At 44.0% G+C, this 72,089-nt stretch overlaps 2 protein-coding genes and 1 long non-coding RNA gene across 3 annotated transcripts; 1 reads left to right on the top strand and 2 right to left on the bottom strand.

Annotated features, from left to right (window-relative positions):
- On the top strand, window positions 32,014-34,299 carry LOC110431779. Its single transcript, XR_002449201.1, has 3 exons — window positions 32,014-32,191; window positions 32,289-32,638; window positions 34,127-34,299. It is a non-coding gene; the product is annotated as an uncharacterized LOC110431779 (long non-coding RNA).
- On the bottom strand, window positions 37,251-38,799 carry LOC8064911. Its single transcript, XM_002464572.2, has 2 exons — window positions 38,259-38,799; window positions 37,251-38,168 (listed from the first exon to the last, which is right to left on the bottom strand). The coding sequence occupies exons 1-2, from the start codon at window positions 38,562-38,564 to the stop codon at window positions 37,593-37,595; spliced, it is 882 nt and encodes a 293-aa protein (XP_002464617.1). The 5' UTR covers window positions 38,565-38,799; the 3' UTR covers window positions 37,251-37,592.
- On the bottom strand, window positions 53,671-57,122 carry LOC8064910 (calcium-transporting ATPase 7, plasma membrane-type). Its single transcript, XM_002464571.2, has one exon. It carries the CDS (start codon window positions 56,816-56,818, stop codon window positions 53,780-53,782), a length of 3,039 nt encoding a protein of 1,012 aa, XP_002464616.1. The 5' UTR covers window positions 56,819-57,122; the 3' UTR covers window positions 53,671-53,779.

Below are 72,089 nucleotides of genomic sequence, written 5' to 3'. Positions count from 1 at the left end.
ATTAGCAGAAAACCATGTAAGAACTTGTAATATTTATGATGCGTAAAAAGAAAAAAATGAAGAATAAAAACATGATTACATTGGATATTTAGATTTCCAAACAAAGTAGAACATGTCTTTTCAATTATTTTCAATACATTTACAATTCTTGTGTGACCTAAAATGCTTAAGGCATAAAATTGTCTATATAGTTAGATCATGCTATGTAACTACAATCCAAGTCGTAATCATGTCCAACCTTATGTTTCCTTGAGACCATGTTTAGCCTTCATCTTGAGTCTTTGATCTAGTCCCTCCTCTTTGGTCTCCCCCTAGCTCGTGACTAAGGATCGGGACTAGGTGCGTCCCGGCAAAATATCAGGCTCAAATTGAAATAATAAGAGGAGGCCTAATATCTAGTATCAAAATAAAAAATAATGGCAAATATCAATATATTACTTATTCCCTCCATATAGGATTTAGAAGTCATTTAGGACAGTGATATGGTCTCCAAAACACAACTTTGACATCTTATTTTTATAAAAATATTTAGAAAAAATGGTGTATATATATACTTTTATGAAATTATTTTTCAAGACAAATCTATTCATATAATTTTTACATTTGCAAACTCAATAATTTAAAAGTTATTGAGTGATTTATGTTACCAATATTTTACTCAAACCTTGTCCAAAACGACTTCTAAATCATATGCGAAGGGAGTATATTTCTAAGTATAGTAGTGCAGACTAAGGATTATACCTATTGTATAACCATCATGTGAAAATCGATATTCTTTAGCGTCCTTAGAAATGAAATCTTCAATGATATATTCATAATCAGTCTTCTCTAGCATGCCACTCTCAAGTGCTATTAATGCTAATGCATTAAGTCTTTCTTGTACTCTATATGGGCCAAAGAAGACAGTTGTGGTTGATTTACTAATTAAAATAAAGCCCAAAACTATTATATATACTTAGAATACTTGATAACTTTAGGGGCCCATGATTTTTGGCCCCCCTGTTCGGTCGCACGGCCCGCATAGGCCCATAGATGCCCCTGATCGTGACTGAGTTGGAGGCGTTGATTGACATTTTTCTTTGGATCAAATTTTCAGGCTGAGGGTTTGGTTGTAGTAGGTAGTAAGGTTAACTTCAACCCTTGTTGACACCGTTTTTGGACACGTGCACGGGGACCAGTAGAGTACAGATCGGCAGGCGGAGCAACGGTAACTAGACTGCAGAGGAGTTGCCGATGAGGGGAGCTGCCGATGAAGAGACGAATGAATGTGACTAAGTCCAGGGGTGGTGACGTGTTCTTACCGATGATCAATATTGGTGCTTGCCGATGGCCATAATAGGGAGACTGCCGATGACTCTGAAAGGAAGCGTGGAGGTTGCCGATTGATCTGTGGTGGTGTCCTGGTCGGTTACGAAGGGATGGTTCTATGTTTTCCTTAGTTATTTAAAATCGTTTTGTATACGGATTCTTTTTAGTTTGGAATTCGAGTCCTAGTCGTATCTGATTGTAGCTCTTTGGGCAGGGTATAAATGTAGACCCTAGGGCCTTGTAATGAAGAATCGATCAATAAATCAAACATAAGTTTTTACTCATATTCCAGCATCTACTTTTCGACGATTTCGTCATATTTTCCTTTTTCACTACGAGTTCTTAGGAGTTCGTCGACTTAAGCTCGGCGTATTCTCGAGTTCCGCGTGAATACCTCTTGGCCGTGACATCCGGGCGCATCACTGTTGTCAGGACCAAAGTATTCGAGTTATCACCTTTGCCGATAGTAAGGTCAAATCGGCTGGCACGCCTTAACGTTTGAATCGGGTATTAGCCCTTTGTGTTTGCAAATCAGCTTTTGCACCAACACATCTTTTGGCACGCCCAGTGGGACTTGAAATCAAGATCAAGATCAACATGTCGACTACCGAGTTCGACTTGGAGAACGTCATCCCCGTGACAGAAGCCAATCTCAGAGATGAGCAGAAGCAAGCTATTGCAAAAGCCATGGAGGACTACAAGCAGCAATGTTTGAAGTCTTTCAGCATCAACAGGAGTGGCGAGGTGATCCAGAAAGAAGCACTGCCGGCACCTCGGTAGGTTACTTTTGAAGCCAATCCTGGTAAACTTCAAGACATGGTTGATGGTGCTGTTAACCGTGCCTTGATCAATCAAGCTGGTGTGCTGTCCAATACGGTTTTCAATGCTATGGTTAGAACTTTCAAAGAAGGACAATTGCCACCAAATTATGTGGGCCCTTCTCATCATCAGCCAGGATCACCGGTGGTCACAGCTCCATCGGCTGCAGCGGCCGCTGCGGGCACAGAAACTACTGTTCCTCCAAGCACGTTAGGAGTCACTATCGCGCAATCTACGCCGATGACGACCAATCCATCGACTTCAGATGAGCAGATCAAGCTTGCAACAGATCTATTGGCATCGGCGATGTCAGGATCGGTCCCTCCTCCTAACTGGTGGGGTTATGGTATGCCTCCAGAGTTGACGTTGAAGACACCTAGCATATCTCAGACGGCTGATGTGAGAGGCAAGGCTCCTATGGCATCGGCACCTCCAAATATGCCGATGAATCAGAGTCCCCAGTATACTACAACTACTACTGCAAGGCCTTACACTGGGAATTCTCAAGCTCCAACGTTCCAGATGCCTAACGCATCGGCAGATTCAATGCCGACGCAACAGAGGTTTATGACTTAGTCAGGGTATGTCAATTCAATGATGATGCCCAATTACCAGACATCGGTAGGGTCTATGTCGATGAATGCTAATAGTGGATGGCCTGGGCAGCAAGTCTTTCCACAAATGCCCCAACAGAATCATCAGGCTACGGGGTTTCAACAAGGCCAGATCTACCCTGGGTTCCAGAATCAAGGGTTGCCTAACCAGCCGATGAATCTTAGTCAACAGTTTGGTGGTCAGACAATCAACCCCATGTTCCATGCAGATCGTGCGCCTCAACGACACGTGGAAGTGTATCAGCAGGCGCCAGATTCACAACCACCCCATCGGCAAGATGCCGATGCTTATTGGGCCGATAAGATTGCTGAAGTTATGAGAGACCAATTTGGGATAAAACCCAAAGTCAACACTTACTCTTATCGGACACCGTATCCTCCTGTATATGATTTGATTCCACTTCCAAATCGGTACAAGGTACCAGATTTCACTAAGTTTTCTGGACAGGATGACACATCAACCATGGAACATGTCAACAGGTTCATCATCCAATGTGGAGAAGCTGCTAACAGGGACGAGTTAAGGGTTCGCTTGTTCTCGTCATCATTGTCTGGATCGGCATTTACTTGGTTTATATCATTACCTCCTAACTCAGTGGTTACTTGGGCCGATCTAAAGAAGCAATTCCATAAGTACTTCTTTTCTGGAGTCCATGAGAAGAAAATCACCGATTTAGTCAAACTGAAGCAACGCAATGATGAATCGGTTGAAAGTTTTGTGCAGAGACTACGGGAGGTCAAGAACAAATGCTATAGTCTGGTTTTGGACGATCGACAGCTGGCCGATTTAGTTTTCCAAGGTTTGTTACCGCATGTCAGGGACAAGTATGCCTCTCAGGAGTTCGAAAGCTTAAGTCATTTGGTGCAGAGAATTTCTGATCAGGATATCAGGCCTTTTGAGCCTAAGAGGGCATGGAACAAAAAGGTGTCATTTGTTGATGAAGCAACAAGCTCGGATTTTGATGAGGAGTCAGTCATCGCTTGGCAGAATGGGTAAAGAATAAGAAGCCGATGTCTTGCCCTTTCGGGCATAAAGAGCCAGAGAAGGAATTGCAAGTGGCACAACGCAACTTCTCTGGCTCTTTATGCCCGAAAGGAATTGAAGAAGATGAAATATTGCAAGCCGATTGCAAGTTTCCACCAATGAGTGCAAAGTTTTTAGACAACAGCTGCAATCGGCTATAGAATCTGGGAGAATCAAATTTGATAGTTCCAGAGCCCAGAAGCCGATGAAAATCGATCAACATCCTTTCCCAACAAATATGTTGGATGCTAAGGGAAAAACCAAGGTCTTGACATCGGAAGCAGCTGAGAAGAGTGCATTGGTAGATCCCCAGCATCAAATTACTGCTGTCGATGCCAAAGGAAAAGGCTTAATCCAAGAGGGAACTAACTCAGGAAGGCCTCCCCGATCCGGTATTGTGATAACTCATAGAAGGCCTCGAGAAACTTGGCAGCAGCGTGAGGATCGATATCGACGCCAGCAAGAGGATTATCGTCGGGAGGAAGAAAGACGCCGTCAAGAGTGGAATCGGCACAAGGATCATTGGAATTGCCCATTCTTTATCCATTGCTGTGAGCATAACATCAAGCTGCCCACTGTTAGAGATTGCCCTGAATGCAATGGTTATGATCGGTATGACAGATCCAACCGACGCTATCACGGTGACGATCGGCGATTTAATGGGCCGATTAGGGGGAGAGCGTCCGTTCATGATCGGCTGGGGGGCAGACTCAGTGTGCATGATAGGCTTGGTGATCGTATTGAATATTTTCCTAGGAATTAGGAAGAGCTTGGGGAGATGGCTAATGCACGAGTTCCCGATGAGTTCATATTTTGCAGGGACGCCAATACACATCGGATGGAGTCAAGGGAATATCATCGTCCATCGGCAAGGCAGTCACCCCTTCCCCCATGGTGTCCAGAGGGGTTGACTAAGACACAGAAGAGGAGACTGCAACGTGAGAGACGGGAAGAGCTATGTAAGGGTGAGAATTTTGGTCAGTCTGGGGATCAGCGATCATCAGATCCTAAGGGGAAAGGGCCATCGGCAGATGTTAACATGGTATTTATGTTGCCGATGGAATTCCTGGCGCCATCCAGTGATGACGAGGAGTTGGAGTTTTCCGACCAGATAGCTCAGTTGGCTCTGGATCCGATGACATCCATCTTTGAAAAGACTGCCGACAATGAAAGGCAGCATCTTAAGGCTCTGTTTGTCAAAGGGAGAGTTGATGGTCAACCGATGACCAAGATATTGATTGATGGTGGAGCTGCTATCAATATCATGTCATATGCAGTTTATCGGAAGCTTGGAAAAGGAGATCAGGATTTGACCAAGACCGATATGATGCTAAAAGACTTTGAGGGAAATGTGTCTCCGGTTAAGGGAGCAATATGCGTCGAGTTGACCATCGGCAGCAAAACCTTGCCGACAACTTTCTTTGTGATCAGTGGAAAGGGTGCTTATAATTTGCTACTAGGGAGAGATTGGATTCATGCTAATTGTTGCATCCCGTCTACAATGCACCAATGCTTGGTTCAGTGGGTAGGTGACAAGATTTAGATTGTCCCGGGAGACTCTTCTTATGTCATTGCGTCGGCAGAAGCAGATACCTATGAAAGAACTAGGTGTATCTCGGGGGAGATTTGGGAGAAGGATTTCCTCAAAGTTGCCGATTATGAAATTCCACTGATCCAAGCAGTCGGTTCTGATGAGGAGTTTTAATGGATAGGTTCGCCGATGATGGAAAATTAGGCCAGGGATTCACATCGGCCGATGACTTGATAGAAGTAGATATAGGTAGTGGTGATAAACCTAGACCTACTTTTATTAGTGCTAAGTTAAATTCTGAGTGTAAACAGCAGTTAACCGATTTGTTAAAGGAATATAAAGATTGCTTTGCTTGGGATTATACTGAGATGCCTGGTTTAGACCGATCAATTGCTGAACATCGGTTGCCTATCAAGTCTGGATTTCGGCCACATCAGCAGCCAGCTCGCCGATGTAATCCTAATATCCTTCCTGATATTAAGGCCGAAATAACCAAGCTTATTGAAGCTAAATTTATTCGGCAATGCCGGTATGCCGAATGGATTTCCAATGTTGTTCCAGTCTACAAGAAAAATGGGAAGCTTCGAGTTTGCATTGATTTAAGGAATCTTAATAAAGCTACACCGATGGATGGCTACCCAATGTCGGTTGCCGATCTGCTAGTTGATGCTGCGGCTGGGCATCGGATTATCAGCTTTATGGATGGCAATGCAAGATACAATCAAATATTCATGGCTGAAGAAGATATTCTGAAGACAGCATTTAGGTGTCCTGGTCATGTTGGGTTGTTTGAATGGATAGTCATGACCTTTGGTTTGAAAAATGCTGGTGCTACTTATCAGAGGGCCATGAATTTTATCTTTCATGAGTTCATCGGCAAGCTGGTGGAAATTTATATTGATGATGTGGTGGTTAAGTCTGGAGATTTCACAAAACATCTTGCCGATTTGCGAAAGGTGTTGGAATGCACAAGGAAGCATGGTTTGAAGATGAATCCTAACAAGTGTGCATTTGGTGTATCGGCAGGACAGTTCCTTGGTTTCATGGTGCATCAAAGGGGGATTGAAATTAGTAGGAGGTCTATTGATGCTATCAACAAAATAGTTGCTCCTACCAACAAAACTGAGCTCCAGTCCTTGATCGGCAAAGTAAATTTTATCAGGAGATTTATATCTAACTTGTCTGGTAAAATTCGTGCTTTCAGTCCTTTACTAAAATTGAAAGCCGATCAAGAGTTCGTATGGGGGAAAGAACAACAGTTGGCCTTAGATGAAATCAAGAATTATTTGGTAAATCCTCCAATTCTGATTCCACCCCAGCAAGGAAAGCCCTTCAGATTGTATTTATCTACCGATGGGATGGTCATCGGTTCGGCTTTGATTCAAGAATTTGAAGGGAAGGAGCATGTAATTTACTATTTAAGCAGAAGGTTGATTGATGCGGAGACCAGGTATTCGGCTATTGAGAAATTATGCTTATGTTTGTATTTCTCCTGTATTAAGTTAAGACATTATTTGCTATCGGCCGAATGCACTGTTGTTTGCAAAGATGATGTGGTCTGATACATGCTATCTATGCCGATCATGAGTGGTAGAATCGGTAAGTGGATTTTGGCACTGTCGGAATTCCATCTGCGTTACGAATCGGCTAAAGCGGTTAAAGGACAGATTATGGCCGATTTTGTGACTCAACATTGTGGTGCACTGGAGACTTTGGAAATTGTACCTTAGACGCTCTTCTTTGATGGATCCACGTGTGACCGGGGGGCAGGAATTGACATAGTGCTAATTTCCCCTCGGGGAAGGAAATATGAGTTCTCCTTGCCGATTGTTGCCACATCAACAAATAATCAAGCCGAATATCAAGCTTTGATAAAAGGGTTGGAATTATTAAGAGAAGTTCATGCTGATACTGTTGAAGTCTTCGGGGATTCTATGCTGGTTATAAATCAATTGGATGGAAGCTATGAATGCCGCAGCGAAGTCCTGATAACTTATCACGAAAGGAGTATGAAGTTATTAAGGGAGTTCAAGGATTTCCGATTAGAGCATGTTCCTCGATTGCATAATGAAGAGGCCAATCGGTTGGCTCAGCATGCCTCGAGATATCAGCCCATGATAAACGCAGTATCGGCAATCAATGCCGATGATTGGAGAAAAGAAATCATTGATTATTTAAAAGATCCGTCCAAGAAAGTTGAGAGACGTGTTCGGTTTCAAGCTACCAAGTATGTGCTCTTTGAAGATGAGTTATATTATCGAACTATTGATGGGATTCTTCTCAGGTGTTTAGGTGATGATGAGGCTAAAAGTTTGATGGGAGAAATCCATGAAGGAGTATGTGGAGCACATCAGTCGGCTTTTAAGATGAAGTGGATGATCACGAGGAATGGGTATTATTGGCCAGCCATACTTGAAGATTGCTTTAAATATTTCAAGGGGTGTCAAGGGTGTCAGAAATTTGGCAATGTTCAAAGAGCACCCGCATCGGCCATGAATCCTATTATCAAACCTTGGCCGTTCCGAGGATGGGCTATTGACTTGATCGGCCAGATTTATCCACCATCTAGCAAAGGACATAAGTTTATCTTGGTTGCCACTGATTATTTCACCAAATGGGTTGAAGCTATTCCTTTGAAGAAAGTTACGTCGGCTAATATGATTGATTTTGTGAAAGAGCATACTATTTACCGATTTGGAATTCCTCAAACAATTACTACCGATCAGGGTACTATGTTCACGTCAGGGGAGTTTGATGAATTTGCAATCAGTATGGGAATTAAAGTATTAAATTCTTCTCCTTATTATGCTCAAGCTAATGGGCAGGCCGAGGCATCTAACAAAGGAATTATCAAGCTTATTAAACGGAAGATTGAAGATAATCCTAGGAGGTGGCACACGTTGTTAAATGAAGCTTTATGGTCGTATCGGATGGCTTGTCATGGGTCGACCAAGGTTCACCTTATCAGTTGGTGTATGGACATGATGCAGTGTTACCTTGGGAAATTAAGACTGGGTCTAGGTGATTATATTTTCAAGATCAATTGGCTGCCGATGATTATTTTCAAGATCAATTGGCTGCCGATGATTATGCTACTTTGATGACAGACAAGTTGGATGATCTAGCAGGGCATCGGCTAAGAGCTTTGATGAGTATAGAAGAGAATAAGAAGAGAGTTGCCAGATGGTATGATAAGAAGGTAAAAGCTAAGGATTTTGTCGATGGAGACTTACCATTCGGGACTAAAAGTTCAAAATTTGGGAAGTGGTCTCCCAATTGGGAAGGTTCCTATCGGGTAAAACGGTCTGCTCCTGGCAATGCCTATATCTTAGAAACTCTCGAAGGAGTTGAATTTCCCAGAGCATTGAATGGCAAGTATTTAAAGAAATATCACCCAAGCATGTGGGTTGATGCATAAGAGTTTAAAATGCCGATAACATTCCTATCGGCTAGATCAAAGTGTGTCTGGGGCTAAACTCAACGTTTTAAAAGGTGCCGATAACAGTCCTATCGGCTAGACCAAAATATCAGGAGGATTGGAAAGAAGAGAGCAGGGTATGTCGCCGATGAAGAGTTCACATGTTCAACAGCGCCTGGATCGTCGATATGGCGCGCAGATGGATCTGGTTGGCTTCTTCTATTTCCTTCACATCATCATCGGCAGAACCTTCCACTGGTTTCAACTTCTTCTTCATCTGCAGTGCTTTGCGGGCTTGGATATTTCGCTCTTGTTCAAGAAGCTTGATTGTTTCAGGCAGCTGGCTTTCTTCTTATTGGGCTTGAGACAAGGCTTCTTCTACCTGTTTGAGTTCTGCCAACAGGGCTTCCCTTCTCGCCGATAGATCAGAAATTTTTTGCTTCAATACATCTCCTGAGGATGTCAGAATGCCGATGCTCTTGTGCTTCTCATCGGCAAGGAGCTTTACTTTCATCATCTCCTCAGAGAGCTGAGCGTGAGCAGCTCTGTCGGCAAGACACTGGGCAGCCTTTTGATATTGCAGCTGACGACTCTCTAGATATGCGGCTTGAAAAAGGATTTGTTCGGAATCGGCGGGAATTTGGCCTCTTAGGGTCTTGAACAAGGCCTTGGCCAGATCGGAGTCATCGACCAATTGGACTGTGTCTTGATGAAGAAGGGTGTTGACACTAGCTAACACCACTTAGATACTAGGTTGTCATCCCTAGCATGGCGCCAGAGTGTACAAAGGTATTTATAAATGTAAAGGCTCTCAAGAAAATAATCTATTCTATCCGCAAGCGCACAGATAAAACACCTCATTGTAGCATTTGACCAGGATAAGTATTCCAGGTATCGTTATTTATAATTTTGCTCAAGGGATCTCAAGAAAATGAAATTAAATCAAGGGGGCAAAATCTATCAAGGCATAAACTAGAGATAAACTTGCAAGAACATGATTACTAATGAGAAACTCATCACACAGTCACATACTTTAGCAGGGGGTAAACCATAAAGATAATGATAATGAATTATAAGTTCATGGGTAGATAACACAGCGATTAGAAAATAGACTACTCCTCATATATGTAGGTGATGTCGGATTAGCTAGAGAATGGATTCTAAGTTATCTACTAACTACTAAGTCATAATCTACTCTAGTTATCTACAAGATCATATATAGCATAAAAGACTCTTCATTCATGTATAAGGAACATTGATAAAGTAAATCAGAACATCGCATGACTTACTCCACAATACCGGTTCTGCCTGTCCTATCAACGGAGGGTGGACTATATAAGAATCAACGAAGCTGTCACTATCGCGAACTACCACACGACCCGGCCAATAGGATACATTTGCAGATAAATAACATCTAAGCACCACGCTCACATGTGATCTATCACCTAACTCCCTCGCGTCAAGAGCTAAGCGCTTTGCAAACTTATACATAAACTCATTATCAATTAGAACTATATCAAATATAGAACTAGAACAAACTAAGAACATAATAATTAGAGACATAATGCAATTAGAACAATAGAATTAGAGAAAGATATGAATAATACCAATCTTTATTACCGAAGATCCGAATCCAGAGCGTAGTGCTCTACTTCTCTAATTGCTATCTAATCAAACCTCTAAACTTGAAGGATTAGGGAGTAGCTAATTCTAATTCTCTGTGGGAGAGAAGCTCTAAACCCTAACTTTGATGGCTACCTCTGAATAATGATTTCTCCTCTTCTCCTCCAGGGGCCAGGGGGTCTGGTTTTATAGTCCCCTCAAGTGAACGTGGGCCGTCAGATCAAACCGACATAGATTGTATGGTTTAGATTGATCCTTTAGGTCGGTGGAGCGTTGTCCCGAAGCAGAGTCCTGATTGGACTCCTGACCTGGGCGGGCGCCCAAGGGAGGTGGGCGGGCGCCCTGCCCCCGAGCCCGATCGTGCTCTCGTTCGTTCCCGTGGCTTCTGGACCCTTCTAGATAGAGGAAAATTGCGCGGCACGTAATTATCTCGTTGTAAACATGACATGTGGGCCTTCTCTCCATATTTTCTGATAAACCCCTACAGAAATAGATAAACACCAAAGCTCGTGGAATTCTGTCAGATAAAACCCTAATTCTAGATGTTTGTTTCATATTGATCCTTTTCCATGTTTATTTGATTATTAATTTTAGTACTTAAGGACCGTCAACAAACTCCCCCAAGCTTACCCTTTGCTCGTCCCTGAGCAAACAGCTAAACTCAGACGGATCAGGAGTTGCTTCAATGTTTTCTTTCCTGACAGGCACACATGCTTTTACATAAAATTCATCCAGATTAGAGTGAAGTGTTATGGAGTTTAGAACCTGCACTTAAGTCTTAAGTAATCGAAAGACAAAATAGTTAAGTCAAGCACTATCCCTCCTGTCTATACTTCACCTTTGTTCTAGAGTTTTTCATAAGTTTTCAAAATAAAACTCAGAGTTCCCAGCAATGATTCTCTCAAGTCTCTCTCTATATATGGTATTTGGGGATCCTTACCATAATGTCACTTACCTATAGCTAATGAAATATTTAAGTGGAGCTCATAGGAGTGAAAAAACAGCTCATACATATGTTGTCTAATCGAGCTATGGATCCAAAGGAACTCAGCATATAATTAAATCAAGATGTGCATGTGTGGTGGAGTAAATGATAGTGATGGTGAAAATGTATAACTGTTAATAAAACTTAGTTCTCATTGCTCCTCATATTGCTATCTCTCCTCCTCTTTGATCTTTGCTTTGGGAGAATATGGGCTATCTTTTTCTTTTTTCTTTTTTTTTAGGTGGGTAGTAGATACCCCTAATTCTACTGTCGGACACTTGTCCATTTTTTCTGCTCAAGTGGGCATCTTTGTACCCCTAATTCTACTTCGGACACTTGTCCATTTTTACCTCTCGTCTCACTCTTTTTCTTTCTTTATCGAGGTTCCGGGCACTTGCCCCTTTTCATTTCCTCGCATATTTTTGCATAACCCATGCCTCTTCTGCATTGAATCTTTTTAGAGAGAGAGAATAACAATATTCGGGACAGTGAGTGAAAATATTTTTAGCAATTTTAATGATTGATGATGGATGCTGTGGTAGATGTGTGCAAGTGAATATCTTAATTTAACCACATGAAAAGCTCCTAAGGGTCTACACAGCTCGATCAAACTCAATGTGAATATAGTAAAAGATGTTATAGCAAGTATGGCTGTGGTAGGTAGTTTTGTTATGCTAGGAACTCATCATGTGATTTGTAAGTTTTCAAAATAAATCTCCAGAACTTAGTGTAGTAGAAATAGGATAAACAGTAGCTCAACTTTATATTATGCCTTTCTATTACCTAGATTTTAGTTTTATGCTTCCCAAAGATAGTAATTTTAGTTTTAGTAATTCCTGGAAGAATTCTAATATAAAAGCTAGGTACTTGTAAGTAAGCAAACAGAGCAATTGTTCATCATTTCCATCATGTATCTTTTTGGTCTTTTATTTTTCTAGAGATTAAACTTAGCAGGAAAATAAAGCACACTTATCTACACACTCTTTTTATTTTGTTTTCATGTTTATAGAATGCAGTAAATTAAAGCAAGAAAATATTTATTGGGTTTTCTAATTTTTTTTCTTTTAAGATAAAATACTAAAATAGAAAAGAATAAATAAGAAGAGCAAATAAAAACTTACTTGATAAATTGGGAAGGAACTCCCCCAAGCTGGATGTTGATGTCGGTCTTACCCGATGTTCCAGAACCGCATCATGGTTGTAATGTTGTCATTCATTGTTGTTGTATCTTGTCTCAGCTCTTCTACTGCAGCTGTATGGTCCTGGTTCCATTTTTGTTGTTCTTCCAGGAGTCTTCCATGTTCTGCTTGCGTGTTCTGGATGTCGAGGAGGGTGTTGTCGGTATGAGTGAAGAAGGCACCGGCCTCTTGATAGTAGTCATTCGTGAAAGCGTAGGAGGCGTCGGAGTATCGTCCTACATCAAATTGGGGCGGAGGTCTGGATCCTGAAGCTCCGTATGGATCAGTGGAGTACCTCCCCGTATGGAAAGGCGGGTTTGTCCACTGGTGATCTTGGTTCTCCGGCCATGTCTCCTCTGTTGGCTCTTGTGGTTGCGCATGTCGAACCCATGGGTCTCGAAGGACTCGAGGGTTGTAATCGCAATAGTGCAGGTGCGCTGCTTCTTCTGGTCTAGGGTCAACTCCATACCAGGTGCGTTCTCGGTGAGTGGTTATCCTTTCAGAAGCCACTCGCTGTGGAGTTCTCTGGTTCACTGGTGTTGCTGCAATCTCAATCAAAAAGTTTTGCACAACGTAGAGGCCAAGGTTCGGGTTAGGTAACCGAATCTTGCCTTTATCATCATATAGCATATACATTATATTTCCCTCTTTCTTTAACATCCGAGCTTGTCTAAATGTGTCATAGCCATGATAAATTCTTAATTCTTCTATGAAATCCAACGATGAGTTTTCTAGTAAGTGAAGATTAGTGGCTAGACGAGTGATAAGTGAAGTACATCCTACTGGTCCCTGAAGACTAGGTATACTAAGCCAATGTGAAACTAATAGTGTAACAGGTGAAGTGGGTATTTTACTAATAGCAGCATATAAAAGTTGTAAATCTCCTACGCTTACTTTCCTAATATCATCGCGATAGAAAAGATTGTACCCAAGCCATTTGTGAAACATCCTAAGAGTGGGGTGTTCCATGTCACTGGTTCGGGCTTGACTATAAAAATTATCTCTAGATATTTCTCTCCAGAACTGGTGTCTCTCAAAATTGGGTAAATCGGAGTCAATGTTCAGGATGCATCTTGAAGAGAAACCAAGATGGTCGCTCAGCTCTCTCCAAGACAACATAATTTCCTGTTTGAACATCCGAAAAACAATTCCCCCCTCATAGTATTGTAAGGTGCAAAGAAATTCGAGGGTGAGAAGACGAGAACCCAGCTCAGTTATATTCCAAAAATTTATCCAACCTAACATCTGGAAAATTAAGTCAAATTCAGTGTCCAAACCTGTTTCTTGTAGTAAGATTGGATCGATAGTAGGGGTGTGAATGAAATCTTTGTTCTTCAATTGCTGATAGACTTCCTTCTCTCTTCGGGTCTTCAGTCTAAGGTCTCCTATCTTGAGAAGGACCTTAACTTGCTGACCTGATGAAGATGACGGGGCTTGTGTGGGTGTCGGGTCGACACTCATCTCTGATGGTTGTGAGGAGTGTCGGGATGAACTCCTTGTACCAAGGTTCTTGATAGCCTTCCCTGCATTCTTCACCTTCTTAAACATCCTGCAAACAAAAGTTGGCAAAAACACAACTAGTGGAAAATGTGAGAGAAAATGTTAGTGGTCAGTTGTCCAGAGTGTCAGTAGTCCAGGGGTTAATCGTTCAAGACAAATTTCTATTTTGGTAGAGCTTCCCCCAAACAACTTTTACTTCCGCTTAGACAACGGGATCACTACTTGCTAGGTGACAATCACTCTCTCAAAAGAATTCCAACCTTCCCTTCCACTCTCCTCTTTCTCTCTACTCTCTTCTCTTCACTACAAGAACTCCTTCTCGGGAAACTGAGGCTTGTGTGGTTTTCTGGAGTGTTTGTGTGAAGAGAAGGGGAGCTGGAGGTGGCCTTTTATAGGAGGAAGAGGGAGCAGAGCGGGCGCCCTTGGTAGGTGGGCGGGCGCCCACTCCTGGTGTCCATCCTGGGTGTGCCTCCTCCACTTGCTTCCTTGCTTTGATCTCACGCAGAATAATGTTTTGTGGTGGTTGTTGGATGGTGGAAAGATGTCTGGTGAGTGGAAACATATTGGTGGATGAAATTATGTGATGGGATGTATGTGAGGTGTGGTGTATGACATGTGGGACCCAAGGAGTGTGGGTCATGCTTCTAGAAGATTAATATAATTAAATATAATGCAGGAAACTTAATTAAAATGATAATGGAAAATATTTTTGTGCCTCCACAATAATTAATAAATATGGGTTGTTACACACCATGAATATTATTTATATGGGGCTTTTCATTATTATAATAATGCTATGAATAAATATGACTAATGGAAGATTTAATTACGCAAGAATTTAAATATGAGAAAATTAATAATGCGGATAATTACCGATTTACCTCCCGGTGAGGGCTTAGGATTTTTAGGTCCCCCAAGCTGGACCTCCAAATCTTTTAATCTTCTGAATTACCTTCCTCCGGAGATGGTGTCTCCAGTGGTTCTTCATGAACTTCCTTCACTGTAGAGTCTCTCTCTGGTCTGGGTTTGAATGTGAAGTGTTCTTCTTGACTGTTTATGTTGAACTTGATTTCTCCCTTCCCGACATCAATGTGGGCATTGGCAGTGCTCAGAAATGGCCTTCCAAGGATGATGGACACTTTTGAGTCAGGACTCATGTCCAGTACTACGAAGTCTACTGGCACCAGAAAATCTCTGATCTTGACTGAAATGTTCTCGGCGATGCCCAACGGGTGTCGAACCGATTGATCCGCTAGTTGTAGGCACATTGATGTTGGTTCTAGGGTCGCATGCTCAAGCTTTTTGTAGACTGATGCTGGCATCACACTGACACTTGCTCCGAGATCACAAAGTGCATTGTTGAAGTGTTGGTTTCCGATCGAGCAATCAATAGTGGGACATCCGGGGTCTTCCTTCTTCTTTGGTGGTTTGTTGAGGATGGCCGCACTACATTCTTCTGTCAGCTTGATAACCTCAGTGGTGGGCAGTGGCCTCTTCTTGTTAAGAATATCTCTGATGTACTTTGCATATGTAGGTACCTGTATGGCATCGAGTAGAGGTATGTTGACATATAATTTCTGAATAACCTCTACAAACTTACCAAACTGCTCATCCGACTGCAGTCCTCTGTTTCTTCTGGGAAATGGCAAATAGTTGGTGTCGTAAAAATCTTTCCTCATTTCTCCAGTTCTTGGTGGTTGTAACAGATCTTCTGCTTCAACTGGGCTTTCTTCTTCTATCACTGCTGGTTGCATTGGTGCTGATGTTCTTTGTTTCTCTTTTGGGTATGGTGGATCTCTGGTAGCTTTGCCTCCTCTAGTAGTTATATTCTTTACCTGCTCAAGGTTAGTAGCAACAGGCAGTGCAGCAGCTAATTTTATTAATTTAAGCTCTACCCTTTTATTAAGAGTGTTTTGCTCATCAAAGGCAGTTAGTAGAAAATCCATTTTATTGTATATATCTTTTAGAGAAGATTCATTTGTATCTAGCCTTTGTTTAACTTCATCATTAATTTTGGTTTGTTGAGCAATTATCTCTTTTAATGAAAGTTGTTTGACAGTATTACCTGAATTCATACCTTTGCTATTGGGTTGACTCGAAGTTGGTTGATATTTGTATGCTGTCTCAATGGCCCTTTGATCTTCTTTGAACTTGGCCCTCTGGTCAATCCAATGGAGCAAAGTTTCCATCTTAGTTGATAATGCATTTACTACTTCTGGTATTTCTTCAGTTTGATGACATTGTTGAGCTTTATCTTGGAACCAGCTTTGGTTTTCTGCTATCTTATCCAAAAGTATCTATGCTTTTCCAATTGTAAGCTCCAAGAATGATCCTTTAGCAGACGCATCTAGGCACCCACGAGCCTTCTGGGTTAATCCATGGTAGAAGGTCTGCATAAGTAACCATGTGGCCATTCCATGGTGAGGACAATCTGATATGTATCCTTGAAAATGCTCCCATGCTTCTGAAATGGCTTCTGTCTTCTGTTGTTGGAAACTGACAATATTTCCTCTTAAGGCAGTTGTTTTGCCTATAGGGAAAAACTTTGATAGAAAGGTATCTGACAAGTTCGTCCAGTTGTTGATGTTATCTTGATGAGTGTAGAACCACTTCCCCACTTTCCCTTCTAGTGAGAATGGAAAAAGGCGAAGCAGTATGACGTCTTTGTCAACTCCGTTGATGTGGATTGTGCTTCCAATCTCTAAGAAATTCTGCAAGTGTGCACTAGCATCTTCATGTGCCTTTCCACTGAATTGTGTAGCTTGCACCAAATTGATGAGGCTTGACTTGAGCTCAAACTCAGGTATTCCTTCTTCTACTGCAAATCTTGGACCAGTTGGAATGTTCTCAAGGCTTGGAGCAGAGAATTCTTGCAAGGTCTTTTGTGCCATAGCTTCAGCAATTGGTAGCTAGCTTCTTCTTCTCTTGATTGCTTTGGTTCTGATGATGAAGAGTTGAATGTACCCAAAGTCAATCATGTTATACCCTGTATAAAAATATAAACATAGAAAAACAACAGGGTGAACCTACCAAAGCAGAGGTGCCTTGTTATGATTTCTCACTTAGTAGCTGTTTTATGCAATTATTTCTCTATAGTCTAGTCTAATATTTTATATGAATTACCTTGATTGATTTTCTGGCTTGCCTAAATATTACCCTTTTGTTCCCTTTTTATGACTTATTCCTGAGACTCGTATAAATTCCTATAAGTTCCCCGGCAACGGCGCCAGAAATGCTTGTTGACACTAGCTAACACCACTTAGATACTAGGTTGTCATCCCTAGCATGGCGCCAGAGTGTACAAAGGTATTTATAAATGTAAAGGCTCTCAAGAAAATAATCTATTCTATCCGCAAGCGCACAGATAAAACACCTCATTGTAGCATTTGACCAGGATAAGTATTCCAGGTATCGTTATTTATAATTTTGCTCAAGGGATCTCAAGAAAATGAAATTAAATCAAGGGGGCAAAATCTATCAAGGCATAAACTAGAGATAAACTTGCAAGAACATGATTACTAATGAGAAACTCATCACACAGTCACATACTTTAGCAGGGGGTAAACCATAAAGATAATGATAATGAATTATAAGTTCATGGGTAGATAACACAGCGATTAGAAAATAGACTACTCCTCATATATGTAGGTGATGTCGGATTAGCTAGAGAATGGATTCTAAGTTATCTACTAACTACTAAGTCATAATCTACTCTAGTTATCTACAAGATCATATATAGCATAAAAGACTCTTCATTCATGTATAAGGAACATTGATAAAGTAAATCAGAACATCGCATGACTTACTCCACAATACCGGTTCTGCCTGTCCTATCAACGGAGGGTGGACTATATAAGAATCAACGAAGCTGTCACTATCGCGAACTACCACACGACCCGGCCAATAGGATACATTTGCAGATAAATAACATCTAAGCACCACGCTCACATGTGATCTATCACCTAACTCCCTCGCGTCAAGAGCTAAGCGCTTTGCAAACTTATACATAAACTCATTATCAATTAGAACTATATCAAATATAGAACTAGAACAAACTAAGAACATAATAATTAGAGACATAATGCAATTAGAACAATAGAATTAGAGAAAGATATGAATAATACCAATCTTTATTACCGAAGATCCGAATCCAGAGCGTAGTGCTCTACTTCTCTAATTGCTATCTAATCAAACCTCTAAACTTGAAGGATTAGGGAGTAGCTAATTCTAATTCTCTGTGGGAGAGAAGCTCTAAACCCTAACTTTGATGGCTACCTCTGAATAATGATTTCTCCTCTTCTCCTCCAGGGGCCAGGGGGTCTGGTTTTATAGTCCCCTCAAGTGAACGTGGGCCGTCAGATCAAACCGACATAGATTGTATGGTTTAGATTGATCCTTTAGGTCGGTGGAGCGTTGTCCCGAAGCAGAGTCCTGATTGGACTCCTGACCTGGGCGGGCGCCCAAGGGGGGTGGGCGGGCGCCCTGCCCCCGAGCCCGATCGTGCTCTCGTTCGTTCCCGTGGCTTCTGGACCCTTCTAGATTGAGGAAAATTGCGCGGCACGTAATTATCTCGTTGTAAACATGACATGTGGGCCTTCTCTCCATATTTTCTGATAAACCCCTGCAGAAATAGATAAACACCAAAGCTCGTGGAATTCTGTCAGATAAAACCCTAATTCTAGATGTTTGTTTCATATTGATCCTTTTCCATGTTTATTTGATTATTAATTTTAGTACTTAAGGACCGTCAACAGAGGGCCGATAATTCTTCTAACTTTGCCCTGATTTCTACCGATGTGATTCCAATTGCTCGAGAAGAACTTACCTCCTCGCCTTCATGCTCAGAGATGTCGATGGCAAAGGAGAACAAGCTGTCAGAAGAGTCTTGCTCCTAAAAAGAAAATAAAATAAGTTATTCTATGATCAAGCACTCGTAAACAATACAGGTAGAGATCAGGTAACTTACTTGTTTCAAAGCTATCTCTCGCCTCTGACCGGTTGAAGCCGATGGAATCACGGGCTGATCGGCTGGAGTTGCCGATGAGATTATGTCAGCTGAAAGAGTAACAGAGGTAATTATAAGAACGGAAAAGTAGGTTCATCGGCAATTATTTCATAGAGAGTATGTTACCTTGAGGGGAAGCAGTACTTGTTTGGATTGAGGAAACTACCGATGCTATGATTGAACTTGCTGGATCGGCAGTTTGCTCGTGCACATCAGCCGATGTGCCTTCTGGCTGAGGTTCCTCTGGCTGGGGTTCTTCTGCGTAAGATTCTTCTTGTGGCTGAGGAGAAGGTATCTGTTGTGTTTGAGCTTCTGGAGAAGAAGGGGATGATTCTACTGGGATCGGAGATACTGGGGGAAGAGGAGGCATTGTTGTTTTCTCGCGCTTTGCTTGTGATCTGGTACTCTTGGAGCCTTTCCTCTTCGGTTGACTGGACTGGGGGGCATCGGCAGTCGACCTTCTAGTCTTTGCCGATGTACTGGTATGCTGGTACGACAATAAGAAGTTTGTGAGTACAAGTATGATAAGTATAAGAATGAAATCGGTGTGAATAAAAGAATTTGAAAGTTTACCTTGAAGGCTTGTGCCAAAGTAGAGGCAGCTACCGATGGGGATGTTTTCGTCCGCTTGGTAGTAACTTTTTTGAGGCGCACACCTCGATGCATAATAGCAGCCAAGGTGGGAGCGTTATTGCCGATCGAGGAGATCGGACCTGATGGAAAAAGCTCAATCGGCTTGCCACTCCTGCTGACCGATGGTAGTGTGTCGTCAACCTGTATGTGACAAAGAAGGGGGGTTACCGATTGAAAAGGACTGTGAAAAAATTAAAACATCGGTATTGAGATAATTACAACATTATCAGGGACTTTGTATTGGGGATCGATCATGCCACGGTATGTGAGAGCCGATCTGCAAAACAGATGTTCTTTCCATTCTTCCCACCATCCTTTATATGCCTGAGTGATGAAAAGAGCTGGAACCCAAGCCGATAGATCAACATCTGTATCAGCATTCGGTGGGAGTTGGGCTGCTCTGATCCACTCGAGATAATTGGTGATGGTCTCCCTTGGCTTTATCACATCGGCGTAGCAGAGTGCAATCGGCAATTGGTCAAAAGCTAGTTGACGAGCTAGTGCCGATGTGTTGTAGAATTCGTAGGTCTGGATGGAAGCTTTTCCACCACCAAAGAAGTTAACTGGTATGGCTCTTAGGGTGATGATTGTCGTCATCACATCGTGATCCTTGTTGAGAGCATCATTGAACGGATGGAAGACCAAAGGAAATCTGGTGTCCGGATCTTCATAAGGCATTCATGCTCGCTGTTCTCTGGTCAGGCCTTCGTACAAAGTTTGAAAGAATCGGCTAACCTGGTCTGCGTTACCACCTGTGCCAGGCAAAACTATGGCAGCCTCACCAAAGTTCAGAGGAGGACGAGTTGCTGATTCTTCTTCATCCAGTTCATAATCCTCGGCTATGTCCCTGGGGAAGCGTTGTGCGAAGAGGTCGAACTCAAGACGCTTGTGCATATGGAGGCTAAGCCACATATTGATGAACCACTAGGGACCCCCTAAGTTGCCGATGGGTTGGCCGAGTAGGAGTTTCCTGGCTATTTGATGGAGGAGGTGGTAAGCCGAGCCGAACAAGTATCGGCCGAGGAGAAATCGGCCACCATTAGCTAGTCTTTCTGCTGCTGCTAAGTAGACAGAAGTTGGTCCTGTCGATCGACCACAAAATACAAATTTGTCCAACCACATGTTCAGGAAGGTGGTTTGTTCCTTTATGTTGACAGGGCCTGTTCGTTGGTATTTCTGGATGTACCCTGACCAACCGCCGATGGAACGAGTTTCTACCTTAGCACTGGGTTTGGTATCAAACAGGTGGGTGCTATCGGCAGAAGATACATCTAAGCCGGTGAGCATAAGCACATCGGCAAGTGTGGAGGAAGCAGGGCCATGGCCAAACATAAAAGCATTGAGTGTGTCTGACCAGAAATACGATGCAGCAATCAACAATGATTCATTTCTATCCGTATCGGCAAGGGACAACCTGATGCATTGATCCAGTTTTCGCTCACCCCACTGAACTTCATTTGAATGGCTGACCCTCAAGAACCAATCCTTCCATCCCTTGGTAGGACTGGGCTAAGAACGGAAGGCATCTTTCCACAGATCTAGAGAAAAATTCTCGGCTCTAAAGGGGATTCTGTTTGTCTCTGCGTTGATCAGATCGGTAGGATCTGGGTTCCCTAGCGGACCGAGACATTGGAGGTGTGGTTGATCGGTATGGATGACGATTCTATTCGACAGATCCTAGAAGTTTTTGGGGGGTAAAAAGAAGAGCAAAAGAAAGAAAAAAGTATTCAGTAAGATGAACTACGGATGAACAGGAGTGCAGTGAAAATACAGGAGAGAAGTAGAACTGACCTCAGGCACGATGAAGTTGATAGCCATTTTCTCGCAGGGAAGAAGATCGAAAACTCAAGGGTTGTTGGAGGAAGTTCTTGCTAGAATTCTTGGAGTCCTCGAACGGTGCCACCGCCAAGGAAGTGGATTTTGGGGTTGTAGAATGACAAGAAGGAGTACCCGGGAAGGAAGTATTTATAGGACAAAACGGGCAGGGGCAGATCTGACTTATCTCTTTGCCACATCCGTGAAGCCAGAGGGTGCTCAGGTAGATATGGCAACTGTTTGCATGGTAATCAAGGGATTGTGCAGGTGATTTGACAGCAAGCGGTCATGATTTTGGAAATATTTCACTGTGCAAAGATTTCCTGGTCGGTCCATCGGCAGCTCTTTCTAACGGTTATATTGCCGATGGACGAATAAAGTGGGGTGTCCAGTTTGGGAGGTTGAGAAATTCGAGGAATCTGCGAAAGAATCGGGCCAGGGTTGTTCGGCTTTAACGGTCGGTTGCCAAATTGGGAGAATTAACTGCGGAAAGGCGTCATTAATGGAGAGAATTTCGGAGCATTAAGAAATTCATACTCCGAAACTGGGGGGCATGTGTTGACACCGTTTTTGGACACGTGCACGGGGACCAGTAGAGTACAGATCGGCAGGCGGAGCAACGGTAACTAGACTGCAGAGGAGTTGCCGATGAGGGGAGCTGCCGATGAAGAGACGAATGAATGTGACTAAGTCCAGGGGTGGTGACGTGTTCTTGCCGATGATCAATATTGGTGCTTGCCGATGGCCATAACAGGGAGACTGCCGATGACTCTGAAAGGAAGCGTGGAGGTTGCCGATTGATCTGTGGTGGTGTCCCAGTCGGTTACGAAGGGATGGTTCTATGTTTTCCTTAGTTATTTAAAATCCTTTTGTATACGGATTCTTTTTAGTTTGGAATTCAAGTCCTAGTCGTGTCTGATTGTAGCTCTTTGGGTAGGGTATAAATGTAGACCCTAGGGCCTTGTAATGAAGAATCGATCAATCAATCAAACATAAGTTTTTACTCATATTTCAGCATCTATTTTTCGACGATTTCGTCATATTTTTTTTTCACTATGGGTTCTTAGGAGTTTGTCGACTTAAGCTCGGCGTATTCTCGAGTTCCGCGTGAATACCTCTTGGCCGTGACATCCGGGCGCATCGCTGTTGTCGGGACCAAAGTATTCGAGTTATCACCTTTGCCGATAATAAGGTCAAATCGGCTGGCACGCCTTAACGTTTGAATCGGGTATTAGCCCTTTATGTTTGCAGATCAGCTTGCACCAACAACCCTTCATCCTGAGCTTTTGCACAAAGATATCCTTTTAAGACATCTTTTATAGGATTTTTGACCCCTGCAAAATACAACCTAGAAGGAGCTTCACTGCAATGAGCTGAGAGGGAGAGGGGCGAAAGGCTTTTTCCTAACTTAGGCGTTGTTTGATAGGGCTTTTTCCTAACTTAGGCGTTGTTTGATATGATTTTTTTTACAAGCCAAAGTTGGTGAATTGCAAGAAATACTAGCTTCATTGGCTCCTAGTTCATTTTTGGAAGAGAGAAAAAAGGTTCATTGCTATAGTGCAAAATATTCCCTAGAAGTCAGGAAGAAAAACGTTCTGTGAGAAAAAAACTCTTCCAAATACTCCCTTTGACCCAAACGAGTGATATTTTTTACTTTTCAGACATCGTGTTTGATCGTTCGTCTTATTCAAAAATTTTCTATAAATTATAAAATAAATAAATAAATATTAAAATATATTTGATGATAAAATAAGTCATAACAAAATAGATGATATTTTGGTAAAAATTTTGAATAAGATAAATGGTTAAATAAGATTTCTAAAAGTAAAAAATGACACTCTTTTTAGATAGAGAGAGTATAACCTTAATAACCCTCTCTACCTTAGCATCCTGAAATCCTACCAAGGAACACGGTGCAAACACGTCATCCCACGATGTTCCACCTATATCTATACGCATGTCGACATAATGGAGTGTACAAAGAAATGGTGGGATTTTTTAATGAGAGAGTCTAGGATATGATGCCTCGTGGTCGTGCGGATTAAGGCCTTGTTTAGTTCACTCTAAAAAACCAGATTCTCCGTCACATCGAATCTTGTGGCACATGCATAAAATATTAAATATAAACGAAAATAAAAACTAATTATATAGTTTAGCTGTAAATCACGAGATGAATCTTTTAATCCTAGTTAGTCTATGACTGGATAATATTTGTCACAAACAAACGAAATTGTTACAGTAGTAAAAACTTTTCACTTTTCGAAACTAAACGAGGCTTTATACGAAAAGTTTCCAACAAGACTTTAGTAAGATGTGGAAGTGTCCTTGCCATCGAGTAGTAGGAAAGGAGAGCATACAGTATCAACTAGGAATTCGGTCAAAGAAAGCGCAATGCATGAGTGCATTATTATGTAGTCCTTCTGTCCAAAAAAGTGATATTTTTTACTTTTAAATATCATATTTGACTATTCATCTTATTCAAAAGTTTTCTATAAATTATAAAATAAATAAATAATTATTGAAATATACTTAATGATAAAATAAGTCGTAACAAAAAAATAATATTTTAATAAAAAATCTGAATAAAACGGATGGTCAAATAAAATGTCTAAAAGTAAAAAATAACACTCTTGTTAAGACAGAGGCTGCGTGTGCAGCGGAACATCATCATGTATGCCAATCTCTACATCGTGCGTCACTACTACAAAATTACTAATGTTTAATAACAAACACATTTTTTAGAGGCGGCTTAAAATCTAAAGCCAGCTCTACAGTGGCGTCCAAACTGAAACGTTTCTTGAAATACATTTATAAAAGTGGCCTCTATTTTCAGTTATCTTTGCATGTGTTCTAATTTTTAGAGACGGCTCTATATATTTTCAGACGACTCTAGAAATTGATTTTTAGCCAGCTCTATTTCAACCTCCTAAGAAATTGATTTTTAGAGGTGGCTAGAAGTAGAGCCGTCTCTAAAAGTAGGAGCCACAATAAAATTTGACTTTTCTCAAATGATCTCGGATAGAGCAACAACTAAAATCAAAGTTTAGATCTCAAAGAGTTATACATTTTTGTAACTGGTAACATTTTTTTGCAATCATCTATCCAAAGAAATTTATGTTTGATTTTTCCTATTTGAAATTCAAAATTTTTAAACGGCCTTGGGTGGAGAAATGACCGAAACCAACATTATAGATCTCGAAAATTTATACAATTTCATAGTTGACAACTTCTATATTTGTATTCGTTTAGGGTCCAAAATACTAATTTTAAAATTGGATGAACATAAAACGAGGACAAAGAATATCCTAAATATGGTTTTTTGGTTCTAGCTTTGTAATTTCTAGATCTTCTCTGTAGTCTGTAGTGTCATTCTCCTCGGAACCCTTTTAGCCATGAAGTATCATTAAGAATTATGGTGTGGCGCCATCAGCTAGTAGTAATAATTTCGAAATTCCACATCCATCCATAAATCCATCGTTCGGCCTCCGGAATTGCCCTGGATGAGGCCGGAAAGCACAATGAAAAGTGAACCGATGCAACACCTATCTTGTCACCCATGCCACCAAGTGCTCCAGTCTTACTGGTCGCTGCTAATTTCCTCTTTATTCCAGCACACAGCCCTAATCATGCAGGCAAGAATGCCACACCCACAGATTCGTCCACCACTGACGTCGAACCCTAGCTGCTGGACTGTCAATTCCAGCACAAGAATCGATCGGTCCATCGCCAGCCACTGTTCCAATTCTCCCTTTGCCATTGCTCTAGGTTTCAGTGCAGCGAATCGAATCACAGTGACAAATCCTCAAAGATCAAAAGGTGAACCCAAGTGCTGTGAAAAAAGGATCCAAATTTTCTCATCACTGGACTAGTGGACTGCAGACAGTAGCATCAAAATCGAGCTTGGGGGGCAAAGAAAGGGACCTTGTTGGCAACAACTTTATATATTTTGGTGCGAGTGCAGCATCGCATCGCCATCTCTTGGACCACACACACCTCAGATTCCCTCTAGCAGATGTGGCTTTCAGCTCACCTAATAATCTTATTGGGAGGGATTTCAGCAAATCATGCATGGTTTCAAGTACTTACTAGCTAGTCCTGTGTCTGTGTGCCAAAACATTGAACATTAAGATTTATGATGCACTAATTAATATAATGTGTAGATTAATAATCAGGGTTACAGCTACAAGCCTACAAGCTACAGAGAGGATAAGTATTATTAGGTGCACATGGTTCATACACCTAATCAGCTTGCCTGGTACTTAAACGAAACAGTTAGTCATGTTGCAATTCAGGCCGGAAATCGGATAGAAAATGCCAAGGGATCAAATGTCACAAATAGGCTACAAAGAACAGAATCTGAATTATTGCCGGTGGGAATTGGGTATGGAGATTTATTGCAGAAGAAAATCATAGCTGATTGATGCTAGTTGGAGTGTCAAATTAAATGTTGTTTGAGGCAATGCTGTACAGTAGCATATGTCTAGGAATGCGCTGTCATGTCTGTGTTAGTTTGGACTTGATCAAAGATATTTTCATGTTCCCCGTACCCTACGTTAGGTCACTGGGCATGTTGGTTGATCCAAGGTCTTAACAAAAGCAGTCCTCCTATGGCATTATATTGATAATCAAATCACCTGACCTATGTCAATACTCCCTCCGTCCACGAAAGAATCAATTTCTAGGATCCGTGCCAGTAAAACTTTTTAAAGTTTGACTAACTTTATAGAAAAGAGTAACAAGATCTATAATATAAAATGCACATTATATAAAAATATATTCTATGATGAATCTAATAATACTAATTTCATACTATAAATCTTAGCATTTTTTTCTAGAAATTTGATCAAAGTTTAAAAAGTTTGACTTAGGACAACTCTAGGAATTGACTACGGAGGGAGTAGATAGATATGTGGGCGCAGCAAAGCTTGTCGATCTTGTTTATAGGCTGATTATAGAGTAGATTAGTAGGTGGTACCTCGTCGACTCAACCAACTAAACCACTTGGGAATTATTTATTGGACTGTCAATCGATCAAGTACAAGCTGTTTGTTTGGCTCGAGAAAAACTCTCGAGGACCTGTCCATGTGAATTGGTAGATCCAAGGCGTACGATATCATGGAGAGTTTGTATCTGTATCCTCTCTTGACCAGGACCAGGAGTCAGGAGTTGCTACAAGTACAAAGCAATAAAGTCTTGGACCAATTAATATCCATTTCAAGAGAGAATGATCTACCTTGATAAAATTTATTACATAGTCCATAAGAAAACTTAAGATCCTACAATTTTTCAGGCAGACTAGTCCTCCTTTGGATCCCCATGAGAAACATAGAAAAATCATACGAATTGGATTCCTGTAGAAATAGTTACTATTCCCCCATTTGGTTCACATGATTGGGGCAAATTAAGGAATAAGGTGCCTTGGATTCCTATATAGAAATAGTACTATTCACCCCTTTGGTTCGTAGGATTGTGGTACACACTAGCTTGTTCGCTTGAACTCATCTGCTAAATCTGTCAGCAAACAATATTTTCAGTCATGGCTTATTAGCCAAGCGAACAGTCTAGACAATGACATAGAAATGATATCCCCTTTAGATTGAACACATGACTAAGGCCTTGTTTAGTTCATCCTGAAAACCAAAAAATTTTCAAGATTCCCCGTCACATTGAATCTTTCGACACATGCATGAAACATTAAATATAGACAAAAATAAAAACTAATTGCACAGTTTACCTAGTTAGTCCATAGTTGAACCATATTTGCCACAAACAAATAAAAGTGCTACATTAGCGAAATCCAAAATCTTTTCGCATCTAAACAAGGCCTAAAAATTTGTATGAAAACACAAAAGTAGTATTCTAGGAATACATATGCAAAACAGAGAAATGAAAAACATAATAATTTTGTAGGAATATGTGTTGGATAAACTGAAAAAATTACAGAAAATAAGAAAACTTGATGTTTGAGTGGATGTTCCTTTCTATATTTTTTCCTATGAAATCAAACATAAAGAAAACTTTCTTATATTTCTACTCCAGGAGTCAGGCCATCCCTCAAAATCCAAACCAAACGAGTAGGCCAAAATCCAACCAAACGAGTAGGCCTTGTTCAGTTCCCAAAATTTTTACTATAGCACTTTCATTTTTATTTGACAAATATTGTCCAATCATAGACTAACTAAGCTTAAAAGATCTCACGATTTATAGTTAAATTGTGTAATTAGTTTTTATTTTTATCTATATTTAATGTTACATGCATGTGCCGCAAGATTCGATATGACGGGAAATCTTGAAAATTTTTGGGTAGTTTTCGGGAACTAAACAAAGCCTAACTCAAGCCATATGAACGAGAATCCCATTTTCCCCCTCTTTTTCTCATGCATTCCAAAGAAGAAAAATGGAAAATGGAAAAACTAACTCCTCATATGAAATTCATGTGCAATTTCAGCATATAGAATATTAAGGCCTTGTTTAGATGGGAAATTTTTTTTGGATTTCGCTACTGTAGCACTTTCGTTTGTTTGTGGTAAATATTGTCCAATCATAGACTAACTAAGGTCAAAAGATTCGTCTCACGATTTATAGGCAAACTTTATAATTAGTTTTATTTTTATCTATACTAGTATATTACCCGTGCTAACGCTACGGTGACATTTAGAAAAAAATTACAAAACTAAAATAAATCATAAAACTAAAAAACAAACCTACCCCACTAACAAAAAAAAGTCTATATAAAAATTACGGTACTTCATTTGGGAACACATATTTGGTTTTAACAAATGCTATGTAGAAAAGTTACCAAATATAAGGTACAAATATACAGCAAAGCTCACTCAAGTACAATAAACAAATTTACAGATTTCGCTACCTCAAACTTACATGTCACGAAATACTGAGTTAAAATCGATTTAGTGATACAAACCGTGGTCCTGAAACATAACAGGATTTGCATTTGTTTTTTGTAAGGATTTCAACAGAAGTAAAACTCCATTCCAAAGACCTTGCCAATTGCCACATCATGTCTCTGGTGAGATGGATACTTTAAGATACAATGGTAAAGTTACACTTTTTCATGCATTATGAGTTCAAGTCAATTACTCAATTTAAACCAGATGAGGTTTCCTTTCACATTATCATTCGCATTGGAAACATTGCCTCTACATTTTTCTTGTACAAATATGAACTCTGAGGAATGTGGATGGAATGCAGCACAAATTGATGTTGGTAACAGCTAAATGCACACAAAATTAGTTTTCCAAATCTGAAACTTGTCATTGCCTAATTGGTCGTAATAACAGGATGATATCACTATGTCTAACAGCCTGCCCTGCTCCTGGATAATCTGAGTATCCATTCGTTCAAGATGATCTTTGAGTGCAACAAGAACCTAATAAAGTATCCTACCAAATGGATCAAGAAAGGAGGCACGCAGCAGAAGTTACCAACCAATTGATATGTGTGTTGTTGATGGACCGGCAGACGAGGTCGTCCCGGAGCAGCATGGCCACCTCGAGGTCGGCCTTATTGGCCGCCACGTGAGCCGCCATGGCCGTCTCGAAGGACCCTCCCCCGAGAACCATCACCTGCGAAACCCACCACTCAACTTCTCCCAATCAAATCCCGCAAGGAAGCGCGCATCCAAATCCAAGCCCAGAGAGTCCGTGGGAGTCCTACCTTGCGCGTGCTCTCGAGGACGTCGCTGCGGTTGCGGCGGCGCCAGGAGCGGGACCACCGGACCAGCTTCTCCCACGCGATGCGCACCGCGTGGCGACGGTCCTTGCGGCCGCTCCTGCGTGGCGCGGCGCCGGCGTCGTCGTCGTCGTCGTCGCTGGAGTCCTCGTCCTCCGGCGTGGCGGCGCATGATTGGCTGGACCTGCCTGGCGACGCGGTCGAGCGTCGCCCAGGCGGCGGCCGCGTCGGGCTTGGTCTTGAGAGCACGGACCTCCCACACCTTGTGCAGGTCGCCCACCCCCATCGCCGCCCCGCCAATGGAGGCCAGCCCGACGCGGTCCTCCACGGCCGGGGTCGGTTTTCTGACGGAGTTGCGATACAGATACGGAGTTACGGAGATAACGCGCGAGGCTGAGGACGGAGAGTAGGGCGGAGAGTAGAGATGTAAGGTCGTGATCATACTTCTAATCTGGGCCGTCTAATCTGTATGACATGTGTTGTGAGTCGTTGATCTTGTAGGTGGGATTTACCTGGAGAAGATTTCAATTATAGTAGAGATTTAGTGTTTCATACATGTGCCATAAGATTCGATGTGACGGAAAATCTTGAAAACTTTTTGGATTTTGGTGGGAACTAAACCAGGCCTAACTTAAACGGTGATCGGCCCGTCCCTTTGCTTGTTCATTCATGGCACTGTAGAGTACCTGCGATACGTGCAGCGGCGAGGGGGCCCGGGCCGGCCGGCACTGCCCCATGCACGGTGCAGCGGCAACAACGGCGCAGCGATTAAACACGTACGGGCAGGGAAGCAGGTGGCGCAGCGCAGGGCGACTGGCGAGGCAGAGCAGCTCATTCCGTAGCAAAAGCAATACTAGGCATTGTTTAGTTTAGCCTGAAAATCAAAAAGTTTTCAAGATTCTCCGTCACATCGAATCTTGTGGCACATGCATAAAACATTAAATATAGACGAAAACAAAAACTAATTACACAGTTTAGTTGTAAAACACGAGTCGAATCTTTTGATCCTAGTTAGTCCATAATTAGATAATATTTGTCACAAACAAACGAAGTGCTACAGTACCGAAAACTTTTCACTTTTCGGAACTAAATAAGGCCCTAGCATACTAGCATACTGTGGCCTGGCCTCGTTTACTTCATGAAATTTTAACTATTATAGCATTTTTATTGTATTTTGGTAATTATTATTCAATTACGAATTAACTAGATTTAAATTTTTTATTTTATAAATTACAATCAAACTATATAATTAGTTTTTATTTTTATATATATTTAATATTATATATATATATATATTTAAAGATCCGATACAATGAAGAATCTCAAAGAAATTTTGAAAACTAAACTGGAGCCTTGTAGCATACTAGCATGCTTAATGCATTGATTGTGTGTAACAGTAATGCGAGTGGTGCGCACGCGGGCGGTCGCCGGCCACGCGACACCACGGGTCCCCCCGCGCCTGCCCACGCGTACCAGCTCTAGTACGTGTGGTGTGACGGGTGAGAGCACACTGAGAGGTTGCGTGCGGCTATGCTGACCCGCCACCACCTGGGCGTGTCGCCGTGCGCGCCATAGGCGTCCCGCAGCCAGACCAAAGAGCCCTTCACCTGCAGCTGCAGTCCTGCTTCGTCTGTCTGTCAATGCAAACATTTACAAGTAGTAGTACTGAGCACCACTAAGGCTTTGTTTAGATACAACAAAAAAAACCCAAAATTTTACAAGATTTTCCGTCACATCGAATCTTATGGCACATGCATGAAGTATTAAATATAGATAATAAAAATAACTAATTACACAGTTTATCTGTAAATCATGAGACGAATATTTTAAGCCTAGTTACTCCATAATTAGACAATGTTTGTCAAATAAAAACGAAAATGCTACAGTGTCAAAACCCAAAAACTTTTTACATCCAAACAAGGCCTAAAAGTAGAATCATTTTCTTTTTCCTAGGAGATTGGTAAATGATTTCGTGTGTTCTGGAGCAATCAAACACTTGATTTTTTTTTGAGACATCTGATTAATTAGCACACGACTAAAGCTCTTTGTTGTTCGATTAGCTTTTGGTTAGGATTTTTGTGCTGAATGGTTTCTCTTCTCTCACTCCGGTAGGTTTAATTTAGAAGAAAAATAAGACCGGACCAAATAATGTTGGTGCCACGCGTGAGGGTAGTGGCGGAGGTAGAGGGTGCACCGGTAGCATCGTGCGGCAGGGCAGTGGGAGGAAACGGTTGGACTAGGCAAGATCGGGGCCGTCACAATGATACCTCCGGCGATTTGATCTGCCGATGGTTAGAAATAAATCTAAGTGGCTATAACACCCCAAAATTTCTATTTTGGGTTGTTATTATAAATCAATAAAAAAATAAAGGGTTTTAATATGTGGATAAAATTTGCCAACAATAGTTTAGATTTCTATATATTTTTATAGAAGAAAAATGGTGCTTTTCAAATATTTTGGAATTAATTAGATGAGCTTTAGTTGATGTGATGCTTGTCTATTACTTGAGTTTATTGTTTTTGTGTGTGCTAAGATTTAAAAAAAACATGTTTAGACACTATCGATCCTTTCCGAGAATTTTCAAACTTTTCCAGGACTTTTTCCCATTTTCTTGGAGCAAAAATATAATTTTTGGACGCTCTAAAATTCTTTTTCATGGACACCAAAAACTTTATCTAGATTGATCAACTCTCAAAATATCTCTAAAAGTTTTCCTTTTATTTTTAGAATTTTGGAAATATTTTTCAGGGATTTAAAATGATTTCAGCTTTTTCTGGAATTATTTTGGAAGTGAAAATGATTTATTTTAAAATCCCAAAATTAAGAAATTCCGAAACTTTTTCAAACCCTAGACCTATATATATGCCGACGTAGCCCTCGACGCGCTGATTCCAGAAGTACAACCCTTATTCCGAGCCGCCGCTCGTATCCCCGCAGATCCATCGCCGAAGTTTTGGATCTCACTTCCGGCGAACTTCTCCGGTGAAAGTTCGGCGAGCTTTTCCGGCCGTCTCCGTCGTCCCCTGCGAAAACCGTCACCACCTTCAGGTTCGTCTCGATCTTCTCTACACCGGCACGCCGTTCCTTTCGTGAATCCGTATCCGTTCGTTTCCCTAATCTCTTCTTTCTCTTTTCCGGTGAAAAGCTCCATGGACGCAACCATCTTCTTCGTTTCCGGCCACCGTGACCTTGTGCGCTACCACCGGCAACCCTGCGCCTGCAGCTAGCCCCGTGAAGCCGCCCTGTGCCCATGGCCTCACGTCTCGCCACTCGTCCCACGCGTCACGCTGCAAGCAGCAACGCCGCCGCCGTCTGTCGCTGCTCAGCCATGGTAGTAGACGTCGAGCCTCCCCTGCCCCAGCCCACGTGGCTCTTGCGCTGCACAGCCCCGTGCCACTCAACCGGACGCCTAGGCCCCTGCTGGAGCCTCTCCTCTTCCCTGCGCCTTGCAGCAACTCAGCCTGGTGGTTGCGTTCGTGACGAACATGAACAGAGGTAGGAGAAAGGGTATTTACAAGTTTGCCACTGTCCTTTAATTCTTTATCATTTAATCATTCTGATTCCGATTCGAGTCGTTCTAGTCGTGTTAGATTCGTGTCGTTGTGTTCTATGCAGTAGCGCAAACACTTATTATGTGACTCGTTTATAAATTTATTATTAATTTAAATATAATTTGTTTAATATTTATTTTATAACTTTCTAATTAAAAGCCACCTAGGGTTGTATTTTGGTTCTCGTTGTGTGAGATCGTGTCGACCAAACCTATATGTTAATGGTGGTGTTTAGCAAGTCTCACATGTTTGAAATTTATAATTTAAATATTAATTTGATTAAATTTTATTGAGCGCCTCTTTTAATTAATTAAAAGTAATTTAGGTTTATCTCCAATCTCTTATGGATAATAAACTTGATTAACATCAACTTTAGTGTGTCTTTATTAATTATAGTTTGTTTAGTTAAATATGAACCATGTAATTAATCTGGTTAATATTTATCTAATGTCTTTTTGGATTAAAAGTAACTTATATTTATAATTTAGATCTTTTATAAATAAATAAATGGTAACATTATTAATATCAACTTAAATGATTCTTTATTAGTTATAACTTGTTTAGTATAAATGCGACACATGTTAGGATTTGATTAGTTGCTCTCACTTGCTTTATGTTTCTAAAATTACAAAGACGTAAATGGCTTAAATTATATATAATCATCTACAATTAAAATATAACTAAAGTTTAACTCTGGTTTTTATAATTCAACATAATTTGATTAATGATTGCACATATTTGTTTCTAAATAAAAGTAACATATGAAAATATTAATCTTTTTATAACTACTTGTCAACTTAAATGTGTATTTATCAATTATTAATTTGCCTTGTTTAAATATGATCATATAAAGTTGTTTTAGATAATTTTGATTAGTATTTGTTCAACGTCTTTTTGAATTTAAAGTAGTTTAGGTTTATCTCCGATCTTTCATAAATCATATTAATTATATAATATCAACATAAATGCCTTGTTAATTATGACTTGCTCAGCTCAACTTTGAAAATAAATAGTGATTCTAATTAAGTTGTTCTCACTCGTTTTATATTCTCTAAGCTTTGAATGCTAAAATAGTTTAAATAATTTCTATAATTATTTATAAATAGAGTATGACTAGAACTATACTTCATCTTTTTATAATTATAATTTGTTTAATTCCACTTTTTGAGTTGTTTCTCTAAAAAGTCTATCACCTCTTTTCATCAAATAAAATAGATCAAGCGAATAGTTGGTCTTCTTCGTTGCACTTCGAACCTCTAAAGTCGTGTCCAATTAACTATAGCTCCATTCTCAATTGTTCTTGCGTTGTCTCGATCGTAGCATCAAGCCGTGTCGTTTAATGCGCTCTTTCTAAGCTCTTCTTTTGAATAATGCTTGTTCTTAGTCGTGATTGTTTGTTTGTCTGTTTGTGTTACTTGGTTGCTTCGAGTAGAAGTGTGGATCGTCAACAGTGAAGACCAGGAGCTGAGGACCGACAGTTGCAGTAGAAGCTAAAGATCAGAAGATAGAAGCCAAAGAATTATGAGCAGTTATACACTGGGAATAAAAGCAAGTGCAGACACCGTTTGATCATTTTGAACCTACTCATTAATGTCATTTACTTTACATGCATGTGTCCAATGAATGCAAACCCTAAGGACATGACTAGCTTTACTTACTATTCATTGTTCACCTGGGGTTATGTATATGGGTAGACTAGGCTATACTAGGTTTGCTTAGCTGCTCTACTCATCTTATACATAAGCCTAAACAAGTAATGATCTCTACTCAACTTGATGCTTAAACTGTGCTGAACCTTTGGTCACTGCGGTGATGGCGATGTTGGATGCTTACGAGCATCGTGATGATGGTGGTGACAGAGAGAGCGGGTACTGTTGGTGGTCCGGTTTGCCGGGCATACCCGTCTCTGCTCTCCGTAAGGACTTAGTCAGGGAGCGGCCCCCTGGGACATACAGTGCAGCTCCAAGCTATATGGCTCTGGCTTGACTAATTAGCAGGACCTCCACTAGTAGGGTGTTACTTTCCGGGTAGGCGTGAGGAAGTAACTTGGGTAATGAATATTAAGTTGTCGGTTGATCGGTACGCCATGGCTATGGGTATCGACTGTCGAGCACCCCGGCGAAAACTTGCGAGTGGCATCCTATTAGTTGGACCCTGTGAAAGGTCTCGTAGTGAGACCCTGCCTGCTCACCTTGGCAGTGTTTTGGGGAGTCATGACCCCGGGCAAATGGGAATCACGACTTGGAGTGAACGTGCACACCTCTGCAGAGTGTAAAACTGATATATCAGCCATGCTCACGGTCACGAGCGGCCCAGACCCTCACTTGATGAGCAAATTGGATTCACTGGATACTTGGAGATGGAGCTTGGCGAGGTTGCTACCTCGTGTTTTGGCGGAATGGCTATTCCGTGTTGGCAGGATTGCTATCCTGTGTTAATAATTAGGGTTAATCCCTGGACTACTATAATTATTAGGATAGTCATTTAAAAGATGCTAATTACTACTTACACTAATTAAGGGTTGGGTCTATGCTACTCATAATTAGTAGTAGGTTGTTCTAATAATAGTCATAATTAAAAGTGATCAACTAAAATGCTACCGCAGTCAAACCAAGTCAGCTTTATCTTGTTTTAAGTCTTGCATGTCATTACTTTTCGTCTGTGCTTGCTGAGTTCGACATGAACTCACCCTTGCCATTTCCCCCACACCCCAGTGTGTAGTAAAGTGCTGCTCAGAAGAAGGACATAGATGCTATGGAGTTTTCTAGAAGCTTATCAGAAGTGCTTGGCGTACGGAGCCCCCAGTCAACCGTCCCTGAGAAGAATGGAGCCTAAGAAGTTTAGCTACTCTTTCCGCGTACTCTGATGTTTTGTAAGTGTTATTATAAATATGTTTACCGCTATATATAACATTGATTCTGATATTTCTATTCTTTGGTTATATGTGTGGACTTCCTGGGCACACATATGACGACTCTGGTCTTATTTTTAAAGCCAGGGTGTGACAGTGGCCAACTCTTTTTACATTTGAGTGGAATTACTTGGAAAACAACTTAATTATATCTGTTCTCGTAAAGTATTTTGGAACGAGATATTATGGAATTTTGTGTAGGATCAAATATTATGAAATTTAGAATAGGATTAGTATCAAATCAAAGCAACTTGGTAGGATACTACTATCGCAAGTTTTAGTACAGATCAAGAGAACCACTTCACAAAATCTACGTAGAATCTCTTCTCGTCATAAAATTGTTTAGCAAGGTTTCTCCTAAATTTAGCTTAGCCGTCTTTTAATGTAAATTGAGAAGTAATTCTTGTCTAGTTTTATTAGAATCTATGTAATTCTTTTTTTGTTATTTGGTTGAGCAGAAGTGAGGGCTGCCAAACAATTCCTTAGCGGATCCTAGAGAATTAATTTCAGCCACAAATCATTTCTCTCAAAGAGCACGTCAGCGTCAGGAGGAAGAATGAACTCTTCCAAGTGAGCCCAGAGCTTCTACAGGAAAACTCTCGAAATTTCTTCTGCCAATTTGACCGGAAACAAGAAAGATAAATAATATCAAACGCTCATTAATTTGCTTCGTTTGCCACACAAATAAGAGGGAGAAACCGGCGAAAACTCCATTTTGGCGCCTTCCTCACAAGCTGCAGAGAGGCAGAGAATCTATCGTAGTACTACCAGCCCTGGCGCCGTGGCAGTGGCAGTGCAGTACATCTTTTGATCCAGATTTGGATTGGATTAGGCGCCCAAATTATCAACTAAAATTTATAAAAAGTTTAGGGACCCCATCCGATCCACACAGTTTTGTTTTTTTTTTTTGACGTCTACTGATAATACTGGTAAATTAGAGGGAACCTCCAGAATGGGGGCGTGGATAAATATTTGCCACTTGCGGCTGTCGCCCTTTACCTTGCAACAACCGGCACCTGGGCTGGGTCTGCCCTGCTGGGTGCCTTGCACAGTACAACCACCTTGGATTTTTCTTACATTTATCCACTTACTTATTTATTTATTTATTTATCAAGAGAGGTTGGAGAATATTATTTTTTATTTCAGAGCATATGCCAGGCGACAGTTCAACAACCTAATCTGGAATTCAGAAGAATTGCATCTACTAACACCCAATTGGCCTTTATATTTTTATTTATACATATTTTTATTTATACATAATATAATTGAAAGGCAGTATCTCATGGCAGGGTTTGTTTATTATTGCTATATTTATATATATAGGCATCCAGTTAGCATTGCGTGCACAACAGTTGAACCAGAAGATTTTCCTTCCATTCAATCAACATACCTCCCAAGCTAAGTCTGCAAATTGCAAGCTAAAAGTCAGAGAAATGTAATCTCTTTCTCTTCCGGTTAAAAACCAAAGAAATATGCCAAATCAAATGATTATACTATTGAGGACAGGCTACTTTTTCTTGTCCAGGTAAACTCAGTTTGTCCCTTTCAGAAAACAACACACAGTCTGTAATATGTAATTTGTGCGGTGCTCAATTTTGGTTGTAGTAGATCTGAGAATCCAAGAGTGTGCAAGCTTTTACAGCCGTTAAAACTGGCAATTTTCACTGGGTTTTTAGTATATATAATAATAATAATAATAATAATCAAATCACATCTTCGCAAGTTTTATCACTACACAAACAAACATCATTACCAAAAGTGGACGCTAATCCGATATTTTCTTTTACTACTTCTCTTCCTAAAAAAAACTAGCACTACACTACATACCTCTCGCCTTCATTTCGCGCTGCACTAATAACCTCACTCATCACATGGCAGTCCAAATTACGTACCACCCCACCAAAATTAAAAGTTAAATTTTGACGAGATTTCTAGCTTTTGCAGCTAGACCCTCCTCCAAGACAAAAATGGCAAGAGAGCCCTGTCGTCACGCGGCGGTTCCGGTTCCGGTTCCGGGTCCCTCCCCGTCGTCCTTCTCCTCGCCCGCGGCGGCGTCGGCCGGCGGAGCCTCGCGTTCGTAGGGGGAGAGCCACTTGGCGCGCATGTACTCGGGCTTACGCCAGGGCGGGAGGTGGAGTCCGCGCTTCCTGAGGCTGGCGCGGGCGGCGGCGGCGGCCGCGGCGACGAGGAGGCGGAGCCTGTCGTCCTTGCCCACGAACACGGGCGGCAGGCGCTGCAGCAGGGCGCGGTACGCCTTGGTGGGGCGCGCCACCTCGAACGCCGACCGGAAGTCCGCGTCCACCAGGACGCGCTCGCACGCGCCGCGGTCGGACGCCGCCGGGAGGAGCACGTCGATGTACGCGTGCTCACCCGCCGGGTGCGACGGGGACTTGTCCCAGCGGGAGACGCAGACGGCGGCGTCGTGCCCCGCGGCGCGGAGCGACGAGGCCACCAGGCGGAGCAGGTCGCGCCGGCGCGCCCCCGCCGCGCGGTGCCGCTCCAGGTGCGCGCACACGTCGGCGAGGAGGTTGCGCTCCCGAAGCGTAGCGCAGTGGACGAGGCCCTGATCGACCACGGCGGCGCGAGCGACACGGTTAGACTTAGAAATCAAATCACTTGCCGAGCGAGCGAGGTGTGCTACTAGCGTACCAACCTTGATCGTCTCGGCGACGTCCGAGGCCGCCGCCGCTTCGTCGTCCTCCTCGTCATCCGAATTATCGCCTCCGTGGAAGCAGTTGCAGTACCGGCCGCCGTGCCCGGCCTTGTCGCCGCCGCCGACGCCGTCCTCCATGAAGCTGCGCACCATGCCGTCCAGGCACACGGAGCTCGGCTCCGCGTCATCCTTCTCCCCGGCATCCGCCGACGGTAGACGATCCGCTGGCGAGATCCGCAGGAGCTGGCGATCGAACAGCCGCTTCAGCATCGACCTCGCCGGCGGATCGGTCGCAGCGGCCCTCATATACTATATCCCAAGGCAAAGAAATGAGCGGCACGAGTCGTACGTATCACCAGGGGAAGCGATCTTGGGAGGGGATGGCGGCGGTTGCCGGAGACATGGCCTCGTCGGGCTCTGCTGCGGCCCCTGGATGATTCGATTCGATCGCAGCGGTTAGGGTTTTTTCGATCGGCTCGATTTTTTTGGGTGCGAATGAATTGCAGGGGCGGGGGGAAGAGGAGTATAGAGGACGAGGGGGAGGGGACCGGTTTTAAAGCAGCGGAGGAAGCCGACGTGGACGGTTCGATGGCGTGGCGGCCTACGTGTTTGTTCTTATCCGCATGCTGTCCGAGGTGGCACCAGACTTGTAGGCCCTCCTCTGTTCATCGGTTCGTTTTGGAATACAGTACTAGCATCGTCTCAAGTAACTCAAATAAAAATATTTCTTCTGTTATTTTAAAATAAATACCTATTCTAGTATGGGTCAATATTCATACGGTCTCATGGTAATGTGATTATATTTTTTTTGTGAAACTGTTCTTCACGGAATCACGACCCATGCATATGATTTGCATCTAGTGACTAGCTAAGGAGTAGTATGATTTTTTAGACATATACTCAAGGTGGAATGTTCTTGGTTACTTGAGATTTATCTCTTGGGAGAATACTTTTAAAACGTACTATGTCCATTAAACATAACAACATTGTACTTATTGCAATACTTGCTACGGGGTGAAAAAACTATGTTAATTTAATTTGTTGCTCCAGTAAGAAAGGTTTTTCAAAGCAATGTTATGCCAATAATGAAACTAAAATGACACATGATCTATTAATCTGCAGCACCGGCACGTAGGCCATCGCAGCCCCGCTAGCATTGGGGTCGTTGCCTTGTCCATCCAGTGATTGGGACACTACCATTTCACAGGGTCAGCGCGGTCACAAAGCTCGATGGCGAAGCAAAGGCCGCCGTGCTAGCTGATCCATCATCGACATGTTCAATATTGAGGCAATTGATCTAAGTCTTAATCAAACAACCCTGTAATGCAGGCTGTATTTTGTTTGAAAATTTCAAAAACTACAAAATTTTGGCACAAGTATTTTTGTTAATAAATACTTGTATGAAAATATTTTCTTCATCCTAAAACTCTGTGAGAAATACTCCCTCTTGAATGTATCTAGACAAGTGCTTGTCTATGTACATGGCCAGAAGTTTAGAGCTTGTTTGGTAGAATTTCTCTTCGGCTCCGGTTTTGGCTTTTTTAAGGAGCTCTACTAAACCTTTTTATGAAGAAACTGTTTTTGAGTAAAAGCAGATGAAGCCGGAGCCGTTTTGACAAAATCATAATCTGTGGCTTCATCAAAATGGATTCGACTACTCTAAAAGAGCCTCTTGTCAGAATCTGCTAAACAGGACCTTGTTATGGGATGAAGGATAATCGTAGCTTGTCTCTATGTATGACCAAGAGTACGATGGAAACCTACTTTTCTAGTTACCCTGACATTCTAAAATACTCTTTTTTGTATGTTAGACGCTTGGCCACTAAAATGTCGAAATCCAACCAAGTTTGGATCGGTGCGGTTAGGATTTGTCCAGGGAGGTGGTACCGTAGTACTCTGATGTTCCTTGTGTTTGATAGAGCAATTCGGCCTTGTTTAGTTCGCTCCAAAAACCAAAAACTTTTCAAGATTCCTCGTCACATCAAATCTTACGACATATACATGAAGCATTAAATATAAATAAAAATAAAAACCAATTACACAGTTTACTTGTAATTCACAAGGTGAATCTTTTAAGCCTAATTACTCTATAATTGGATAATGTTTGTCAAATATTCAATCTTATACGTGATAAAAAAAATCTAGAGGAAAGGCCTAATGTTAGGCCTTGTTTAGATGCAAAAATATTTTGGATTTTGACAAATATTTTGGATTTTGACACTGTAGCATTTTCGTTTTTATTTGACAACTAGGCTTAAAAGATTCGTCTCGTGATTTACAGTTAAACTGTGCAATTAGTTATCTTTTTTATCTATATTTAATGTTTCATGCATGTGCCGTAAGATTCGATGTGATGGGGAATCTTGTAAAGTTTTGAGTTTTTGGGTGTATCTAAACGAGGCCTAGTTGGGTTTGAACCGAGACAACTGGAAATTTGAACTGGATTCATATGATACGGAGATCCTCGCGAACTGTGCGGTCAATACTGTAGCAGAGACCGACAATGGCAACAGGAAAACGAATTTTTACTGCTAGGTGATGCATCAGCCCGTAACCCAAAAAGATTTGTAAAAATCGTCATTATTACTTCCCTAGATTTACTCATGAAGTTGTCTGTTCTAAACTCAGGCATTGTTTAGTTAACCCCGAAATCCAAAAAGTTTTCAAGATTCCTTGTCACATCGAATCTTGCGGCACATGCATAAAACATTAAATATAAATAAAAACAAAAACTAATCACACAGTTTGACTGTAAATCACGAGATGAATCTTTTAAGTCTGGTTAGTCCATGATTAGATAATATTTGTCAAATAAAAACGAAAGTACTACAGTACCAAAATCTGAAATAATTTCGGAACTAAACAAGGCCTCACCCAAATGGCCAATGCATGCGATCCCTTCCCAGAGTACGAAAACTGGTGTCTCGTAATATAAATGATTCTCTCCAAATATAATAAAATGTAAACTTATTTTTTTTAAAAAAATGGCCAATGCATGCAGATACGAAATCCATTCCATTTCAAATGCCAGTCGGGAGAATCCAGGCACTGCATTTTTCCTTTTTTGCGTTACTCTATTTGATGTGACTCGTAACGGTTTCAGCTTCCTCTCCAAAAAGGCAAAAACTATAGGAAATAGCAAAAGATCGATCTTTTTCTCTCCTGCCCCTAAGTCCCTAACCCAGAATAAGTTAAGCAAGAGAATAACCAGTGAAGCCAGTTTGGAGGGGTTTGCATTGGCTTTCGATGTAGTGAAAAACTATCGTACTACGCAGATCAGATACGTTGTTACATTACAGAATCTGAAGCAACGGTAAAGCCCTCCATGTCCCAAATGTGAATATTTTGGAAAGACAGTGCTGGCCAACTGAAACCATAAGGACGATGCGCATCCAAATCCAAGGAAGTTACTTAAAGAGCCATCCATCCATGGATGTTGCCATCCTCGCGTAATAATGCAATATGCCTCCCATTATTATTATGCTATAATTGACAGGTTATGCAATCAATCAGGGATCCAGGGATGTGCAGCAGGCCTATTGGTACAAAAAAAAAAAGTAGCGGCACGCGGCACGCCCAATCAGTGAGGAAAGCTTCCACTCAAGCAATTGCTTGCCACAAAACATGGAGCCAGCCAAGATGCCGAGACCGAGAGAGGTGCAGCAGTAGATGGTGTTTGGCTGAGCAATATCCCATGCCTCCCTGCACAAGCCACCTCAAATGAAGCAGTGCAGCGCAGGCAAGGCACCTGCTGGAGCTGGACCTCCCGGCCTCCCCTGTCTTATTCTAACCTGCGATTTTAGTTGTAATTAATAATATGTTACGTGGCCTCTTTGAAACAAACCATTCGATGGGGTTGCTTGATGCCCTCGTCACCTTCTCAATCAAATTTATGTGTAATACTTGTGCTAGGGCTTTGTTTTGATCCAAATTTTTTTGGATTTTGAGACTGTAGCACTTTCGTTTTTATTTAAAAAAGCATTATCCAATCATGGAGTAACTAGGCTTAAAAGATTCGTCTCGTAATTTATAGGCAAACTGTGCTATTAGTTTTTGTTTTTATCTATTTTTAATGCTTCATGCATGTGTCGTGAGATTCAATGTGACGGAGAATCTTATTTTTTTTTTGTTTTTAGGTGAACTAAACAAGGCCTTAAGGCTCAAGGCTGGACTGGAATTCTTGGCTTCATCCCTGCCCTCACCTTGCAACTTGCAAATAATAACCCTGTTTGCAGTAGTTGCTTCTTTTTTATTTTTAATTTTGTCAATAATTTGGAAAATCACGAGGACAATTGGTGGCTGGTCCTGATATCGTGATTGTAGGTTGAAAATAGCGTGAAGTAGTTATGCTTTTTAGAGGGAAAATGACTATAGATGCATCACATCAACTAGAGCTCATCTAGAAAGTAACACTTGTACTGCTACTTAGGGATATTTGGTTAGGGTTATTAGAGTTTAATAAGTACGGTAGCATTTTTATTTTATTTGATAATTAATATCTAATTATAAACTAATTAATCTTAAAAGAATTTATCTCGTAAATTAATCTCATTTTATAAATAATTTATACTTCATACATATATCTAAATATTTAATATAACATATGATAAACTTTAATAAGACAAACCAAACGAACCTTCTAACAGTTCTGCCATGCCATGGCCCGGCGCGGCAATCCATCCATCTAGAGGACTCATCATGGCTCATGGAGAGAAAACAAGGGTTTATGTAAAGTCCTTTTTCAAGACATATTTGTATTATGTGGAGTATGTACATACATACATATATAAAATAGTGGATTTGGCAGGAACAGGATAACGTTATGGAGACCCTTTCAAGGGATTTTTCTTTTTGATGAGAAGGCCGTTTCAAGGACGTGTCACGTGTTGAGGGTGCATGATACAATTGAAGTCAATGCAATGCTTGTGGTGAGGATTGAGGAGCAGGCAGGCAGGCAGCAACTTTATGGGCATAAATGGTCCCAGTACAGGGACCTGCTACTGCTAGTAGGAGTATTTCCTGTGACCAGGAAGGATTACGGGTCCAATCATTGCCTCGGTTATCAGCTCCTAATCCTTGTGGTTTGACGAAGTGGGAGTGGTGCCAAGTCGCTGCAAATGCGATGTGATGTGACCGGGAGAAAGCAGAGTCTGACATGGAACTGAAAGGTACACCACCACCCCACCTGTGCTGCCTTATCACTTCGGCACACCCATCTTTATCTTTCCTTTGTACAAAATCACCAGCGATGGTTGCTTTGGTTACGTGACACATCACCTATTCATGTTATCTTTTGGTACATATACGTACGGAGTTATGTGACCGACCCTGAGCCGGACCCAATTCCAGTGCTGTCCTAGTCAGTGATTGATGTCTGTTCCTGCTGCTGGTGAGCCGTCCAGCACCACACACAAGACAGACGGACACAGGTCGTGCGTGTTGCAATTGCAACGGACACAGAAGAACAAGGCAAGGGCAGCAACCGTAGTATCTGTTCTCATTCAACTCATTCAGTTTCAGTCCTCCGAGTGAGGTGCTATTTAGGCCACCTTCGTTTCACCGGGAACGAGCTTGAGGAAGAATTCCTTGGCGGATTATTACTTCAATTTATATAAACTTTTACTAATAGATTGATTCCTGGCTCTCTAATTGCCATAACCGAACGAGCATTTAGGATAGATAATCTCTGCTCTGACTCTGAATGCGCCCGTCGTTTTTCTCTTACCATCCGATTCTCAAGTGAAAGCAGGGCCTTGTTTACTTCCAAAAATTTTTACAAAATAGAAATAGTAGCACTTTCGTTTGTATTTGACAAATATTGTCCAATTATGAACTAACTAGGCTCAAAAGATTCGTCTCGTCAATTTCGACCAAACTGTGTAATTAGTTTTTATTTTCATCTATATTTAATACTTAATGCATATGTCTTAAGATTCGATGTGACGGGGAATCTGAAAAATTTTGCAAAATTTTTAGGAACTAAACAAGGCTCAGGATAAATCACAGCTGAACCACGACTCCAATTCTCCCTCCCACTCTGCGAGGAGAGGGAAACAGAGGCACGCACCCAAGGCATCGATCACGTCTCTCTCTCTCCCAGCAAAAATAAATAAAATCCCGATGTCTTGAGCTGACAGCCGCATCCCTGAAACGTGTTGGGCAGCATGGAACCTGGTGCTTTGAGACAAAAAAACAAAATTTCCTCAGCTCCAGCATGAGCACCTTGCCGACTTCCATCACGGCATCACCTTTAGTACCACCAATGGCGGAGTTTCATGCGCATATGTTTTCAACATTTGCTTATACTAAATCTATACGTGATCCAATGCGTATAAATTTTTACTATAATTTAATCATACAATAATTAGTTCATCATAAAAATTTTATCACAATTGGGCTATACAAACTATAGCTATGAATTATTCTAATTAATTACAGAAAAACATAGATGATCTAAAGTCACAACAAAACTTATACTAAATCATATTATATTATATATTCATTATGTAGATGTACTCATGTGAATTCAAAAAATTAGATTTTCTATTTTATGATTTTTCTGTAATTTATTATGATTTTTTAAATATTCAACCAAAAAAAGATAAAGATAAAATCTCCTTCAAAAGTGCTTATAACAGGGTCAGAGAGGTAAGATAAAGGGTTCTAAAAGTTGAGATATTTAATCTGGTTTCGGAGTTTATGGAGAAAAAACAAACTATCAGAAAAGTTGAGGGAGCTATTGTAGATTTTTTCCCGCTCCAAGGAGGAGTTATTTGCGCTTTGCCAATTGCGACGTTTCCTTGGCGAGCTGTCCTGCTGCGAAGCATTTGGCCCATTTGCCGTGTTCAGTGGATATCCCCGTGAGACCAAAATTCAGTGGATGTCCACGCATGCTTCCCCACTCCGGCCCATATATATGGTCATGTATATGGGCAACAAGGGCTCTTTTCCAAGGCAACAAGGGCTCACGTTTAGTATACTGCTAAAGCTTTATTTATTTATTGAGCATCTTAACAACCTTAAATAAAAACTGAAAACTAAAAAGTTGTAGATCTCGTCGAGAGCTATAATTTTCATATAAAAAACATCTTCATCTGAGATCATATGAAAAAGATACAATTTTCCTGCTAAAACTTAACTCTTTTCTCTAGGGGTAAAATTATATTTTACCCACACACTTAACACCGTCAGCAGCCTGAATTAGATGCAAGGCCAAAGAAGGAAGAAATATTCATTTTCAGCCATACGCCATACATGTAAGTTAAAAAATAGGGCTATAGAAGGAAGACACATTTTTTTTAAGGCCATACAGGTAAATATCTAGTATGATCTTGCTTCCCAAATTGTGTGAAATCAAGTTGAAGTTGTTAGCTTGGTGGTAAATCATGATTTCATGACTAATGAGTTTACACTTCCCAAAATGAATAAAGATGTAATGGTTCATGTGAAGCGTTTACTATTGTAGACTACCCTAGAGGCTTTACACATTCAGTCCATATTTGGTTCGAAAGAATGAATTCATCAAATGACATAGAGTTAGCCACACACTTGGGGAAATCTAGTTACACATCTAGATAGATACTTTATGTAGGTTCTGATAAACAAAGGTTTTAGTTAGCCATAAGTTACTTATTAATTCATCCCCTCTTAGACGCCGCAATCGCTTCAGTGATGCCTCTCTACGGGTGGCTAAAATCCAAATAAGCAAGCTGGCCGTGGGCTGCATGTCAGCTAGCGACGATGTCCACCGCAAGTCAGTCAGCGACGCCAGCCCACCCACCAGGGTGTCTACGTGGCCCATTCCAAGTAGCCGGTGAATTGGGCCTATACTGGCCGAAACAGACCCGATTCTACACCATCTGATGCCCTCCTCTCTCAGCACTCTGATCTCGATCAAGAGTACTATCAGCCATTGTCACAGTAACTTTGTATGATTTCAAATTCATTGGCAAAGGAGCAACCACAAAGATGGTACCTAAGGTGAAAAGAGTTTCAAACAGGACGACCCTATTTAGGCCTTGTTTAGATATGAAAACCTTTTGAATTTCACTACTGTAGTATTTTCGTTTGTTTGTGGCAAATATTGTCCAATCTATAGGATTAAAAGATTTATCTCACGATTTACAGACAAACTGTATAAATAATTTTTTATTTTCATCTATATTTAATGCTTCATGCATGTGCCACAAGATTCGATGTGACGAGAAATCTTGAAAACTTTTTGGTTTTTGGGGTGAACTAACCAAGGCCTTAGTGGATAGCCTATTTACGTCGAAGAGGGAACTGAGCGGCCTGCGTGCGTGAGGCCAAAATTCAGTGGATATCCACGCAGGCTTTTTTTTCCCGAGCGTGTCAACACGACACGTGATTCATTAAGCAGAAAGGGAACGTCAAGGTTACAACAGTCCGAAGTAAAGCTCTAATTACCAAAGGCCACTGTAACCTCAATCCAAGTGTCCCCACTGCGGCACATATATGGTCAAGTTACGCTTGTTGACATGCCATCGTGCTGCTGAGTAGGAGGCCTAACATCTCCTGCAGTCCTTACTGAACTTTACAAGGGAATCCCACTTTAGAAACATACTCCTCCTACTCCTATAGAGCATTCGGATTCAGTCTTCTCGTGTTGGTTACGATACAAGCTATAAAACGGACATTTGTGAAGTATTTTTCAGGACTTGTGAAACGCCAGACCAGTTTCCTGACTCGATCGAAAACAACAATATGGAGACGTGCGTAACAGATATATACAAAGGATCTGATGCGCTGCAAGATTGTCAAAAGTTGCGTTGCTGAACTCAAGCATAATGTAAGCATGTTCATATTCCAGGATCCACAAAGTAATGTGCAAGCGCAATCAGGTTGTAGAAGCAGCCATGTTGAAAGAAACATTTTGGGGGCATCTTCTAAGCTTCTTTCCGGCCATTCTGACCTGAATTAGCCCAGATCCTTGTGCCAAACGTCTGGAACTGAAGGAGCAATTTCTTGCAAACCCCCTACGGCACTTCAGCTGAAAATACTGAGTTAGGTTGGATATGCTTTTTACTTTTATTATTCTGATGAAAAAACGTGTCTTCAACAGCGTAATACCCTTGGTCTTTCTGCCCAACAACTGAAAAAAGCTGCTGTATCTTATGACTGACTGGCACCCAAAGAGCTTCAGCCAAGGTTTCCAGCGGTATGAATGAGAATTACGCGTCAAGCTGAAATTTAGGTGACATACAGCTAGAGCAAGTATATGCATATTCTGTTCATCAAACAACTGTCCACGTTCCTTCGTCAATTCATTCTTAAGCATATTTCCAGTCTCAGGAAACACTAGGTTCATTTCCTACACATGCAGCTCATGGACCGATTTGATCGTTTTCTAGTGTTGCCATGCCATGATCTCCGTCTCCGCATGAGAGCGCGCTTTTTTCTCTCCGTCAGAAACCGAACTCTTCTGAAGATCACTTTATCATGTTGTTGTTCCTGCCCATCGGGGCAGCTAATCATTTTTATATACAAAAATGCCCAATACAGTTGTGTAACTATTTAATTATCACATCTTTCTGTATCGTAAAACCTGACAACTGTTGCAAACTGCTGCGTGCTGCCCAACTAGGGTGATGAAACTAGGGATGGTCGTGGATGTTAAAACATCTGAAATATCTAAAATCCGTATTTATTTTTGTGTCAATATTGATATCCGTATTCGTATTTGATTCTAATATAGATACTGAAAGCATTTTCAAGAGCCTTTCTGAGCTCACAATCTAAATTATTATTTCCGAGCCATTTACATAAAAATGTTTTCTATATATTTTCACTCTCTAATAATTTTCTATATTTTGTGTGTACTCTAGAAAGTTATTCTCATTTTTCACTTTTGGGTAGCGAGAAATTTAGAATAGAAAATAATTATATTTGGATAACCATTAAAGAAATTGTTGGATGATATTTTTTCACCAAAATCTGTATTTCTAACATAATTAGGAAGAATATAGACAGACGGCAGGTCAGCGAAGGACCGAGAAAGGCTGTCTGGTGATTTCTTGAAGTTGCTCTAAGTGGATGTATCACGTATTATCCAATTCCACGTTCATGTTTGAAAAAATATATATATGACATTATCAATATTAGATGACTAGAATATTTTGTTCATCTAAAACTATCAACAATCAAAATTATCCGATCTGAATCTATCTCTAGATGAAACCATAAGCTGCCGCATGCGAGTTACCATATAACTAGCAAAGTGACCGGCCAATTGCACATCTAGTATATTCTTTGTTTTACTATCTATCCTAGTATAATATGTATAGTGCATTCTAGAGTTTTTAGAAAAAATTAAGAGAGAACATAAATGATACATATGTCTTCACCTTATTTTTCTAATTAAATGTTATCATCAACATGACCAATGGTGACTTGTTAATAAATAGCAAGTATCACTATAATACCTACCAAATTAATGCATTATTTAATATAAAATTGTTTTCCCCCTAGAATCTCTTATATTTTAGTAAATTTTAGATTCTTGTATGCATTGTATTATAGGATGGAAGGTGTGTATACGATGCTCAACTAAACTATTTTCATCCGTTTTTACTCTCTTGTCCTACTCTTAAGTAAATGGTTTTCTAGCAGTTGTTGTCCCAATAAGTAATCGTTTCACCATAAGTGATCTACACAAAAATATCTCTCTTTATCTCAAATTTTAGAGTTATAAAGTCATGAGACGTGTTTGGTACGATTCCTTCACTAACACTCTGCTATCCAATCCAGAGCCTCTCCTATGAAAGCCACTATACATGGGGTGGTTCGGTTCGGCCCATAGGTTCATCGACCCGACCCAAAAAATGACCGAAATAAACCCCATTTCTGATCCATAACGTCAGATAGAGTCAATGGCTCGGAAGCACTCGAACCCTTGGGTCGAGTGGTTCGACCCACTCTGCACTCTTGTACCTGCAGCGCCGGTGTCCTGGCGTCCTTTGAACTTGCACGAGATTGAACGAGCCAAACAATGGCGAGAATACACAGCACGACAAAGAAGAGAAAAACATGTACGTAGGGGGTTCGAACTGTTTCTTGCTGGAGCCAGGGTACCACCGGTGGCGCTTGGTGTTGGGGTCACACGAGGGTGCGGTGTGTGGGCGCATGTGACATGCCGTGCCATGGCTGTGCCGGTGCCGCTCGCCTATATCCCCTGCCTCTCTCTCTCCTAGCCGCTGGCCGCCACCTAGCCTGCTACTACCTAGCCCCACCGCATCAGCCTCCACTAGTCTCCTGTCGTGACCAACCAGCCACGAGGAGGAAGTCGACGACGACGCCCAACGAGTCTCCTTGGCTGCCTATCTGTTAGTCTGTTACGAAGCCGAGGGATGCTACAACGTGTGTGGCTAGTGCACGCGCTGCTTGTCCTAGGAGTCCGTTTGGCTGATCGAGAAGGAAGCTTATCCAGTCAAAGCTTTAGATATGCTACCTTCAGATCACACCCCCTGTCTTATTACAATTTCAACAAGAATCCCTAGAGCAAAGATTTTTAGATTTGAGAACTATTGGTTGTTGGATGAACAGTTCCCTCAAATCTTGAATTCAGCTTGGCAAACTCCTCTAAACAGCAACCTTGATAAGGCTAAGGTAATGATTGCCAAATTCAAAATTCTTAGAAAAAAACTCAAAGAGTGGCAAGCATCTAAAACTGGTCTTCACACAACTATTGCAAATTCCAGACTAGTCCTACAGATGTTAGAGCACTTTGAAGAGTTCAGGGATCTTAGTATTCATGAATGGAACTTCAAGGAGTTGAGAAGACACTTGGTTACCCTTCTGGAGCAGCAAAGGGTCTACTGGAAACAAAGGGGTACCATAAAATGGGCAACTTTGGGTGATGCTAGAACTAAGTTTTTTCACAACAATGCCACCATAAAGTTCAGGAAAAGCCTCATCACTGAGTTGGAATCCTCAGATGGTTCAATTGCACTTGATCATAGGCAGAAAGAAGCTATTTTATGGAAAGATTTTAAGGAAAGACTAGGGACATCAGAGTTTCAAGGATTTCAGGTTGACCCTACTCTCTTCATTCAACCAAGCTCTAGACTTCACTCTCTAGAAAACCCTTTTCAGCATGAGGAGATTGATAATATAATTAAAGCTTTGCCCAATGACAAATCTCCTGGTCCTGATGGCTTCAACAATGAATTCTTAAAGAAATGCTGGCCAGTGATCAAATTTGACTTCTATGACCTCTGTAGGGATTTCTACAACCATAATGTCTGCCTATCCAGCATCAACTCCTCTTTTATCACCCTGATCCCCAAGGTAGAAGTTGCTAGAAGGGTTAATGAGTTCAGACCAATTTCTCTGCTAAACTCATCTGTGAAGTTAATCACTAAGCTGCTGGCCAACAGGCTTTAGCCTTTGATCACCACCCTGATTCACAACAATCAATATGGGTTCATTAGAAAAAGGACAATTCAAGATTGTGTTGCTTGGGCCTATGAGTATATACACCTTTGCCACCATTCAAAAAAAGAGATTGTTATCATCAAGCTAGACTTTGAGAAAGCTTTTGACAAAATTGAGCATCAGGCTATGCTAACTTTAATGAGGGCTAAAGGGTTTGGAAGTAGATGGATTGAATGGATGGAAGCTATCCTTAGCTCTGGCACTTCTTCAGTTCTATTGAATGGATCCCCAGGTAAAAGATTTCATTGCAAGAGGGGTGTCAGACAAGGTGACCCTCTCTCCCCCCTTCTCTTTGTCTTGGCTGTAGACTTTCTTCAGTCCATGATCAACTCAGCTAAGGATTCAGGCCTGCTCAACCTTCCCATTCCAACCAGGTGCACCAATGACTTTCCAGTAATCCAATATGCTGATGATACCCTGATAATCACTGAGGGATACCCTAGACAACTTTTCTTTCTGAAGTCTCTCTTAAACAGCTTCTCTCTTTCAACTGACCTAAGAGTTAATTTCAGCAAATCAATGATGGTGCGTGTTAATGTTCCTACTGATAAGACAACCATTCTGGCTGGTACTTTTGGGTGCTCAATTGGCTCCCTCCCTTTTTCTTATCTTGGGCTTCCATTATGCATTTCAAGACCAAGATTTCAAGACTTCATGCCCATGATAAGCAAATGTGAAAAGAAGCTGGCTTTCATCTCCCCATTTCTGAACCAAGCTGGTAGGCTTGAGATGGTCAATGCTGTCTTATCTGCTATGCCAACCTTTTTCATGTGCTCCATTATTCTTCCAAAAGCAGTGATTAAACAGATTGACAAGTTCAGAAAACATTGTCTCTGGAGAGGTTCCTCCATCAATGAAAAAGGCTCCCCTAAGGCAGCCTGGAATATTATCTGTGTACCCAAGGATCAAGGTGGGTTGGGAGTTATTGATTTAGAAAAGCAAAACAAGGCTCTCATTATTAAGAATCTGCACAAGTTTTTCAACAAATACAACTTACCTTGGGTACATTTGGTTTGGGAAAAACACTACTCCAACAACAAGCTGCCAAGTCACATTGTTAAAGGCTTCTTCTGGTGGAGAGACATACTCAAGCTGTTGCCAAAATTCAAAGAAATAGCAAAGCCCATCTTCAATAATGGCTCAACAATCCTTTTTTGGTATGACCCTTGGTTAGATACTCCAATAGTTGAGAGATACCCTGAAATGTTCTCCTTTGCTAGAAACAAACATTTGTCTGCCACCAAAGCAGTTGAAGCTTCAGATCTTACCACTTTGGTCCATCTGCCCCTGTCAGAGCAGGCTTTCAGTCAGCTAGAGTCTCTCTTGGAAGATATTCAGAGTATTTCTCCTAATGATGAACAAGATAAGTGGTTCACTGGTGGGACAACAGGGTCATATTCATCAAATAGAATCTACAGAATGTTGATAGGCTCAAACAATGGACATATTATTTACAAATGGATCTGGAGAAACAGAACTCAGCCAAAGCATAGAGTATTCATTTGGCTTCTTTTAAAGGACAGATTAAATACGAAGAACATCCTAAAAAGAAAAAATATGGTGCTCAGCTCTTATACCTGTGCTCTTTGTAGCTTTCTGGTTGAAGAAACAGCTCAGCATTTGTTTCTAGATTGTGACTTTGCAAGAATGTGCTGGAACATGATTGGCCTAGATATCCCTCTGAACACAAGCATCGAAGATATGATCATGGTTTTAAAAGCACAGATCAACCCCCCATTTTTCATGGAAACAATTATTCTCATGTCTTGGACGATATGGACTGCGAGGAATGAATTAATTTTTAGAGGAATTGGGTTCAATTATGATCTCTGTGGAAGAGCTTTCTTCAAGGAACTCAAGCTGCTCCTTTTCAGAGTTCAACAAGGGCAACATCACAACCTCGAGCAATGGATTCAAACCCTGCAACTGATTGCTGCTTAATGCAGTTTATTTTGCTTTTAATTTTTTGTAACTCCTTCTTTGTCCCTTAAGCTGCCACCACCTGTGCTTGTGCTGTGCTGGTGCGCCTGCTTGTTCTTCTTTTTTTATCTCTGTTGTAATTGTACCTGAACTGGTTCATGTTTTTTTATCCTTTTCAATAAATAATTTACTGCAGGGGTTTAAAAACCCCTCCAGATTTTTCAAAAAGAAGGAAGCTTATCAATTGATGGGTCGATCCACGGTATCCATCCGGGCAGCGAGGCAAGAAGACAACTTAGGACACTCCCAATATAGTTTCTATACTCATTAATTTTTATAGATACTATATATATAGAAACTATGGTCCAATGGATAGTTTCTATAGAATATTTTTATAACCAACCACATTCATTCTCTCTCCATTCTTAGCCAATCATATCACTTCATGTCTTGGATTTTGTGTAGACATGGTTTCTAACTTAGACTCAGTTTCTATGATTTTTACTCTCTCTCTTCAATAACTACATTGCCACATCAGCAAAATGCTTAGGTGACACTGCAATTAATGTCTATAGAAATCACGATGGTTTCTGCATTGAGAGTGCTCTTAAAACGGATTAACCACGGTTTAAATGGTTTGATCCATGGTTCAACCATCACCATCTTGAAAAGCCACCTTTTGCGGCTTCGTTTCCGTACATGAAAATGGTTCCGGCTCCATAAAGTGGCCAAAACGCTCCTCCTTGCAATGCCGTTTGCTGCTGCTCCGCCAGCTCCTTTGCCGGATCCGGTACCAGACTCTATATTTATCATATCACAATAAAAGATGTACAATTAACTTTGATATCCTAGTTTGGTTTGCATATCATGGAATCGTCGACATCTCTTTTCTTAGCCGGGCATCAAAGTTTTGCCATTAGCATAAATAGCACTGATTAGCATGTAGGAGGGTACTTAAATTCGATTTTCTCGAATTAACGTAATAATAAGCTTCAGGCTTTGAGAATTAACTTTGACCAACTACTAATACAGCAGGCAGTAGATGAGCATATAAAAAATCCATTAACTCATTGAACTGTATTTTTTACAATAAAAATAATAACCTAATAAATGATTTCAAATTGTGTCCTCATCCTAGATAATAATGCTCAGAACAATTTCCTCCTGGTTGCTAAGATCTCACTTAGCGGCCTGTCAGGGACGGGGATGTACTTGACGGCCCACCCAATGGGCCACGACACCGCGGCAATGGCGACACAGACACCCCACTGGCCCAAACCAAGCCTCTGTGTGCCGGCGAACCTCGTGAGCAGCTCCACCATGATCACCTGCATGGCGATGGTCACGGCGATGATCCCCAGGAACATCTTGTTGCGGAGCACGCCGGCGAAGACGTTCCTCCGCTCGATCTCCCGCGCGTTGAACTCGTTGAACACCTGGCACAGCACGAAGGCGTTGAAGATCATGGTGCCGTTGGCCTTGTCGCCGACGCCGAAGATCTCCCGGCCGCGGTACTGCAGCGCCAGGAGGACGGCGACCTGGAACGCCGCCTGCGCGGCGAGGTTGCGCCACATGGCGTTGCTGATGAGCGGCGCCGTGCGGCCGATGGGCGGGCGGCGCATGAGCGCCTTGGTGGGCGTGTCCGTCGCCAGCGCCAGCGCGCCCATGGTGTCCATGATCAGGTTCACCCACAGCAGCTGCACGGTCGACAGCGGCATCTTGCCGGAGGTCACCGCCGACACGAAGTTGATGATGAGCGCGGCGACGTTGACGGTGAGCTGGAACTGGATGAACTTCTGGATGTTGTTGAAGACGCAGCGGCCCCACCTGGTGGCCGTCACCACCGTGTCGAAGTTGTCGTTCATGATCACGATGTCGGAGCTCTCCTTGGCGACCTCCGTGCCCTGGATGCCCATGGACAGGCCCACGTCCGCCTCCTTGAGCGCCGGCGCGTCGTTGGTCCCGTCGCCGGTGACCGCGACCACGTGGCCCTTCTGCTTCAGGCGCTGCACCAGCACCAGCTTGTCCATGGGCAGAGACCGCGCCATGACGCGGATGCGGTCCACCATCTCCAGCTGCTCCTCCGGCGACATGGCGCGGAACTCTTGCCCCTCGATCACGATGGCGTCACGGTCGCTGTTCGAGATGATTCCGCACTCCATGGCGATGGCACGGGCCGTGAGGACATTGTCGCCCGTGACCATCTTCACCGCGACGCCAGCCTTGGTGCAGGCCTCAATGGCAGTCCTGACCTCTGGCCGGCAGGGGTCCTTGAGGCCGACGAAGCCGAGCAGTGTCAGCCCTTCGTCGTCGATCTTTGAGTGCTCGCCGTCGACCTGCTTGTAGGCGAAGGCGATACACCGGAGGCTGGCGGCCGCCATCTCACTGATGATCTCTTCGAGCTTCCTCCTCTTCCCCGCGTCGAGTTCGCGTGCCGCGCCGTCTGAACCGACATACGCTGAGCAGCTCGCCAAAACCATCTCCGCGGCGCCTTTCCAGTGCGCGATCACCTCGCCGGTCGCGTTGTCCCTGATCATCACGCCGCTGCGCTTCTTGTCGGAGTTGAACGCCTCGACGTGCAACACCTTGCAGCTCCGCTTCAGCGCGTCGGCGTCCATGCCGAGGTCCGCCACGGCCCAAGACAGCAGGGCCTTCTCCGTCGGGCTGCCCGATATCTCCGGCGGCGAGGCGTTGTCCGGCTTGTACACGCTTCCGGTGGTGTTGAGCCCTGCTCCCTGGCGCAGCAAGCTGACGACGGCGCCGGCGACTGCCGCCTTGGGTCGGTCGGTGCCGACCCAGAACTCCGTCACCTTCATCTGGTTCAGCGTGAGAGTGCCCGTCTTGTCGGTGCAGATGGCGGTCACGGAGCCCATGGTCTCGCACGCCGACAGCGTGCGCACCAGCGCGTGCTCCTTGACCATCCTCTTCATGGAGAAGGCGAGCGTCAGCGTCACCGCGAGCGGGAGGCCCTCGGGAATGGCCACCACGATGATGGTGATGGCCTGCTGGAAGATGCCGACGAGCGCGGTGAAGACGCTGTTGAAGGTGACGTGCTGCCTGTCGAACGTCGGCTTGCCCTGCTCGTCCCTGGTGCTGCCCGTGAAGTGGCGCGCGGTGAGCACGGCGAAGACGAGCACCGCGACGGCGATCCCGACCTTGCCGATGCTGGAGGTGAGGCCCTCGAGGCGCTCCTGGAGCGGCGTTGGCTCGGTCTTCTCCCTGGTGATGCTGCCCATCATCTCGCCCCAGGCGGTGTCCGTGCCGACGGCGGTGACGAGCATGTGGCCGTATCCGTCGATGACCTTGACGCCGGACGCGAGGAAGGGGGACTTGTCGGCGTCGACGTCAACAGGGTGCGGCTCGCCGGTCATGCTGGACTCGTCCACCTGCAGCGCGTGGCCCTGCAAGAAGACGCCGTCGGCGGGGACGACGTCGCCGATATTGAGCACCACGACGTCGCCCACGACGACGTCGAAGATGGAGAACTCCTGCCTCCTGCCGCCACGCACGACGTTGACGGCGATGTTGTCGGACTCGTTGGCGAGCCTGTCGAATCGCCTGGCCTGGCCGTGGTTGCTGACCGCGGAAACCGCGGCGACGAGGAAGACGGCGAGGAAGATGCTGACGCCGTCGTACCAGCCGTCCCTGAGGCCGTGCTCCTTGATGCCGAAGCCGAGCGAGACGGCGGCGCAGACGAGCAGCACCAGGAGGAAGACGTCGCTGAGCGCGTCCCACACGTGGGTCCAGAACCCCTTGGGCTTCCGCCGCGGGTACGTGTTCCCGCCGAATGCCTCCCGGCGGCGCCGCACGTCGCCGTCGTCGCCGCGGATGCCGGTCTCCGCGCCGGACGCCAGCGCGGACGCGATCCCGGCGGCGCCGCCCAGGCGGCGGAAGCAGTCGTGGCGCTTGTCCTTGACCAGGTGCCTGAAGCCCTCGTCATCCGCGGCGACAGAGAACTCCGCCGGCGCCGCGTCGGACGTGCCGGCGGCGCCGTCGGCCTCGTCGTGGATCTTGATTTCGACGTAGGAGCCGGTCCGGCACAGGATGGCGCGGGTGAGAGTGAGGCGGGCCAGCCTGTGGCACGTCCGGATGACGTTGGCGGCCTTCCTCCACTGCTTGGTCCACCGCAGCGGGTCCGCCGCCGTCGCCATTGTACCCACCTCGATCAGGTAGTCGGCGCACTCCATTATTTGTGCAGAAGAATGAAGACGAGCCTCCACCGATTGAGACAAGGTGAAACTCCGATTGAAATTGGGAAAAAAAAGGAAGGAGAGACAATGGGAGGCCTGTGAATTGCGAGGGTTTCTTGATGCCAACAAGTGCTGACAGTTTATACGGAAACGGTTGATCAAGTGCTGCTGACAGATTATGCGGAAACAGCTGCGGGTAATCTGGAAGAGGAAGATGGAAGCACCAGGGTGCGTAGCAGTGTTTATATGCTGCTAACAACGAGGCGGTGGAGGAAGCTGCCAGGAAGCTATTTTGGGGGCCAAGTGTGTTTCCTTCCGTTTTTGTGCAGGCGCCAAGCCGTTTCCCCGTTGCTTAGCCGTGGCCGTGAGTTTATTAGCTGTTCCATCGAAATAACGTAACCGCGAGGACGTTGGTTCAAGGAAGCTGCAAGGAAAGTTATAGAGAGCTTTGTGATTTTTTTAAAAAGATAATGTAAAACTTTGTGAATTCTGAAGGAGCGAGATAATTCCAGCTGAACTTTGGCGAAATTTGTAGAGTTGAAGATGACAGAGAGGTCATGTTAAACCAACTCTGATTATTGTGCTAACTTCCGTTCCCCGAATCCACTTCTACGGTCGTTCATTGTATTCGTTTCGAGCAAATGATGTTCATGCTTTTCACTTCCACACCGTGCATACGAATCATAGAGCTCACTCCCTCCCTTGCTCTGACATATGTCAGGTTTTAAAAAACAAAATATTTATTTCAAAATGTTATCATTTCTAAACTGTGTATCTATTTTTTTAAACAAAATATTTAAACCAACTCTTATTATCTATTTATCTTGCCGTTGAATAAACAAATATGCTCAATGTCATAGTTATGGAGATGTTGAGATTATCGCTGCAGAAGTTATAAAAGCGTTTATCTTGGTTTTTGCAAGGTTGCATCATCATATTATTGATTTTACTGTGTAGTATAAGTTGTAAAAGTTACTTTATTTCGCCCCCTACCCTTTATAACCCTCTTATCATGTCCCGAATGATTAGTTTTCTGAAAATAAAATAAAAAAACACATGAACCCTAAAATAGAATGTGAGAGCAGCACTAAGTTAGCAATGTTAAGTTATTCATTAAAGTTACATTATCTAAGTTAAGGCTGATGAAATCTAAAAGAGAATGTCAAAGCACTGCTAAGTTAGTTATCACTATTAAGTTATTCGTGGAAGTTATGCTTTCTAATTTAGTTTTATAAGTTATGTGCACATGGTTCTTTAAAAAAAGAAAAAAAATGTTACAGCCCATGTGATCCAGCAAGAGAAGTGAAAAGGGAATGAAATGTCTCGAAAGAGAAAGAGAAGTGAAGTAATGTGAGTGACTCAAAAGAAAGAAATACCTGTATTGTCTGAAAAGAGAAAGGAATGCATGGGCTGTCCAATAAGAGATAGAAATGCTAATCGAAATTTAGTGAACCCTCATGATTTAGTGGTGTCGCTTCCGTTTCGAGGGTTGCCCCGCCGTTCGACTTGAACGTCTACGGAGCGACTCGGCTAACTTTCCGGTTACAGAAGGAGCCGTTGATTTGTTGAAAAGTTATGTCTAAAAATATTATTTATTAATTTATTATAAAAAAAACACTACTAAATAGTTAATAGCTTCAACAGATCAGCTACACCTGCACCGGCTGCACGCGCGCTGTTGCCAGGCTGCTGTCTACGTACGTGCACCGGTGTCGTCTGCGTGGCCATCGCCGGCCGGCGGGCTGTGGCCTAGTACGCGAGGACGATGACGTGCGTACGGACGGCATGAGGTTGTGGCGAGCACGTCCATGGCCGGCAACCGGCCAGCGAGCTGTAATTTGCTCATTTTGCCGTCGCGAGACCTCTTCGCCGACGATGTTTTGTTAACACCAAAGTAACTACACGACCGTGCAACTTCAAAGTCTAATCCAACAAGAAAATATTTGGAATGACATCGATGACAGGACTTTAACTTCCGTCGGTTTAAAAAATGTGGTGCTGATATCATTGGTCTAGGCCTGGTTTACATGTACCTAAAAATCCAAAATTTTATAAGACTCCCCATCACATCGAATCTTACGGCATATTTATGAAACATTAAATATAGATAAAAAAGATAACTAATTGCACAGTTTATCTGTAAATCACGAAACGAATCTTTTAAGCCCAGTTACTCTATGATTAGATAATATTTATCAAATAAAAATGAAAGTGCTACAGTGTCAAAATCCAAAAAGTTTTTGGATCAAAACAAAGCCCTTGTGGCAATTTTTGGCGTGAAAATAAACAAAAAAACATGGTGAGCCGCGGCATGTCAAAGGTGGAGCTGTGAGAGGCGCTGGCGGTGCGACACGGTTTGGGTACTAGCGCCTTGTTTATTCTAAAAAAATTTGCAAAATAGAAATAGTAAAATTTTTATTTATATTTAACAAATATTGTCCGATCATGGACTAGGCTCAAAAGATTCGTTTCGTCAATTTCGACCAAACTATACAATTAGTTTTTATTTTCGTATATATTTAATACTCCATACATACGTCTAAAGATTCGATGTGACGGAGAATCTGAAAAATTTTGTAAATTTTTTTAGAACTAAACATGGCCTTAGGACTCCTGTATATGTTCCCCAAAGACTGAATGTGATTTTTTTTTAAAAAAAATGAATGTGCTGCTTGTAATGGATGGGAGAGACCTGGATACACGACACTGACCCAAGTGTGAACATCTCGTGCACGTCCACGTGGCTATCTACTATTTACGGCGGCTCCTTGGCCAGCGCCGTCGAGTAGCGATCGACATATGATACGACAGGCACCCGTGGCAAAACGCGGCCGCCACGCGCGTGCCATTCAGACGTCGCAGCCTTATCCGTATGCCTACACATTATATATTATTACGTACTTACTGTATATATTATAACGAGTTAGGTCGACGGCAGCGCGACCGGCGCATCTCCACGGCGGCGTGGCGCGTCCTCTTGATAAATTATAGTAGAAAGTATTATTAACTAATTTGTTGTGAGAGAAAAATACTACGATTGATAAACTTAGACCTTCTTCAGTTGGCAAAATGAAAATTTTTTTGGCCACGGTAATATTTTCGTTTATTTGTGGTAAATATTATCCAATTATGGACTAAGTAGGCTCAAAAGATTTATCTTGCGATTTACAGGCAACTGTGTAATTAGTTTTTGTTTTTAACTATATTTAGTGCTTCATGCGTATGCCGCAAGATTCGATGTGACGAGAAATCTTAAAAAGTTTTTGGTTTTTGGTGCACTAAGGTCTTGTTTAGATGCGAAAAGATTTTGGATTTCGCTACTGTAATATTTTCGTTAATTTGTTTGTGGCAAATATTGTCTAATCATAGATTAACTAGGATCAAAAGATTGGTCTCATGATTTACAGACAAACTGTGTAATTAGTTTTTGTTTTTGTTTATATTTAAGCCTTGTTTAGTTCAAAAAAATTTCGGATTTCGCTACTGTACCACTTTCATTTTTATTTGACAAATATTGTCCAATCATGAGCTAACTAGGATCAAAAGATTCGTCTCTTGATTTACAGACATACTGTGTAATTAGTTTTTGTTTTCGTCTATATTTAATGCTTCATGCATGTGCCGCAAGATTCGATGTGAAGAAAAATCTTGAAAACTTTTTGGATTTCAGGGTGAACTAAACAAGGCCTATTAGTGGTTCATACATGTGCCGCAAGATTCGATGTGACGGAGAATGTTGAAAACTTTTTGGATTTTGGTGTGAACTAAACAAGCCCTTAAAGCGAAGCTGTTTGTTTTTTGCCGACTTTGTACGGCGGTGCTGACCAATGCTTTGCTTCGGCTCCTAAGGAACCCAACTGTACCTCTGCTGCCTAAACGAAGGCAACGCGTAGTGTACTGCCCTACAGGGAAAGATCACACAGCCTGTCCGTAACCGCTATGACATGCTGCCGCGTCATGGACTCGGAAATCCTTTGACGCGTTTTCCCCATCCCCCAAACTTTTGGGAACGCGACCCCGCGACGTGACAACCACAGAGTGTCACCTGACTCGTGGCCGAGTCCGAAACAGCTTCTTTACTTGCTTGATTTTGTTTCTTTATTTTTTTAGCGGAAAAATGTTACTTCTAAATTACTCCCTCAATCTCAAATGACGTTTTTTACTTTTACACTTCTTATTTGATAATTCATCTTATTCAAAAATATTGTATAAATATTATTTATCTTCTTATGATTTATTTAGAGATACTTTAATAATAATTTATTTATTTTATTATTTTTATTAAAAAATCGAATAAGATGAATGGTCTAACAAGAAGTCTAAAATAAAAAACGACACTTTCAATAGCACTGAGAGAGTATACACTATCACATCTTGTACTCAATTGATGAACCACAACTGTCAACTAGATCACTTCATACCAATGGTTTTGCTAATACTTATGTATTTCCTTGACATAATATTCCTGTATCGTATTGCAAATGTTTTTTTACCTTCAATGTTTCTTTTAGTTAAACCTACACATTTTAGGTTTGTCTTGAAATAAACTTCTCTAAAACAAATATTGAAATTTTAAACATTTTTTCTGTAAAACTTGGCTTAAATTAGACAAGTTTAATAATTTAAGAAAAGGCTGAAATGAATTCAATTTGGATGATGGAAATAAGTGTTAATTCATAGTACACTTTTAGGAATTAACTAGATGATTCTAAGATTATTTGTTGCATTACATAGTACCTTCTATCTTAATACTTAATTTTGCTTCAAATTCAAAAGTATTTTGCGAAAAGTTCTTGTATTTCTATATAGAACACCTTTTCATGTGCAGGGTTGTTCGCTGCAAAGCGTGACAATCCATCCACTGTCTGAAAATGATGAGGCGGTGCCGCGTGTGTTTCGATGGCTCGAGCGTATGACGAGGCGATGTGTGTGTGACATTGTGACCCGGCTGTCAGGGAGTGGCCGATTGGCGGCGGCGGCGGGTCAAGCGAAGGAAACCGAACAGCTGCAATATCCGTTTCGGGTTGCCGCGTCGGAATGTGCTTTTTTTTTTTGAACTGGAATGTGCTTTCTTGGAAGTGGAAGTAGTATTTCTATTTTTATTTGATAATTATTGTCTTGTCTGACTAATTAAATTTAAAAAATTCATCTCACGATTTATAGGTAAACTGTATAAAATTTTTTATTTTCGTCTATATTTAATGCTTCATGTATGTGCTGCAAGATTCAATATGATAGAAAATCTTTTTTTTTGTTTTTAGATGAACTAAACAAGGCCTAATAATGATAACATCCGGTATCCTCCTGCGGCTAAACAAGTGATTCACAAGAACAGCGAATCGGTACAAAAACAAATGTTTGGCAGGTATGTGCGGAGTATTTTCTTGGAGTAAGATTTTATTATAAAATAGTAGTGTGGGGTATGTATATATACTCTGAACTTAATTCTGGCACGTATAGAGCGACAGTGGCGAAGCTAGAGCAAATTAGAGAGGGATACACTTGCCTTGTGGTTGTATAAAGATGGATTATAAGGGTGTATATATGATGAAATTTTAACCAATAATACTATTTTTGAATTTTTTTGGGGGAGGGGGGAGGCGCATTTGCACCCCTGAGAGCAACGCAACTTCGCTCCTCTAGAGCGATGGTCCATGCCAATCCTGATGTAATATTAATACTCATATTACCCACACTACTGTAATTTTTTTTTGAGATGACTAGTTTTTCTTTGCCACAATGAGATAAAAGTCACCCTTAAAATAGTTTCGGACCTCCCAGCAAATCAACATCTAAAAATGTCCTCCATTTTCATGATATCTGCCATCGAGGAATGTTATTTCTAAAGGTGCTTAGTGTTATTTGCCACCTCTGGAAATAGAGTCATTCTTCTTCTTCTTTTTTTAGTGGAAAGGGGCTAGAGGTGGAACTTGAGCCATGTCGTGTGCCCGCCTGGCCCAACCATTCTTTGTACCAATTTGGGTCATAACCTCTTAAGCAAACAACAATTTTAATTTTCTTGAAGAAAACTATAGTATAAAAGCAAATTGCAATACCCCCATAAAAAAATTATGTCGTCACTTGCTTCATTATCCAGCTGGCGCCAAAGTTATCAACATAAATACCTATTGAGAGTACATAACATTCCTTTCCCATCAATTGCCCACATGTATAGGATCATACAAAGCCAACATCAAAGCAAAGCGTCTACGACAGGCGTCATCATTCTCAGACTCTTTGAGCATAAGATATAGACCCCTCACCTTATGGTATGCATGGATAGTGTCGGCGTCTAGACTCGTGGTCTAGACACAAACGAGTATAAGTATCCGTGACTTCCTAAGCTCGGATGGTGATGCAAGTGGAACACAAAGAATTTATACTGGTTCGGGCCGAGAATGCCCTACGTCCAGTGAGATCGGGGGTCTGTATTGCCTTGCACCCAAAGGTGCTTGTAGTAGGGGAGTACAAGCAAATTGCGAGGGAGGGCTAGGTTCCAAGTCTCGGCTTTGTGGTGGACAGAGCACTGGTGGCAACTCTGCGAGTGAGTGTGGTGACCGTGTGTGTGTATGAACCTTGTGAACCTTCACTTAGTTGTGAGCCCTGGCTCCCCTTTTATAGCCTCAAGGGGAGACAGGTATTTATATGAGTAGATTTCCTCTATTGAATGGTGAAGCCACAGTCCCGACCCTGTTGAAGCTGGTCCATCTCATCCTTGAGGGATGGCTGACAGCATGGCTGCTCCTGTAGAGGGTTACCGAGCCCTTTAGGAGTCATGGGAGTCGGATCGGTGATACTGCTGATCGTCCTGTTAAAAGTGGGAGAAGACAACAAACAGTGACGCTGGTTAACCTTCCCCATTCCTCTTTTACTGTGAGGCAGTACACCATAGTGAAAGAGGTAAGGTTGCATAGTGAAAGAGGTAAGGCCATAGTGACCAGGGTGGTTGGAATAGTCGCCGCCATGCCCTACCGTGATACGGAAGTTACTGCGCCTGTCACGTCGTGGGTACGGGCGCCGTGCGTCAGAAGCCTTGCCTTGATCTCGAGAAGCGTCGTTTGACGCCCGAGCCCTGGAGGGGTCGGGCGAGACGGAACTTGCGCCCGAGGCCGAGGGGGTCGGGCGAGGCAGTGTCTGCGTCCGAGCCTCTGGGGGGTCGGGCGAGACGGTATCTGCGTCTGAGCCTCTGGGGGGTCGGGCGAGACGGAACTTACGTCCGAGGCCGAGGGGATCGGACGAGTCAGTGTCTGCGTCCGAGGCCCAGGGGGTCGGGCGAGTTATGGTTTGGCCCTGAGGCTCAGGAGTCAGATGATCTGGGGCCCGTGCTTTGGCGATTGTGGATGATTTGCTTTGTCCTTTGCGTTTTTTATCGCTCTGATCTGGGTATCCCTTTTTATGGTACCCAACAGTAGCCCCCAAGCCTTTGAAGGGGTGAGAACAGCTCTTCAAAGGTTCTCTTCTAAGGGACCATTGTTGATCGGGGACTTTTAAATTTTTCTCCGGAGGGTGTGCGCGAGCGCACCCGCCTTGTGTAGCCCCCGAGCCTTTTGGAGGAATGGTGTTATTCCTTCAAAGGCTTTTACCCCTGAGTGATACAGTCGGGAGTATTCGAGGGACAGGTTGCGTGTTCTTTATACGCAGTGCCTATTCCCATGGTGCGAGGAAGCCCCCGAGCCCTTTCCCCGTAAGGGTCGATCAGGTTCTTTCTCGTCTTATAATTACGCCCCTCATTCTTCCTTTCGCTCGGAGGAGGGGTGGGTTGTGTCGTACTACACTCGATGGGCGAGTAGCGACGCTTCCCTAGGAGCTGCAAGCAGGTAGATCCAAGTGGATGTCCGAGTCCCATTCGATAGGGGTCGGCTAGTGGCCTTATAGGCACATCTCAAAAATACCCACGGGCAGTCACGGTGGATGTCGGAACCGTTCGATAGGTTCCGAGGGCTCGGTGCCTCTCTCGATGGGATCCCACTCGTGTGACACCTGTATGGGTCTCGGACATGACTGGGAAAGATGCGCCAACCCCTTGTGGGGCTCGGACCTTGGCCTCTATTGTGCTCATCTTCAGTCATCCCTCGCTCAGTCATCCTGAGGCGATTGTTCGAACCTGTTTTTGCAGGTCAGTCTTCGCAACCTCTGGAATCATAGGTGGCCATAGCCTGGGGATTTTTGGCCTTGAAAAGGCTTTTTGGATTTGTTTGCAGTGTCGGGGTCACGCAAGACGGAATCTGCGCCCGACAGGAACCGCCTTGCGATTTTTCGCTCGGGGTTATCATGGGGTCGGGTGAGACGAAAGCCGCGCCCGACCGAGACCGCCCTACGATGTTTGGTCAGCGGGGGGTCGAGCGCCGCTTCTCTTGGAAGGAAGTGCCCTGATATAACTTTTCAGAGCGCTTCTTTTGAGGCGCGGCGCGTGGGGAATCGAATCGGTTGTGCCGTTGTGCCCCAATCGGATGGGACGTTTCTCCTGCGAAATTAATGCGCGCGTGTGGCGAGCGTGAGAATCGGAGGGAGTTGGCGCTTCAAATTTTTCACCTGGTGGGGAGTGGGCGATGGTTGCACTTTTCGCTCTCTTAGACTTCTGCGGGCGACGTGGCCGTGGCATACTTCCTCTATAAAAGCCGTCGCGGGGGACTTGGTTTCTTTCCTCCCGCTCCTGCGAAAAGAAGCTCTCGCCTCCTGTTTTTTCTCCTGCCCTCATCTTCTCCACTTCGGCCGCGCAAACGTCCCTGCTTCATCCAACGCCATGGCCGGCGTTGAGGCGTGGCCGCCCTGCAACGTGACCAAGTCTGCGTTGGACGCCCGTGTAAAGGCTGGGATTCTCCGTCCTCTCCAAGACGTCGAGCTGCCAGAGTGGATCGTCCCTTCGGCGAAGGACAGGGAGCCAAACCCGCCCCCGGGCTATGTGGTTTGCTTCCTGTCGTTCTTAGACCGAGGGTTCAGAACTCCGGCCGGTCGACTGATCCGGGCGATCCTTCACCATTACGAGGTGGAGCTGCACAACCTCAACCCCAGCTCAGTGATGCAGGCCGCCGTCTTCGCCACGGTCTGTGAGGGGTTCCTGGGGGTTCCTCCCCATTGGAACCTCTGGCTTCACCTTTTCAAGGCGGAGATGTCGGCCCGCTACGTAGGAGGGGAGAGGTTCCCCCTGCGAGTCGGTGGTTGCACGCTGCAGCTCCGCCAGCAGCGGTCTTCCCAGTACATCTGGAGTGTGATGCCCTCGTCGAACCAGGGGTGGCAGAACGGATGGTTCTACCTCCGGAACAACGGTGGGCTTCTCCCGGCGTACACTGGGAAGATGGTGACAGAGAGCCCCCAGAAGTGGGTGTGGGGCGCTCCTACAGAGGAGCAGAAGAGGCTCGCCCCGCTTCTTGCGGGGCTTGAGAAGCTGCGAGATGCCCGAGTCACCGCGGCCACGGTGGCGACGGTGTTCCACAAGAGGAGTCTGCTCCCGTTGGCGCAGCGGCGAGCATTCATGTTCGAGATGACCCGGGACGTCCCCTGGGCCGGGACGAAGATGTTGGCCGAGCCGATATCGACATCGGACATCACCGCCCGGGTGGAGAAGACGACGCACCCGAATATGAAGAACTCCCGGGTGGTGCCAATGCGCCCTGAAAAGGGCTACATTTCTCTGGTAAGATGTTGACTTTTGCGCTTGTTCCTTTTTTCTTCCTGCCTTTTTCTTGACCGCTGCTCGTTTGTAGAGGATGGGGATCGTCAGGGATTCCCTGCCCCCTATCCCAGAGGACAAGGAAATCCGGGCCAAGAATCGGGCCCGGAACGAAGAGCAGAAGAAGGCCAAGGAGGACAAGAAGGCAAAGGCTGCGAGGAAGGCACAGCGGTGGGAGATCTCCGCCAAGAACCACCGCGAGGCCGAGAAGGCAGCGGTCACCCCGCCCGACTCTCCTGAGACTTCGGCCTCAGAGATTGAGGGTGGGGGAAGCAATGTGGACTGGCTCAACGAGCTGGCGGAGGAGGATGACGTGATCCCCCCTGTCGGTGGGGGGATCGAGATCCCAGAGGGGTCGAAGGCCCGAGGGGGGTCTGAGGCCCCCGAGGGGCCCCAGGCGCTGGGGGGCGGGCAGACCGTCCCCCACATTATTGTGGATGACGAGGACAGCGCCCCTCGGAAGGGTTCAGTCCCCGTGGGTCCCCATGAGGGGGAGAAGGCGTCAGGGGGCGGATCCGAGGTGCCCCCTCAACCGGTAGCGCCAGAGGGCCTGGCCAAGCCCCGCCCGAAGTCCGGGGCAGAAGCGGGCGGCTTGGGGGAGGCATCGTAGGCCGAGACCGCCGTTGAGGCCCCCGCGCCATCCGCTGGCGAGACGGGGGTCCGGCCAACGGCCCCTGGCGCTTCGGGAGGCCCCCAAGGAGCTCCAAGCTCCCAGAAGAAGGCTGCCCCCCGAGCGAGGTACGTATAGGATTTCTGATCCTTCCGTTAATTTTTTGTTTTTCTCTTTCTTCTGATTTGTGTTATCTTTTCAGCCAGAAGCAGAAAGCGATGCCAGTGGTGTTGGCCCCCCCTGAAGGCCGTGAAGAGGGGACGCAATCGACTCCTGGGTCGGTAAGGCCGAAGTCGCCGCCCCCTCTGAACCGTGAGGAGGAGGAGCGCGGTCGGGGGCAGGAGACGGGGGCGCCGAGAGCCCAAGGACCGGGAGAAACGGCTCGTACCTCTGGGGCTATGCCTCCTCCTGCGGATGCGGATCTGGGCGGTGCGGTCCGGTCCGTGCAGGTTGAGGAAGGTCGGGCCATCGTGGTGTCCAGCATGGCGCCTGAGGTCCCATCGGCAGGAGGGGAAGGCGACGCCCGATGGGGCAAGTGCCCCGTATTCTGGCCCAACCTCGAGGACGCAGAGGGAGGGGCCAGATTTGTTCTGGACGACCCGTCGGAGGCCTACCTCTGGTAGGGTCTTGACGCATGCGGGCGTGCTAGCGTCGAGGCGATCAACCGAGCTTCTGAGCTCGTGAGTCGAGACATGTACAACCTGGCCCAGGTGAGGCTTTCTCCCACGTTGTGAGGTGTTTTTTGCTTTATTTTGCCATTCTGACTCCCTGTGGGACTTCCGGTTTTGTAGGCGCTCAAGGCTACATCCTTGGAGAAATCAGTTTTTCTCCGCAGGGAAAGAGACGCCTGGGGAACCTGCGAGAATGAGAGGGCTGCTAGGGAGGCAGCCGAAGGGGAACTCGCAAAGGAATGCGAGATCTCTGCTGAGGTTCGGCAGAAATGCTCGGTCTTGGCAACCGAGGCTCAGGAGGCCCAGGAAAAGGTTGCCCCCTGGAAAAGAGGGTCGGCGACCTAACCCAGGAATCCGAGGAGCAGAGGGCGGCGACTGAGAGGTACAAGGGTGAGGTAGCTCGGCTTGAAGTTCTGCTCACCGAAAAAGACCTTGCCCTGAACCAGACTCAGGCTGACCTTGTTGTTGCTCAGAGTCAGGTGGCCCGCTGGAACCGGAGCTCGGCGGAGCACGAGAAGCGAGCCGAGGGTAAGATTTGCGCCTTTTACCTTGGCCCTCTTTCTATTTTGGGTTAACTTACCTAACTTCTCATTTTTTGTTCTGCTTTTCAACAGAGTTGGAGAGGAAGGTGGTCGAGGCGACTTCTGCTGCCGAGGCCCTGCAGAGGTCCCTTGATGCCGAGGTTTCGGACAGCTCGGCTCTTGAAGCCGTGGTCACCTCGGCATGCGAGGGGCTTGGGGTGACGGCGTTGGGGTCGTCGCTGTGGAGTCGGGTTGAAGCCCTCTACTCCTGGGCCGGGGAAAGGATAAGGGAGGCGCTCCACGTCGGGGTGAAGAAAGCCCTGGCGGTGGTGAGCTCTCACTACGCCGGCATTGACTTGCCGGTGGTCTGTGAGGGCTACGTCCTCCCCGATGATGAAACAGAGGCCCAGGAGGAGGTGCAGAGGCTTGAAGACGCCGCGGCTGCCCCCGGGGATGCCTTGGCCACCTTCTTTGATGAAGAGGTGGAGCTTCCCCCCTCGGGGCGCAAGAGCCTGCGCAGGCAGGGCAACAAGGCCCTTCAAGTTAGATTTCTTTTTTTGTTAACATCGAAGGCCAGTGGGCCTTGTATTGTGTATATACAATGTTAATGCTAAGTATGAATGTTTATGTGGTTGTTCCTTTTAAGCTTTTTCTTAAGTGTCTTTGTTGTTTCTTTTTCCTCATGCCGACGTGACCTCAGCAGCGCGAGGTCGGGTGAGCTACTTAGAGTCTGTGCTAGCCAGAGTCCCCGAGCCTAAGTCCTTTTCCTTTTTCCTTAGTAATTTTCAGATGTCCGGATCCGCCCCCCGATCCTAAGGTGAGTAGAGGTCGTCTTTGCTCATGAGCGCGGATCCTTCCTCGGGCTCATATCTTAAGACTTAGGGGATGGATCTTTTGGTTTCCTAAATCTCTTTTAGGAAATGGGGAAAGACCTTGGGTCGGGTTTCTCTTGACTTGTGCGAGAGAAAAAAAAGAAAAAAGATTTGGAGTCGCCACAGGGGGTTCCCCCCATTTAGCCCCTGAGGGAGGCTCGGACTCTGCAAGGCAGGTCTGAGGCTCTCTGAAAAGAAATGGTCATATAATTTAAACTTTCATTTATTCTTTCAAGGTGATGAACAAATGGAAATTTTTACAAAGTTCTAAGGGTAAAAGCGACGTAGCTATTCTATGTTCCATGCGTTTTTGAAGACCTCCCTTGCTTCGTTGGCGAGCTTGTAGGTGCCGGCTCGGAGGACTTCGGCGATGACGAAGGGTCCTTCTCAGGGGTGTGTGAACTTGTGACGACCCTTGTTGCTCTGCCTGAGCCTCAGCACCAAATCGCCGACTTGAAAGGCTCGGCCTTGGATTTGTCGCGCATGATATCGGCGGAGGGCCTGCTGGTACTTGGCGGAGTGTAGGAGGGCTACATCTCTGGCCTCATCTAGCTGGTCCAGCGCGTCTTCTTGGAACGTTTTGCAGCTATTTTCGTTGTAGGCTTGTACCCTTGGGGACCCGTACTCTAGATCCGTGGGGAGGACGGCCTCCGACCCGTAGAGCATGAAGAACGGGGTGAAGCCTGTGGCTCGGCTTCGGGAAGTCCTTAGACTCCAGACCATGGCCGGTAGCTCCTTGAGCCATCTTTTTCCAAACTTGTTCAACCGGTTAAAAATCCTGGGTTTCAGACCCTAGAGGATCATGGCATTGGCACGCTCCACTTGACCGTTAGTCTTGGGATGAGCCACTGCTGCCCAGTCCACACGTATGTGGTGTTTGTCGCAGAACTCTAGGAACTTTCGCCCGGTGAACTGTGTGCCGTTATCGGTGATTATGGAGTTCGGTACTCCAAATCGGTGGATGATATTTGTGAAAAACAGCACTGCTTGTTCGGCCTTGATCCTTGTGATGGGTCAGACCTCAATCCACTTGGAGAACTTGTCGATTGCGACAAGCAAGTGGGTGAAGCCCCCGGGCGCTTTTTGCAGAGGCCCGACTAGATCGAGGCCCCAGACAGCAAAAGGCCAGGTGATGGGGATCGTCTGCAGGGCCTGAGCGGGGAGATGAATTTGTCGAGCATAAAACTGGCATCCCTCATAGGTCCGCACGATCTCCGTGGCGTCGGCCACGATGGTGGGCCAGTAGAAGCCTTGCCGGAAGGCATTCCCTACCAGCGTTCGAGGCGCGGCATGGTGGCCACAAGCCCCCGAGTGTATGTTCTGCAGGAGCTTGATTCCCTCCCGACGTGGGATGCAACGCATAAGGATGCCCGAGGGGCTGCGCTTATACATCTCTCTGTCAAGAAGGACGAAGGTCTTGGCACGACGAGCCACGCGCCTTGCCTCAGCCTGGTCTGGGGGTAGCGTGCCATCGACAAGGCGTTGCAGCAAAGGGTAACGCCAGTGTGGCGAGTCGTCAGGCACAGGGGGCTCGGACTCGATGTCCATGGCCTCCTGTTCCTGAGCTGCGGAGTCCTTGGGGTCGGGGCCTGGTTTGCTTGGGGGTTCATCCGACCCCCCGTCGTCCTTGTAGTCGACATAAGGCTTGTAGAGGTCGCTGACGAAAACATCCGGGGGACCAGGGCTCGCTCGGAGGCCATCTTGGCGAGCGCGTCGGCGGCTTCATTGTGTTTCCTTAACACGTGGTTAAGCTCGAGGGCGTCGAACTTTTCCTCCAGGCGTCGGACCGCTTTACAGTACGCGTCCACCTTGGGATCATGGCAGCTAGACTCTTTCATGACCTGGTCAATGATGAGTCTAGAATCGCCTCGGACCTCAAGCCGTTTAACCCCAAGCTCGATCGTGATGTGGAGACCATTGACAAGCGCCTCGTACTCTGCTGTATTGTTTGAGGCGGGGAAGTGGAGTCGGATTGCATATCGTATCCTTACCCCGAGGGGCGAGATGAAAACGAGGCCCGCGCTGGCCCCGGTTTTCATCAAAGACCCATCGAAGTACAAGGTCCAGCACTCGTGCTGGATCTGTGGTGGGGGGAGCTGAGTCCCAGTCCACTCTGCCACGAAATCCGCTAGGACTTGGGATTTTATGGCTTTCCGAGGCTCATAGGTGATCCCATCGCCCATAAGCTCTATAGCCCACTTAGCAATTCTACCATTAGCTTCTCGGTTCTGAATTACTTCCCCCAGAGGGAAAGATGACACTACCGAGACCGAATGAGATTCAAAGTAATGGCAGAGCTTGCGTCGGGCCAAAACTACTGCGTAGAGTAGTTTTTGGATTTGGGGGTATCGGGTCTTTGTGTCGGATAGTACTTCGCTGATGAAGTACACCGGTCTTTGTACCGGCAGGGCGTGCCCGTCTTCTTTCCTTTCGACCACGATAGCTGCGCTGGCCACTTGATCAGTGGCTGCGACGTAGAGAAGAAGGGGTTCCCCCTCGGCGGGGGGCACCAGAATGGGAGGGTTGGTGAGCAGAGCCTTGAGCTTGTCAAGGGCTTCTTGGGCCTCGGGTGCTCGGATTTCCTAAGTAACCTATACAGAGGTAGCCCTTTTTCCCCGAGACGAGAGATAAAACGGCTTAGGGAGGCTAGACATCCCATAACCCTCTGTACTCCTTTTAGGTTACGAATCGGGCCCATGTTCGCGATGGCCGAGACCTTTTCTGGGTTGGCCTCGATCCCTCGCTTAGACACAATAAACCCGAGGAGCATGCCTCGGGGGACCCCAAAAACACATTTTTTGGGGTTGAGTCTGATCCCCTTTGCCCTAAGGCATTGGAACGTTTCTTCCAGGTCGGCAACTAGGCCGCTTGCTTTCCTGGACTTGACGACAATGTCGTCTATGTAAGCCTCTACTGTTTTGCCT

Source organism: Sorghum bicolor, chromosome 1 (genome assembly GCF_000003195.3).
Source record: "Sorghum bicolor cultivar BTx623 chromosome 1, Sorghum_bicolor_NCBIv3, whole genome shotgun sequence".
In the NCBI taxonomy this organism is placed as follows: domain Eukaryota; kingdom Viridiplantae; phylum Streptophyta; class Magnoliopsida; order Poales; family Poaceae; genus Sorghum; species Sorghum bicolor.
Note: the sequence above shows the minus strand (reverse complement) of the source record. Positions and strands in the feature narration are given on the sequence as shown.

Bases quoted from the DNA above. Each gene is read 5' to 3' on its own strand.
- LOC8064911 (XM_002464572.2), bottom strand. From the start codon at position 38,564: ATGAGGGCCGCTGCGACCGATCCGCCGGCGAGGTCGATGCTGAAGCGG. The intron at 38,169-38,258 runs GTTGGTACGCTA...GTGGTCGATCAG, and splicing joins ACGTCGCCGAGACGATCAAG to GGCCTCGTCCACTGCGCTAC.
- LOC8064910 (XM_002464571.2), bottom strand. From the start codon at position 56,818: ATGGAGTGCGCCGACTACCTGATCGAGGTGGGTACAATGGCGACGGCG.